The sequence below is a fragment of the Alligator mississippiensis genome, chromosome 1 (assembly GCF_030867095.1).
Source record: "Alligator mississippiensis isolate rAllMis1 chromosome 1, rAllMis1, whole genome shotgun sequence".
Classification (NCBI taxonomy): domain Eukaryota; kingdom Metazoa; phylum Chordata; order Crocodylia; family Alligatoridae; genus Alligator; species Alligator mississippiensis.
Genome location: NC_081824.1, coordinates 227263596 through 227335684, shown reverse-complemented (window position 1 = coordinate 227335684; position 72089 = coordinate 227263596). Strand labels below are relative to the sequence as shown.

The window sequence follows — 72089 nt, the reverse complement described above, 5'->3', positions numbered from 1 at the left end:
AAAAGTATTTTAAAACTATTCTGTGCAACTAAATCCTATTGTTCCCTTTTTCAACTAGTAAGCTGGCCCCAAATCACATGCACATGCAAAGACAACACATCCTCAGCAAAGCTATCCTGCCTGCAACCCATTCTTCTCACTATATCATGATACATTTAGAGAGTTCCCTGGGGCAGCATCATATTTTTCCATGACATCACTTAGTTCATAGGGAAGATCTGGAATTGACTCATCTCATTAACACATATATTTATCCTTTGATTTGTACCCTACCTCTTCCTTTGGGCAAGCAGGAGAAGAGGAAGGCAGCCTTTATGTACTTTTTTGTACATTACTTTCTATGCCATACTGTTGCTTACCATCTATCCTATTGCCAGCATTACAACAATAATGTCAACTGATGATCTTATTTATTTCCATTTAAAAATAACTCAGGTGATGCCTATCCAATGCCTCAAACAACACAATGTAAAATTTCACAGCATTAAAAGGATCAAGTCAGCAGGAACTCAGCCAGCCATCTACAAAACCTCTTCTCTCCCTTTCATCCTATAAGAAACAAAATCCCTGCATTCCCTACATCAGTGAAAACTAAGATTTTTGGCAGGTATGGCACAAATTAGCTCTACAACCTCCCAAAAGGCCTTTCTCCTACCGGATCTGCTGCTCTACTTTCTACTCCCTGCCCTGTCTACCATTGTGCTAACTGTCCCCTCCTTGATCTGCTGTGTGCCACACACAGAAGCTGCCTGTGCCACAAGTTGGCCACTCCTGCTCTAAAAGCCCTGTCAAAAGGATACGTTTAACGTACCCTTAACGTCTGGAAGATTTCTGATGCCTTAGTACCAACTGAATTGACACTGAAGAGAGACAATGACCATGTTCTTTGAGGTATACATGGCACTCCAAGCTCGTTGTGATACAAAATGTGTACTTTGGACCTCAGGTTGTAGAAGTGCTTTTCTCACTTTAAGAAATGTTAGTGTGGGTGTCTCCTCATTAAATACTCCTTAGAGGCAATTGGAGTCTTTCCATTGACTTCAAGTGGTATTCAACTTGACTCATAGTTTATAAAGAAAAATTAAAGTGGATAGAAGTGCTTTCAAATGTTTGTTTTAAGATGCTCATCCTTCATGATACTTCCGTGGAGAATATGAGATCTTTCCTATAAGGGCCATCAAAGACTGACTAAGCTACCCATGAGCAGTCATTTATTATGTTTTATCATTTTTTGTGATCAAACTCCCAGAAAACAAGACTGACCTTCACTGGTTCCATTTGACTTTCTGCCAAGTCTTTATTCATAGGGGTCTTTAAAAAATGACTAAAGAAAATGAATTTCTTGTGGAAACAGGATAACTGTATTCCTGCTATTCCTTCAAACAGGAATGTAGCAGGAAACAGCCTTACAATGATGGGATAGAATTCATTTCAAACCTATACTCTTTTCTACTCATGCCTTTTATCATGCCTTAGTGGTAATGATGGATACTGACCTCCCCATTAAAGTCAATAGGGCTGTTTACAGGGATTAGCCTGAATGAAATGGATTGCAGAAACAATGCCCTATTAATGCTTCTATTAATTCATGAAGCATACCGAGATTAATTGATGTTAAGTAACTAAAATGCTTGGCTCTCCTGCAAAACTGTAACTTCCATCCACTCAATGAAACCCGCCCTGCCCAGCTTACTCCTCCCTCAGTCCCATCACAAAGGTAAAAACAAAGTTTCAAAGCTATACTTTCAAGAGTTCAATGACTTGAATGCCTGTTGGGTGTTCTGTTCTTTTGGAAATGTAGCCCTAATTCTGGGTCTCGAACACTTGAAAATCTGCCCCTGAGTCTTTTGGAAATATTTTCCACTGGTGATACTCAGGAAATCACATAAAAATGCAACCTGCTATCATATGGAGATTAATTAATATCATACGAAAGTAGGGCTGGAAGGGACCTCATGAGATCATTTTGTTCAGCCCCTTGCTCAAGACTGGATCATCCATGACTAAACCATCTCAGCCAAGTGTCTGTTCAACCTGCACTTGAACATTTCCAGATGAAGATTACACAATTTCTCTAGGTGTGTTGCTCCAAGAAAGTTCCTCCTAATCTCCAACCTAAATTTCCTCTACTTCAGCTTGAGGCCATTGCTTCTAGTTCTATCCCCTATGGCCATAGAGAAAAGCCCATCGCAAACCTCTCTATAATCAACCTTCAGGTGAAATAAGTCTACTTCTTTCAGCCTTTTATCATAAATTATGCTTCCCAGGCCCCTAATCATTTTTGTCACTTTGTGCTGGACTTTCTCCTCTCTGTCCACATCTTTCCTGAAGTGTTGGGCCCAAAACTGGACACACTGCTCCAGGTGAGGCCTTCCCAGTGCTGGATAGAGTGGCAGAATGACTCCCATTTGATTTGCAAGTGTCATTCCTGTTAACACAACCCAGGAAGCTGTTGGCAAGAGCACACTGGATGCATCTACACATTAAATTAATTTGAAGCAATGAACACCGGAGAAGTTTGCACTGGAGTAAACTACTCGCAGGTGCAGCTTTTATACCTGTGCCCAGGATAGCAGCAGTCTGATCTGGGGCAGAGCAGTTTATGCCAGTGGAGTCTGACCCCCTGCTGGCTGGGCTGACTGGGCACAGTCTATGACTGTGGTCAGTGCCTACATGTATGTTTAATTGCAGTTAATAATTACCCCACCATAAGATAGTACTGTCCCCAACAGTACTATCTTATGGTAGTGTTAATTAGTTTACTGTGCCCTAATAGTGACACATGTGCAGATAATGACACTTTACTCTGCAGCTACTTAATCTACTCCGCAGATCAGCACACATATAGATGCAGCAGTGTTGATGTATATTCAGTTTATGCTATACTTAATCCCCAGGTCCCTGTCTGCAGTACTTCAGCCAAGCCAATCATTATTCAGTCTGTATTTGTGCATGCAATTATTCCATCCCAAATACAGGACTTGGCATTTGTCCTTGTTGAATCTCTTCTGATTGATTGTGGACCATTTCTCAGTCTATCCAGGTCACCTGGGATCTCCCCCACTTCCATGAATTCTCAAAGAAGATTACCTCAAATTCTCAAAGACAATTGCCTGAAATTACTTCAGCCAGGAGCATATCCAGAAGGGGTACACTGGTGCAATTGCACCCCACTTTGATCCTTGGAACACCCAACATTTAAAACCAACTGCCTGGCTGTGACAACAGTATTTCTATTCAGGCAACAATGATGGAGACAATTGACTTGATGGCACATTCTGCTCCACTGGATTCCTTGTCAAATCTTCATTCCACAGGTGTTAACGACCATCTCTCCTTTTTTCTTGGTCTTAATGCTCCACTAATTAAGCTATTCTTTCTTCTGCAATTTTGCTGTCTGTTAGCTGCTCCTGGTAATGTAGCTTCTATGTCACAGCCCTGCACACTATTTTTAACTTTGGCAACAATCATTAACTAGAGTATGGAAATAAAATTCAATAAAGTATTGAATGGACTGTCCAGATGCTCAAGAAGACTAGATTTTGTTTTATGAATCTGAAAAAGACATGTCCATTTAATTGTAATGACGGCAAGACTAATGGAACCACATATTTTGATTATATTTTACTTTGTTGTGTTTTTATACATAATATATGATATAGAAAATTTATATTTGCTTTTGTTCCAATCTTAAACTGAACAATATAGTCTGAAGCCACTAGATTGTTAGTAAAGCTTCTAGTTTCTTTTTAATTTGATAAAAGTATGCATTGTGTTATATGGAATGGTTAAGGACTGGTTTAAATGGTGGACCCAGCTTGCTAATATCATGGACCAATCATGGAGTGGATCACCATTTTCATAGAAAAAGGGAACAGAGTGGTGGGAACTAGAGCCCACCCCCCCCCCCACACCCCAGGCAGGGAGAGTGGGGAGCAGGGAAGTTGTGTCATCCCTTTGTGAAGGAGCAAGACCCCTCCCAAAAGGGGAAGGAGATGAGGGGACCCCCTGCCCTCCACTTCCCCCATCCAGGCAGGGCACATGTTACTCGCAGGATACTGGCTCAGGGGGAACATGGCCACTGCTGTCACTGCCACATTGCTCGCCTGCGGCTCAATATTCACCTTGATCCCCCCCAGATCACAAACTTGAAGCAACACAGGCACCAGCAGAGGCAGCAGCCTGCAGCCCTCCCCCTGTGCTAGGGGTATCCTCAGCACACTGCCAATGCTGCCAATGCTTTTATTGTTGTTGCTAGTGCCAGGCTTGGTGGCTGGGTGGGAGGGGGTTCTGCATCCTGCCTGGTCAAGTCCCCAGGCTGCTGCTACTGCTGTGACCTCCCTTGCAATGCCCAAGCATAGGGGGGGAGTGAGGGGCAGTGACTCTTCCAGGCCCACAATCCAAGCTTCAGGAAAGGCATGGGCAAAGTCTTTGTGGAGCAGCCTGTGGGGGAAGGAGGGATGGAAGGGAAGGAGGTGGAAGTGGGGTGGGCAGGGATCTCTCTGCACAGCTAGACTGGAGCATGGCAGACCCCCCAGGTGCCAGGGGCTCCTCCCAGAGCAGGGCCCATAGGTAGCCGGAGACTGGTGACACTACTCAGCCATGAAGCAGCAGCAGCAGCAGCAGTGCATTGAGTGCCATCTCAGCAGAGCCCCACAGGCAGGATCCTTTCTGCAAAGCCTGTAGCAGCTATCTTGTTGCAACAAAATGCCCTGATATGGCTGCTTGCTGGGGAACTCTTCAACAAATGGTCATATGGTGGCATTTCATTGCAAATTGCATTTTTCATGAAAATCACATAACTTTGTGATTTTCACAAAAAATGTAAAATCACAATTTAAACCGGGCCCTAGTGATGGTGAACCACATCCTCTGCACCTCCTTTCCAAACTCCTGGACCTGCTCACGACATCAGCTAACTCTTTTGGTATGCTAGGGTGCTTCCAGTACCACCCAGCCAACTTTAAAGCATCTAGCTTCTCTAAGTAACCCATAACTTGCTTCTCTACTATTCCAGGTTGTTTATCTCTTTCCCTTTCTTTGTTGCCAACTGCACTCATCATTTAGTCACTGCTCCTATTTGTGAAGAATGAAATAAAAAAGACAGACTTCAGACTTCTCTGCATCATCCACTGCATGTCATTATCCTTTCATCAACCTTCAGGTGAAATAACCCTACTTCTTTCAGCCTTTTCTCATAAGTTGTGCTTCCCAGGCCCCTAATAATTTTTGTCACTTTGTGCTGCAAGGGAGACATCTCCAGACAGACTTCAGACTTCTCTGCATCATCCAGACATGCAATTAATGGAACTGAATATACCCTGGCTCAGTTTGAACCAGAGTAAACTAATCCCAATATCACTGTCTACACATGCATTTAAGTGCTGTAATTTACTGCAGCTTAGGATAGTACCTGTGTCTGACAGGACTATCTTATGCCGAAGTAAATTAATTTACTGTGCATTAATTGGAGTGCATGTGTAGATAGTGATGCTTTACTGCACATTAAATTAGCTTAATGTACAGTAAAGATGTGCCCCCATTGTTGCAACTTCTCTGCTGCTTCTTATGAGAAAAGAAATCAGGAATGTTACACTCAGTCCTTGGAATAAAGGAACCACTTATTGCTCTTGGACTTCTCCATTTCCCCATCTAATGGACTCTAGAGAGAGCTAAGTCTAATCAAGGTTATTTGTTCCAGGGCACTTAGAGGATCCTGGAAGAGAAGTAAAGACTAGAGAAAAAAGGAGCCAGGAGATCTGCATTCTTCCCTGTTCAACAAAAGGGATAATTATCACAGACATTATAACTCTCTTATGTTGCTTCACTGTGGTTAAATTGATCTAAGTGATCTTGGGAAATTGGGTACATATTGGGTGCATCTACACATCACCATACAGTGACATTGCTGTGGCAAAGTATGGGCAGTTACTGCGCCGTGCATGTGGCACACAGCTAGATTTTACTATTACATTGCCATAGCAGTGCACTATTATGTTGCTGTAGGGTGACATGTAAAAGCACCCATTGTCAACTAAAATTAATACAATGTATATAACTAAACTTCCTCAGATGCTTTGAAAATCAGCCCAGATTTCCAAGGCTTTATAAACCTTTCTTATCTAAGAAATCCTACAAAATGTAGGGTACTTTACTATCTACTGATTTTCAGCCTGAAAAAGCTGGTTGAATTTTACAGCTCTGTAAAAATACACTTGAAAGACCTTTCATAACTCTAAAAGAATAGACTCTGGGTGTTTTTAATTTTAACCTAATGGCCTAACACAAAGAACATTGATGCTAAAGGATTTCCTCCACTGACTTTCAATGGAAAATTATAACCAATTAACCTGAAGAACAAGAATCTTCTTATCATCATATAGCTATACAAAATTTAGCAAGATAATTTTATATCTAATCCTATAGCCTGATCATCCTTCAGGATGTTTCTGTGTTCAGAAAATAACTTTCCTAAAGGTTTTGGATATTTTAGATGTATTTTTCCTTCTAACCAGGGATCCACGTGGAATACAGCATGTTATCCTAAGACTGTTACTTACGTGCAGGGAGTTATCAGTGTCTGGCTAAATTCTCTTCTGTTTTATGTGAGTAGAACACTATGTCCCGGTGTCCCACTAAATGGATTGCAAAACTGGTTTACAAGTATTCCACTCTAATGCAATGCTCTTGGAAGGCCAGGCCCCCAACTGACTGCATATGAAGTTAATTGTCATTGCTAAACATACTCTTCAACTAAGCAGTGACTGAAATGAAAATCACTTTTTGGGCACATCTACAGTTATTCAGAAGGGGCTATGGTGCTATGTATGCAGCACACACAGAGCTGGAGTAAGAGATTAGGACATATTTATATGGCAATGCTCCCTAGTACAATTGAATGTGGTGTAGCTAGCATCCTCATTGTTAAATGAAACCATACTATCAGGATTGACAGCAATTGCTGTTAACTTCATAACATCAAAGTGGATGATGGACAAAAGAAATGGACAAAATGCTGGCTCAAATTTAAAAACTACTAACTCTAATTTTTTGCCCAAAAAATTTGAACTGACTTACAAAGTTACTTGTTTATTTTGAGGCTTGAAAACCTCCAGTTAATTATGGAGTCTTTGTCTGTGACTGCATTTCCAGGAATGAAGGACCTGACCCAAAGTGGATAAAAGCCAATAAAAAGTTTTCTGCTGACTCCTCAGGTGCATCCCCATGAGTGGGAACATGAGTTTTTCCCTGCACACATTTCTGCCTCTGCTAGTTGTCTCTGGGTACACCCCTGTATGTGCACTCTGGTGTGTGGCAGATTGCCCTGGGTTGGGTAGGGGAGCCTGGAGTCAGCACCTGGGCTGGCCCTAAATGCCTTACCTGGGGTCCTGGGAGCCTACCAGGGCTGCAGCAGCAGTGATCTGGGTGTGCAGAGCTTGGCTTGCAGTCACAGTGGGGCTCTGTCCAACCAGGCTCCAGTTTCAGGCAGCGCATGCTGCAGCTCCATGCACCACCCCACTTTTTTCTGCTGCAGTTTTTTTTTACACTGGGATCTTCTAGTGTCAAAAAACCCCCAAACCCCCACTGCAAATTAGCAGCACAGTGAACATGTACATGTGCAGTGCATGTGGTTTATGGCACTGCAAACCTCACATCTACACTCACAGGGATGTGCCCCTCCAGGCTTTGGTTCAAGCCCTACAATGCAAGTGTTAGAGCATCCCCAAGAAGCAGTTCCAATCATAATTAAGGCTCAAGTCTGTTTTCCCCACTTGAACAGACACACAAGCAGTGATGTACCTTGGGCAGGGTGACTGGAGCAGCTGCCCTAGTGTGATGGGGGAGGGAATAGTAGCCATACAATCACACTGGCAGTGGTAGTAGGAATTGGAAGTCACCCCAGCTGCCCACATGTACTGTTACATCTCCACATGCAAGCTCCATTGTAATGTGTGACATTCACCCTTCACTTCCTCAGATCCATGCACACAGCCTGGAACCCAGAGATGCATAGCCAGTAACTACAGATTCAGTTTCCTCCTCTGCATCCTCTCTTCATAAAGTTTTAAACTCCTGGAGCCTGCTCCTCAACTTAGGTTAACCCGTATAATTCTACTGACTTTGATAGAGGAACAGTGGTATAACTGGGGTGGAGAAGGGGTGACCAGGACAAAAGCCCCAGGCACTGTCTTTGTGCAGGGGGTGGACAACAATAGCCATTACTGCAGCAGTGGCTGAATGCACCACTGCAATTGACACTGCAGCAGCCAGTGATGCCCTATACATTGTACAGCTGCCCCAGGTGCAGAGCTGCCCAGCTACGCCTTTGTAGAGGAAGACTGATTTATACCAGCAGACATCCTCCCCATTGAGTTTGATGGAGCTACATCAATTTACACTAAATGAGGATATGGTTTATTCTGATGTCTGTATGTAACTTACGGGAATTAAACAAATCAACCATTAGAAGAATGACAAGAGCAGTGCTCTGATTATTCCCTTTGAGCTTCTGCAAGTCAATGATATATGAAATATCTATGTGAAGAAGTATCCTGTTGATTAACTTTTAAAGAACAACTGCCAGTGGAATGGTGATTGGTAATTAAGTCCCTTCCCAGTATGGACAGACAGTCAAACAGAGTTGAAGTCAAGACTGGAGTCATACTTATTATAATTCCTGCACATTTGGACAATGAACTAGAAGGGCCCACCTGGGTCACCAATCCAGACACTTGCTACTATAAGCATCATGGATAAGAACAGACAGTCAAAAAGCTTGAGGCTGAATTGATTCAGTCTTTGCAAATTAGTCTAAGCTGTGCAGATTGAACCAATAAGCAAATGAACAGACATTCACTTTTGATTCAGGAAATGCAGCCACATGCCTGCAGTAGCTAAAGCCAGAACCCGGGGTGGGGGTGGGGCACTACGGCATGGCTCTCTGGCACATAGTCAGCATGGGTTGTGTGTTTGCTTCCTCTTCCTGCTGCCCTGGAGTTCTCTGGGATTTGTCGTCCAGACTCACAGCAGCAGGACTCTGAACAGTTGCTCATCACATCCTTTTCCTGCTTCCAGTTGCCCATGGGATTTGTAGTCCACAGTCACTGATAGCACTAAGTAAGTAGGACAGCTCTGTACTCGGGAGAAGGGAAGTTAAAGCCCTCTCCCTGGCCCCAGACCCCAGCAGGGGTTTGCCTGGGGGGACCAGTGAGACAGCCAGTGAGGCCAGTGAGCCTGCCCTCGCTGCTGTAGTGAGGGAGTAGAGAGATGGGGCCAGCCCTGCTCTCTGGGGTAGACAGCCCAGCCCAGCCCAGGGCTGTAAAATGCTGGGATGCTGGGGGACTGTGATTTAACTTGAATCAGGAAGGGCGCTGGGACAGAAGTTTCATAAACTGGTTTGACCTAAATCAAACCTAAGTCTGATACTACATTCAACCAGGTTTATCTTAAAACCAGTTTCTGCCATTTTGAAATTGATTTATGTGCACTGAACTTCTATTCAGTTACAGGTTTAAACCAGTTTCTCATCACTTAAACTGGTTTATATGTAACTTCTGTCCCTCAAAAACTGACCACCCTTCATCTTAAAATTAGTTAGGCTTTTTTTGCCTTAACTTCTTCTATCAGGAGGCTATTCCAAAACCTCTCTGCTCTGATGCTTAGAAAACTTCTAATTTCTAGCCTAAATTGACTTATGAGGAGTTTTTATCCATTTGTTCTTCTGTCAACACTGTCCTTTAGCCTAAATAGTTCTTTTTCCTCCCTGGTGTTTACTCCTCTGATTTATAGACAGTGATCATCTCCCCTGCCAGCCTGCATTTTACTTAGCAAAGCAAGCTGAATTTTTAATTTTCTTTCCTAAGACTGACTCTCTGAATTGGCTCTCAATTCTCCCAGTCATCCCATTAGTCCTTCTTTGTGCCTGTTCCAGTTTGAATTTAACTTTCTTGAACATGCATGGCCAAAACTGTGCACCCCCTTCCAGAGAAGGCTGTTGTAAAAACATTTTTGGTTCTGCTTTACTATAAAAACAGAGGAGAAAATCTTTAGATGCTACATAAAAGGGGAAGACTTTCTTTTCAAGCATGAAAGGGTAATGATTGAGAAAGCATGTATTTAGCAGTACCATTATCATACCAGTTAAGAATTTATTTCATAAGAGTATCCTATGTTTAGCTCAGAAAATAGCCTGTTTGCTGACAAAGCAATCGTATTTCATAATAGCATACCATCATTAGAAATCTTAAAAATGAAGTCAATGAGCAATAACAGAAAAGTTCTTTTGTCATCTACCTTTAGGCTTTTCTTTTTTTCACAAGTTACAGGGTTCAGGATTAGAGTGCTTTCAAAGTTACAGAGTCCTGAAAAAGTTGGTATTTCTTCATTTCTATGTGGCGTAACTGGTGTGGTAATCAGATGCTTATTATCATGTGATTCTTATCTTCATTCCTCCCCACAAACATTTCAGTTTTACAATCCTGACATGGTTTGATAGCAGCCTGAGTTTAATATTTTACCATTTGAATCTAAGTCATATGTTTCTAAATGGTCTACATGTATCACTGATTTCTTCCTGCAGATTTAGCCAAGCTCACTGCCACTAAAAGTTTTGAACCTGAAAAGGAAAGAAAATTAAAACCATATTCAGTGGGTAATGTTATGATCTGCAACCTTAGTACTGAAAAGGGTTAGAAGCATATTCTATGCATATTTAGAAAAATACATATTAAGCAAAACAGATTCCCCCTCCCCACATTTCAGGGCTATATGTTATTAGTTTCAGGCACTTCTACATGTGACATCGTGACCATGTGTGCCTGTGATGAAAATGGTACTTTGTGTGGCTTAATAGCATCACACTGTACACGCGCAAGAGTTTTGGGGGTTTTAAATGAGTTTGCACCGTTGCAAACTGAACTGTATCCTGATGTAATTTAGTTTGCAATGTTACAAATTGCAATGATGCAGCTGTCAGCTTGTCCCTCAGCCATGGAAGAGGCAGACAGACTCTTCAGAAAAAAAGGATCAGTCCCCTCACTGCTTCTGCCTTCAGCAGGCTCCTACAGCTGGCAGGACACCTGGGCCTGCCCAGGAATGGACTGACTTGCCCCTGGGGCAGCATGGGAAGGAGGCAGGAGGGTGGCGGCATTTCCTGGCAGCTGGAGAAGGTGGTAGAGAGAGTGCATAGAGCACTGGAAGCCCAAGCAGGCTGCTAGCTGGCCTGTTGGTGCCCCAGCTAGGAGGCACCCCATCCAACACTTCCTTGAGCCCACCTGGGCTTCCAGCACCCTGTGCACCATCCCTGCCACCTTCCCTGGCCAGCAGCACACACAGACACCCTCCTGATGCCTCCCTGCGCTGTCCTGGGGCAAGCTGAGTGTGCTGGCAGCCAGAGAAGGTGGCAGGCATGGTGCATGGGGTGCTGGAAGCCCAAGTGGGCTCAGAGAAGCATTGGCTCAGGTGCCTCTGAGCTGGGGCAGCACCTGGCAGCTAGCAGACTGCCTGGGTTTCCAGAGCCCTGTGCACTGTCCCTGCCACCTTCTCTAGCCACCAACAAATCCAGCTGCCCTCCTGCCACCTTCCAGCACCGCCCGGAGGCAGCACCCACCCAATCCAACTTTCCCCCAACCCAAAGCTGGGGCAGTACCTGGCCCACTAGCAGCCTGCCCAGGTGGCCCCAGGAGATGCCACCACTGTGGAGGGAAGGACCGGGGCCCACCACAGCTCCCCAGCCATGGGCAGACACTAACGCCAGCAAAAAAAAAAAAAAAAAAGTATTGGTCCCCTTGCCATAACATGACAGAAAAATTGAAATGGTGGGTTTCAATTAAAAGCCCACCATTTCAATTTAGGGGGCATAGAATAAAACCCTGAGGATTAAACCCCCATCACATGTACAAATGCCCTTATAGTCTTACTGGTATGCAAAATATATATTTAATAGATTTCATAGACATTAGGGCTGGAAGGAACCTCAAGAGATCATCGGGACCAGCCACCTGCCCAAGGGACAGGAAGTCAGCTATGGTCAGATCACCCCAGCAAAATAAGCATCCAAGCATTTCTTAAAGGTATCCAGAGTAGGTGCTTGCACCATTTTTAGGGGGAATCTATTCCAGACCTTGGAAACTCAGACAGTAAAGAAGTTTTTTTCTTATGTCCCGTCTAAAATGGTCTTCCAGAAATTAGTGACTATTAGACCTTGTCTTCCCTTGGGGTGCCCTGGTGAACAGATGTTCTCTCAGTTCCTGATGCACACCCCTTACATACTTATAGGCTACCAACAAGTCACCCATGAGCCTTCGCTTCTCCAGGCTGAACAGTCCCATGCCTCTCAGCCTTTCCTCATAAGGCTTGTTCTCTTGACCTCTAATCATGCTCATGGCTCTCCTCTGGACTCTCTCAACCTTCTCCACATACTTTCTAAAGTGTGAAGCCCAGAATTGGATGCAGTACTTCAGCTGCAGCCTCACCAGGGCCAAGTAAAGCAGGAGGATGACTTCTTGGGTCTCACTTGAGATGCATCGGTAGATGCAAGTGAGAATTTTATTTGCTTTGCCAGCTGTGGCATCGCACTGGTAGCTCATGTTCATCTTGTGGTCAATCATGACTCCCAAATCTCTTTTGGTCATGATGCTAGTGAGTGTAGGACTGTTGAGCCTGTAAGTATGACGTGGGTTTTTTCTTCCGAGGTGGAGCACCTTGCATTTCTCCATGTTGAATGTTCTAAGGTTTTGACCTCCCCACCTTGCGAGCCTGTCCAGTTTGGCCTGAATTGCCAGCCTATCCTCTAGAGTGACTGCACTTCCCCATAATTTGGTGTCATCCATGAACTTAACCAGTCCACTTCTGACACCTGAATCCAGATAATTTATGAATATATTAAAGAGTACTGGTCCAAATACTGAGCCCTGGGGGATGCCACTGGTTCCCATGCACCATGTTGACTTGGTTCCAACGACTATAGCTCTCTGGGTCCAACCATGGAGCCAGTTCCCCAGCCATTGGACCATAAGGTTGTCAAGGCTGCAGTTCCCCAATTTTACCAGGAGGACATCATGGGAAACCAAATCAAAGGCTTTTTTGAAATCTAAATATATGACATCAACCTCTTCTCCTTTGTCCATGTGATGCATCACCTGGTCATAGAAGGAAATGAGGTTGGTCAGGGAAGACCTACCTGTAACAAAGCCATGTTGGCTATCTCTCAGAAAGTTGCCTTCTGTTAGCCTGTTGTTGATGGTTTCTTTGATGATTTTTTCCAAGATCTTTCCAGGGATTGAGGTCAAACTGATTGGCCTTTAGTTCCCTGGATCTTCCTTCCTTCGTTTCTTGAAGGTAGGAAGGAAGATTATTAAACCTTAAACTTAAAGAATATTAAGGTTATGTCTGCCTGGTACAATGCTGGCTAATTGAGCTAGCTTGGGTACTGGAAGCAGCTTAGTGTGGTGATGTGCCTAGGTTAATTTACCCTAGTTTTCAGGTTCTATTGCTTCTAGTTCCTGAGACAGGTATAAATGAGTCTCTCAGCAAGATAATTTAATGTAGCCAGAGCTGTGTTGTGCCATATACACTCTATCCTAAATAATTACCTGCTATTTTTGCCAGTCAGCCGTGACTGGCTAGCATGTCCAGGCCAAGAGTATTGCAGTCTTTATCCTTTTGTTAAGGGCATTATTTGCTAGTAGAGTATTTGGCATCTACTCTATCTTTATCATGGGTATTTTGACCTGAAGCAAGGATTGCGTCTGAGCTGAAAGTTACTCTAACCTCCATGTATGCAAAAATAAAGGACTCAATGGGTGCATCTACAGGTGCAATTAAATAGACTGAATAAATTCCTGCACAGTTCATGCAAGTGTTAACAGCTCCTGGGCAAAGTGTCTTTGCATGTGCCTGGGACCACAGCAATTTGAGCCAGGGCAGAGCAGCCCTGGGCTGGCAGCAGACTCAAGAGGTCATTCCAGGCTCTGGGTTGCAGTGTCAGGTGGCGGAGGGGCTGGCTAGAGAATGAGAGTGCTCAAAGAGTGGAGCCATGTGGCTAGGCAGCAGGCAGGGGGTTGGCCCCCTCCTGCCTGACCTGATCATGTACAATGTACACCTGGGTCAGCATGTACACATGCTTTTAGGTGCAGCTATTTTTGCCACCATAAGACAGTACCATATGACAGTACTATCTTACAGCAGTGAAAATTAGTTTGCTACAGTCTAATAGTGTTGCATGTGTAGTACTGTGATGCTTTACACTGTAGCAAATTAGTCTACTGCGCAGTTAAGCTCACATATAAATGCAGCTAGTATGATTCCTTTTGAATTCAAAGGCAAAAGACTCCCATTGCCTCCAGTGGGAGGAGGAGAGTCCTGTAGAATAACAAAAATTTAATTAAGATTGTTAGCATTGTTGCTGCTGTTGTTGTTCTTATATATCTTAAATCAATTATCCTCAATCTATTCTATTCTCAATCTAGTTCTATTCTAAAAATAGAAATCCATAGTGCCAAAAACACTCTGACCAATAGTAATCTTTCCAAATTCTTGAAACAAGAATTACTGGGGGGTTCTGGAATCAAAAACAAGTGAAAGCTAATAGCGGGCATTTTCTATGGGGTGCCTTGAGTCTAATGTGGGGTGTCGTGAGTCTAACAAGGGGGATCTTGAATATAAAAAAGTTAACTACGGCCTTAGAATCTGCTGTTACTTTCTTCCAGCTGAGTTCTGTTTCTTTGAGGTAAGATACTTCAGATGTGATTATCTTTTACAAACCCACACTGTTTTGAGAAACTGGTGCACCCTGACACAGGCAGAAGCCAAAAACCAAGAACAAGAACCCTGTCAAACAATTCAGACTCCCTGGCAAACTATTCCTCAAAGCTTTACTCCCCTTAACACACAGCTCCTCAAAAGAAGGAGCTGACATTGAACCAGACCTGCTAGTCCTTATGTGGGTACATGGGCTACTGCATCTTCCACCCTAAACAGCGGAAAAGTCTTTGAGCTAAGTTGTTGTGTTGCAAGTCAGAGGCCCCCTCAAAGGTTGGGGCCTTGAGTTAGGTATATCAGAAATGTACAACTACAGACAGATTGGAAGGCTGCTTGAATATTAATCACAGGGCTTTTCATCGGCCGATAACCAGAATATTCTTCCTGAGTGAATAATAAAATGGTCTAGCAAATGCATAAAAGGAGACTGGAATAAAATCAAAGCCAAATGAATCCACTCTCCTCAGTTAAATCCATATAAGTGCTTTCTGGATGTCTTTGCTTCTGCAGAAGGAACAGACTGTTTGATGATCAAGCCAATTTTTCATCCATGGGACATTAAAAACAGGGAAAGATTTTGTTTTTAATATGCATAAAGGTTATCTGTCCCCTCAAAGAGCAGTGCATTGCTGAAATGTTTATTGTGCTATGAGGTTTTTTTTAGATTGGATCTTGCTATCAGTCATGGTATGTTCTGCTCTCTCTTAAAATATCTTGAGTGGACAGTATGCCTTGCAATGAGGGATTTAAGGAGCCCAGTCTGTTCAGCTTATCAAAGAGAAGGTTAAGAAGAGATGACTGGAACATGATCTGTAAATACTTACACAGGAGAAGATGGCCAGTCTGAGAGGGTCTCTCTAATTTAGCCTTCAAAGTTATAACAGGATTTAGTGGCTGAAAGTTGAAACTGGAAAAATGCAGATTGGAAACTCGTAATTCTTCATTGGCAGGGCTCAAAAGAGGATAAGTCCATTATCAGTTGCCTTACATTGAGACATAACTTCCTACAAGGTGTAGAAGCACGGCACTCATTATGGGATGTAATCGTCTTCATACCCCTCCCTTTAACGTATCCAGTAATCTGAGTATCTACTCTGGTGGCTCCCGCGTCCTGCAGTGGCTACACAGTTTGCAGCACACAAGCTATCCAAGCTACCCCAAGTATGTCTACCCAAGCTTCAGTCACAACTGGGGTGGCAGTGTGAATATATTCTTAAGTAATGTGTTGTCATTCTCTCTCCTGTAGGATTCAAGGGGTAAAATTGATATGATGCTCCAGCTCTGACTAAATGATCAGAACGGTCCCCATAGGCTTTGAAAAACAATGAACCCATGACAAGAAAAATGGAAGTTTACGTGCTCTTGTACCTTTGGATTAGAGGCTAATTAGAAATAGGGCAAGAGTTTTGGGTTTTCATACAAACCGCTGAACTGCTATCTAACCTGAGGTTTTAGGGACACGGGAATTTTCCAAGCATTTCAATAGATATCAGTGGCAAAAACTGTATAAACGAATATCTATCAGTACTGATGGGCCCTTTCCCCTCTATGCCCTTATGAAACCTCAGTACTATCCATGCCCTTTCCACATAACCATTGCTGGGATTCCACTAAGCTGCATCCCATCTCCCATCCATATGCACATTACTATTTCTTAGTGTCCTTTGAGAACAGGATGGCAGCTGAGTCCAAAAAAAGTTTCCTGTGAACACTTCAGAAAGTGTTTCTGTACGACAGTAATTTAAATATACAAGCACAAGAGCTTAAAAACAAACAGGGAATTATCATCCAACCACAATCTAAACAAAAGCAGAGAGAGGAAATAGCACTTATGAGCTGTTCAACCATGTATGATCTACAAAAGCCTTGTGGAGCATCAGTCATAAGGATGTACCAAAAGTAGAACACTCAATCAGAACCACCTGAAGTTTGGGGAATCGTTGGCTCCAAATCTAAATTCTGCTGTTTGGTCCCAGCTCTAGTGAAAACAAATGTTTTATTTATCTACAGATATAAAATTAGCTGGCTTAAGAAATCAAAACTATTACAGCATACTGGGTGCATCTACATGAGATGCTTAACTGTTCAGTAGTGCAGTTTACTATATGTGCACATGCTTACTGCACAGTAAACTTTGCTACTCATAAGTAAATATGCTACTGGCAACTTCAAGTAGCAAATTTACTCATGAGTAGTTACTGCACAGTAATGCACAGGTGGATGCCAAATGGGAGCAAATTTGCTCCTGGTCAGCCCTGCCACTAGGGGGCCGGCCTCACTACAGCCCCAGGGTCCCAGGGCTTGGAACCTCTCCTGCCCTAGGACTGGGCCATATAGCACCCCCAGCCACAGGCCCTTAAAAGCCTGCAATCATTTAGAGCCCTGGGGCACATGTGCAGGGAGCCTGGGATGACTGCTGGCCTCTGCTCCCCCTGCACAGGCTGCAGGCTGCCTTGAGCAGCCTGCCTGCACACCAGTGCCACTGCCTGACACCACAGTGTCACGTGGCTGCCAGGGTTGTGTCATCCTGGCCTGCAGACTGACTGTCGTGGTCAGTGATGGTAACCCACTGTGCCCGCAAGGCCTTGACCTTTATGCTGCACTACTATGCCAAACAGTTGTGCCTGACATCCCCTTATTGACCTGGGTGATGGAGCACCCACCCCACAAAAATGGCAACTGCACCTCCACCTCACCTCACAGCACCATGCAAATCCATGCCCTTTATGCAGCAACTGACGGACATCCTCTGGCCCTGGGATCCAAGCCACAGCCATGCTGTATACTGCAGCATGACCAGCCTGCCCAAGCCCCAGCTCATGCCTGACAGCTGTGGTGACGCCTTGCCAGGGAAGGGTCCCTCAGGCCACCAACAACTCATGCTGGTGAGCTCCCTACCTCCAGCCTCCACCAGCAGCTCAGGGAGCCTGGGCCAACACCTGCCCTGACAGCTTTGAGACCTCAGCCCCAGCCATGAGGTGTGGCTGACCATGTCACTGCCGGCCAATAACAGCACCAGCTTCTCCCTGGGGGGGTCTACCTGGGTACCTGCACGCTGCACCCCTCTGACTGATGAGTCCACTGGGAGCTGTATGCTATCACCATCAGCTGGGACCAACCAGAGCTGCTGGACATGCCCACATGGTAAGTCCTGCACTGAGGGGAGGGCCTCCCCACCCTGGCCTCTGCCCCTGGCCCCTGGCCCTGCTCCTTGTCCCCATGGAGCCCAGCTGCACTCCCTGGCCCCCGGGTTCCCTCCCACAGAATACAGGGAGGTGGGAGACAGTGTAAAACTTTATTGAGCAGCATGTGCCTCTGCAACTAGGTGGACATGGACATCTCACACACCAAGGAATGTATTTCCCCAGATCCTGCTCACCAGGATCTGGGGGAACATCTGTTCACCAGAGTGCCCAAGGGGATGACAAGGTCAAATGATCACAAACTCCTTCCGGGCCATTTCAGGCTGGACATAAGGAAGACATTATTTACAGTCTGAGCCCCCATGGTCTGGAATAGACTGCTGTCGGAGGTGGCTCAAGCACCTACTTTGAACACCTGCAAGAGAAATTTGGATGGCCATAGAAATCTATTAAATCAATGCTGGTGGCAACGTCCTCCTTGGCTGCAGGGCACAGGAAAATGTAGTACAGCCACACGTAGCCCTCCAGCTTGCAGCAGAGGTTGTGGGGAGGGGCTGGCCCTGGGGTGCCTTCCTGGAGAGTCCCCCTGTGGGGAGGGTGGGGGCATGGGCAGCTGTGCATCCCAGTTATCTGGGAGCCCCATGTCCCCCAAACCCAGGCACCATGGGCTTGGTGGCAGCACAGGAGACAGGCTGGCCTGCAGGAGGATAATGGAGAGGAGCGGGGTCTGGAGCCATGGCATGTCCCAGTCTGGGAAGAGGATTGAGGAGGCAGGCTGCCTGTGGCCAGCACCCAAAAGCCCACTGGGCCCTGGGGAGTGAGCAGGGATGGAGGGTTTGGCCAGCAGCCACTTGGACTAGGCCCTGCCTGGCCAAATTACCATGGTCTCTGAGCACCTGTGCATGCACAATCCCCAATCTGAGGCTGAGCAGTGCACAGGCCCCTGGTGCAGAGCATCTTATCTCAGAAATGTTGCAAATTCTTACAAACAGCTTCTTTCTAATGGCTCTGTAGGCCCTGCAGGAAGAGGCCACAATTGGTAGCTGGGATGCAGCCTCAGGGTCACTGCCACCTATAGTTGGGGCCCTGCAAATGCACCAGCTCCACAGGAAGAGGACCCAGGATTGGACCCTCCTCCTGGACAGGCTGGTGATGGCTATGGAGGACTGGCTTGCAGGCACACAGTTGTGGCAGGAGGAGGACATCACCCGCAAGGGCATGCAGCACCAGGCAGACCAAGAACTAAGGGCGCAGCTCCTGGTCTGCCCAGTGCAGGAAAACATGGAGTCCCTGTGTAGCAGGCTGTGCTTATGGTCAGGACAGTGGAGGCTATGGAGGATGGCCAGCAGATGCTGGACACTGTCCTGGCCCTGGAGATCACCTTCATGCCACCTGCTGCCCTGCCCCCAATTGTAGCCGCACCTGGCCCTTGGCAGATGGCCCATGCCCGGCAGCAGACCCCCCTCGTGGGCCTGGGTAGAGGTTCAGCACTATCTCCACCAGCCAGGAGCCCCTGCCCCGGGTTCTCCTCTACCCAGCCCCCCTGCCTGGGCCCAGCCCTACCACTCACCCTGGCTGTACTCAGGCATGGAGCCAGAGCTGCCTGCAGTGGGGCCAGGATTGTGCACCAGTCCTGCTAACCCTAGCCACTGGCTGCTGCCAGGAGACCAGCAGATGCCTTCACCCCTGGGTGAGTCCCCCGCTCACCTGGTTTGCCACAGCATGCACACCCATGGGGGAATGACCAGAGGCCAGGGTGCTGGTGATCTGTCCCTGGGCTCCACCCCCTAATACCCATTAGGCACCCCCATCCCATGGCCACCCACCCCAGGAGGGCACAAACACAAACCATATTGTAAATAGTTTGCACAGGGAAGAGGGTGTTTTATTGTTGGTGAGTGGGGTGGGTGTTGGAGATGCTCTGTTATTGGGGAGAGAGCTGTTTGTTGTGAGGGCAATTAAGTGATTTCCTGAGAACTGTCTGCAGTGAGCATGGTGCTGGGGATGGGCAGTGGGGTGGTGCTCCTGCTGCCAGGTGCCCACTGCCTGCTGTGCCTCCTCCACCCAGGCCTCGCAAAACAGCTCCCCCCAGGCCTTGTATGAATTGCATATTGTAGGCTGTGACAAAGACTAGGGGATGCTGGCCTAGGCAAACTCAAGGCAGGCAGTGAGGGTATGCCAGTGTCCCTTGAGGCGTCCAAAGGTGAACTCCACCAGGATGCAGGCCTGGCCCAGGCACCTATTGAAGTGGGTCTGGTGGGGGTCCATCTGGCCGACGCAGGACCACATGAGCCAGGGTCAGATAGAATACCCAATGAGGAGGGATGGGACCACCACAGCACCCAGCTGGAAGTCCAACAGTCCCAGCATGAAGTGCCCACTCTGCACCAGGGCTGGCAGGGTGGAGTTCCAGAAGATGCAGGCATCATGGGCACTGCCTGCCCAGCTGCACTGGTGAAGGCGCTGCAGTGGTTGACAATGGCCTGGAGCACAATGGAGTGAAAGCCCCTCCAGCTGTAGTAGAGGCAGTCACCGTGAGGTGGACAGGTGACAGGGATGTGGGTTCCATCCAGGGCTCCAATGCGCTAAGGGAATCCCAGAGCATGGAACCCCACCACTACCTCCAGGGGGTTATGTACCTCCAGAGGGTCATGCATGTTGTGCCCCAGCATGTCCTGGAGGCCACCACACACCTCCAAGATGACTTCCCCAGTAGTGACCTTGACCACACCAAAGAGGTGGCCCATGTAGTGGAGGCTGGTGGTCGTGGCTACCTTGAGCAGGGCGATGACCAGCTGAGTGTCTGTGGGGAGAGGCTGCCATGTAATGGTGTCCCACCACTCCAGGTGTGGACAGAGATGCTCCATGAGGTCCAGAAGGTGATCCAGGTCATGCAGAATGCCTCCAGCCATTGCTCATCATTCCAGGTGTGCTGGATAATGTGCAGCCACCAGTCCTGGCTGGCCCAGAGGGCCCTGAGGTGTCGGGGCTGGAGACCCAGGAGAGCACTGACAACTCTGGCAGTTACTTTGAGGAACACGTTATCAGCATCTCTGCTGGGGTCTAGCCAGTAGAACAGGGTCCAAGTGGCAGCTGCATAACAACAGCAACCCTGGGAAAGCACGGTGTGGCCAGGCAGATCAGTCACTGCATGCAGGGGAGCTAGCAAGGCCCAGACAGTCTTTGGCCAGCAGGCAGTCAGCATGGTGGCCAGCAGGAGCCCAGTGTGCTGGGCATCACTGCCAGGGGCAGGGGCTGGAGCAGCCATGGTGTAGGGAGGCAGAGGCTATGGTGAGACAGCTGCCACATGCTGCCCCCACCCCACTCTGCACACTGTTCCTGGCCAGGGAAGTGGCAGGCCTGGGAGCAGGGAGTGGAGCTGGCTTTTAAAGATGGTCTTGGGCTGCAGACAGCTGTGCCCAGAGCCTTGAGCTCCCCCTGGTGGCCAACTGCAGAGTCCCAGGAAGCAGGAGCAGTTTCCTGCCTTTAGCAGCAAATTTGTTCCTGAATCCCTGCATGTGTAGGCACCTGCCCAGGAGTTTTATTCATGAGTAAACTGCTCTCAGATCAAATGCACATGTAGACATACCCACTAGGCACATCTACACATGCAAATAATCCAGGACCAGTTCACTCTCAAATAAATTACTCAAGAGTAAACTCTTCCGAGCACATGTCTACATGTGCAGGGATGCGGGAGCAGATTTGCTGCTCCTAGCAGCAGACTGTTTCTGCTCCCTGCAGCCCTGTAATGGGTCCCTGCAGGAGCCAGGGGGAGCTCTAGGTTCCAGGGGCCAGGAGACAGCTGTCCAGGCTGCAACATTGTTCCCTGCCCCCAGAAGCCATGACTGGAGCTGGCTCTAGCAGACAAGGATCTCTCAGCCCCGGCCCTGTGATCATGAAGTTGGGAATGGGAGCTCCCTGCTGCTGGGGCAGGGGGACATTGTCTTTGCCTGGGCTGCAGCGGTGGAGCCCACCCTGGCAGCAGGCAGCTCCTGGGGGCAGAGATAAATCTCCTACCCGCTGCTGCCCAGCTGACCAGAAGCACATTTGCTCCCAGTCAGGCATCTACACATAGATTTCTGCACCGTTACTAATCACAAGTAGATTGGCTACTTTCATTTGCAGATAGCAAATTTACTCACGATGAGAGCCAATTACTGTGCAGTAAGTGTCTGCACATGTAGATGCGGACGCTTACTGCGCAGTAATTAACTCTACTGCATAGTAAAACATCTTGTGCAGATGCGCCCACTGTGTAAGCAACTTGGAGTTAGGCTGATCTTGTCTTTATATTGCATATAGCATAGCGTACATAGCAAGTGCATGAAAACCGCAGGGTCAGATGCTCAGCTGGCAGATATTGGCAAATCCCCATGGAAAATGCTGAAGCTATGCAGATTTACACCGGCTGAGGATCTGGTTCTATGATTTAAAAGCAAATTGTGTTAAATTAGCATATTATTTGCATAGCTGTAAGGGAATCAAACCCAGCAAATGTCTCTAGACCAGTCCTCCACAATTAAAAATCTGTGACTGATGAGCACCCTCAGACAAACAAACAAGCACTTTTTGGCTTTTCTCTTGAAGATTGGTCTAGCTAACCACAGCACATGTTAGAAATGCTGCCATCATGCAGCTAATCCATTTTACATTGTATTTCCTTACCACAAGCTACAAAAATATTAGAGCAATATCTGCACCAGTCTCTTTACAATGCTGGATACAAAAATGTTTCTAGGGATCTGTAGACTGTAGATGATAAATGGATTAAATCTTCCAGCAAATAAGAGGGGAAGTGACATCTGTTGTGGTAACAAAATGTGGAAATTGGAAAAAGAGTCTATTTAGAATGAAGGGGCTTTTATATGTAAGCACCATAGGCAACATGTAGGTGGGGGCACTGGGGGGCATGTGACCCCTGAGAGTGCCTGCTGCTGAAGCCGCTGCCGGCTTCTGAGGGCAGTTGCCACCCCACCCACCCACCCCGCCCTCACTGCCAATGCAGCTGCTGGCATCTGCTTGCCACTCACCACTGCCAACAGTGCAGATGGCAGCTGTGGGTAGTCCCCACTTGCCCCCTGCCACTCACCACACCCCCCCCCCACCCTTGGTGCCGACATCGTCACGGCCGCCTGCAGATGGTCCCTGTTCGGCCTGCCCTCGCCACTGACATCACCTTGGCTGCCTGCGGGCGGTCCCCACTCAGTCCCTGCTCACCGCCACCACGCCCCCACTGCTGCCACTGCTACCTGAGGGTGGTGGCCATGCCCCCGCCCACCCCCCCAGCCTCAGGAGGCATGCATCGTTCATGATAAGCACTATAAGTGATGTGAAGAGCATGCAAGAGAAAAGCTGATCTTTCTTATCCTACATAAATCTAAGTACTAGACTATCTTAGTCCTTTTCTGAATATGCAGGTGAGAAGAGGGGAAAGGGACCTTCTTACTGCCCTACTCAGAACCTGACCTTCATGTAGACAGTGAAGAGGAGGGCAGGGGGCCATTTGCTAGATATGCTCCCTCATGTGTGGAAAGGAGGAGGCAGATAGGAGCAGGAAGTGGAAAGAACCTTTGCTCTGTCCCCTTTCTTTCCCCCGTACTTGGTCACCAAAAGAGCTGGTTGGACTCACAAGAGACAAGCAAACTACTGTTCCAAAAAGAACAGAAGTAAGGGTAGAAACAAACATTCCCTTTTCTCACCTTTGTGCTGCCATAAAAATGTGTATGGCAGCACAAAGGCCAAGCAAACAGGTCCATGCCCCTTATCATGCCACAAATGTGGTTGTGATGAAGGTGGTATCAATTTGTGCCACTATGTAGTGGTTGATATTGGTTTACAGCACGAGAGGCAGGCAGTCCAGAGCTGCCTGCACTCTCCAGCCACATTGGGCAGGTGCTCCAGGGCTTGAGATCATGGGAGTATGTCTTAGGAAGCAAGGAAAGCCAGGTAGGCACTCCCAGGACTTGAAGGGCCCAATCTTGCTTGGGAATTCCTGAGGTGCACAGGACTGGGCCCCTCAAACTCCAGAAGAACACGTTACCCATTGTCTCATAGCATCAAGGGGCAGGGCAACAGGTAACATGTGTTTTACCAATTGAAGTAGATCAGCTGTGCCAGAGCACATCTCAACACAGCTGATCCACTTAATTCGGTGGCATCTATTTCTAGCCTAACTACTCCCCATCCTTAGTACAAGATGGACTCAGAGGAAGCACCCATGCCTGGGATGCCTCTGGGATGGTGCCATCCCCTCTTCAAGGCAGTTTGTGAAGATACATAATAAATAAAATCAGTTATATGATTTATTTTACCAGTAGATGGTCCCATCTCATGCCTCACAGGTACAATAAACTCAAGCTATCTTGTGTATTGGCATATACTTTTAGCCTCTTGGTTTTATCACAAGGTGGATTTTTGTTTCAGCTGTGAAAAAAATAAACAATTGACTGGGTGTTGTTGGAAAAGATAGGATAGATATGTTTACCAACAATTATCTAGGGATGGTCACAAGCCACTATTGGAAGGGCACTTATAAGTGCATCTACACATCGCCCTACAGCGACATAGTGACGCACTATGAAACCATATGAAATGCTATGGCGACACAGAGATCACATGGGTCTACACGTGATCACCAGCTACATCACAGTAGTGGTGTGCTCCCCAGATATAGAGTGCCTCTACAGTGACATAGTAGGGAAATCTAAGCATGCACCACCCACACATGCAGTAATTGCCCATACTGTACCATGCTTTAGTCTATTAATAATTTTACTCTAATGTCAAGATTATCCCTATTTGTGTTACCTTGATATGCCACATTCAGAGATGTCTAGAAAAATTAGGGTTATGATTATAAAGCTTCTTTTCCTTCTCTTACAAGAACAGCCACCTCTATATGAAAGGATGTACCAGCCTCTAAAGTTAGGAACAGATGTTGCATTTGTCTCTGGACAAGTTGTGCCTCTGTTTGTCCCAGAACAGAAAAGTGCCAGGATTGGTGCATGCACACATCTCCGTTCTATTCAGGGCTTAGGTCCCATAAACCTTTTTAGGGTTTGTCTGGGACAATGGACATCTGAATAATTGTATTTTGTCTTGAGATAAAATGGTTTCTAAAGGAAAAATGCAATGTCTGCTTGTAGCTTAAGACAGAGACTCTTGACTTGCTCTAATATTCACTGAAGTCAATGGGAATCTTGCTGCTGGTCTCAATCAAGGTAGGATCACACTCTTTTTTTGTGTTGCCAACTTCTCCAATATGGAGGGGAGGATCACTTCCTGCCCACAGAGGCCATCCCATTGTTTACAGAACTACCTGGTAGCCCCGGGAGGCTTCAGCAGGAAGAGCGGTATCAAAGAGTAAGAAGGTTCATAGTTGTAGAGATGCCACTGGGCTTCTCTTTCTACTAAACACCACCAGAAAAAGTGAAAGGAGAATCATGCAGTAACATAAGGCTATATGATATGGTGAGATCTTCCATACCCTAGAAGGTACTCAGATTCCATGGGGATGGGAGCCATAAGAGAGAAAGTGAGGGAAGGGGGGGGGGTAACATATTTTTATTATATGTAACATGAAATATTGGTCTGGGAAGGGACTAATTCACCCACATTGTATACCAGCTTCAGTAGAGTTATCCTAATGTGAAATCAAAGCAACTTAGTCATGAATCAGAACCATGGAATATAATTAGACACAGAGCTATCTATTTGTGATGTCCCAGCTATTATGCCTGACTGGTATCATGCCCTTCAACTCTGATTCCCATAACAAAAGTAGCATGAGATCATTGCCCTGAAGAAACAACAAATATTTAAAATAATATAAATATTTAAAATAAGTATCAGATTCATTATTTTTTGAGGGTGACCCAGCACTTTGCTTATACACATTCTGCCTATATCATGAACAGTTGGACTGGTTTATAATACCATGATTTTGCCTGAAACTCAGCAAATAAAGGTTGTCTGACAGAATGCTTTTCCACTAGCCAAAAGGCATGTGTCTAGTCTGAAGTTCTGAAAAAGCCCATGAAAGTAGGTCCAAGTCATGTTATGATGAGTAAAAAAAAAAAAAAATCCTACATGTCTAGAGAAAAAGTATTTTCTTTTTCTCTTCTCTTTGACTGTTTGGCTGGCTAACATGTCTGAAAGTCATTGTCTGTGTTACAGGCCTTCTCCCTTACATGGCTCCAGGGGTGGATCCAAGCAGTGTGGTTGAGCCCCTCCTTCCCCCATTTGGCTATGGGCCATATGCACAGCAAACTTTCTGAGCTTACTAGCTTGTCAATGCAGGCTGCTGCTGAAAGCTGTCCATGTGCCATGAGCTCTGAGCTCACCAGCTGGTCAGTGCAAGGTCTGGCTGGAGCCTCTGCTTTCATGCAGCTCCGGAGCCCAAGGACTGAGCGTAGTTACCATTTGTCCCCTCTTTTCTCCTGCTGCTTAATTCCAGCAGTGGGAGAAGAGTGTAAGGACAAAGAAGAGCAGTGCTGATCCCCTGGGCTCTGGAGCTGTATGAAAGCAGGGGCTCTGGCCAGACGCTATGCTGTACAGCTGGTGATCTCAGAGCTCACAGCACATGCAGAATCCAGCAGGAGCCTGTACCAACATATCAGTGAGTCCACAGAGCTCAATGGTATCCAGGATTGTGTTGAGAGGGCACACCTCCTTGAACTGTGTGATACATGTGCCATGAACAATCTTCTCTGCACTGTGAACTCTCTTCCCTCATTCCCTCATGGTGATCCTGGATCTACCCATGTATGGCTCCTTGTTGAACCCCATTATACCTTCCCACTACAACTCATTGAGATATTTAAATGAAATCCATGAACAGATGTCGAATTCATGTTCTCCAAATTTTCCAGAGGAAATTTTTAATTCAATTTTAAATAAAAAATGTCTGTCTATTCTGGCCACTTTTTTTTTTTATTGACACATTTTGTTTATCTTATACATCAGGTTTCACCCAAGAGTGACTTAAGTGAAGTATTCTTCCACTCTGCTTGAACCACTGAAAAATAACAAATGCAAAAGGTTTGTGTGGTTCCTTTTCCTCCTCGCTCCTTTTTGTGACTCCTTTTTAAGGGTTGGATGACATTGTGTTACAAATACAATTCATGGATTTTCAGGACTTGAATAGGGTGGAACAGAATCACACTTAGGGGCATTTATACACGTGCTCCAGGAATGGAAGGGGGTGCTTTAATTAGAGCAGCTCTGAGACCTGCTCTAATTAAACTGCCTGAAGCATCATGTGTATCAGTGTCCCTGTGCTGGAAAATGGTGGCGGGGGCACTTTTACTAAAGCTCGTTGAACATAATTACTCATAATTACTGTACTCCAGTAGACTCCAGAGTCACATGTATCAATGTCCCTGCGCTGAAAAATGGCATGCATCCCCAAGGAGCATGTGTCCACGTGCTGAAAAATGGTTTGTTGAATGAGCTTTAGTTAAAGTATCCCTGCTGCTGTTTTCCAGCAAGGGGACACTGATACATGTGATGCTCCAGGTGCTTTAATTAGAGCAGATCTTGGAGCCGCTCTAATTAAAGCGCCCCCTCCCATTTCCCAAGCACGTGTATAAACACTCCTAAGTGTAATTCTGTTCTACCCTGTTCAAGTCCTGAAAATCCATGAATTGTATTTGTAATACAATGTCATCCAACGCTTAATGAGGCCGGATTATTAAATGATTAATCAAGTCTGCTCCAATGCACTGTAATTACAGTGCATTGGAGCAGCCTTGTTGCACATGTATAGGTACTCTAAGTGCCTAAGTCTATCTAGATACACAACAGGCAGAATAAAATCTGGTCTGGCATGTCTATATCCAGTGCTGGTATCAAGATTAATATGTGTAGCTCATCACTGAAGCTGAGTTTAGAAAGAGGAAGAGGGACAGGGAAAGCTTCCACAAAATGAACAACGGGAGCAATGTCTCATCAAAAAGTGCTTGGATATGTTATTCTATAGCTTCTTGACCTGAGGCATAACAGATGAAGAGTCTGCTTTTTTAAAAAGATACGGAATCATGCAGTTACCTCTCTGTTGTCATATGCTTTAAATTAACTGATAAGGGGAGGCTTCAGATTTCACCAGGTAAAGCCAATTTTCATTGCAGCAGGCCTATTTGCTTGAGATGTTTTGAAACTATGAAATACCATTTGATCCTTCCTCTGGGGAAATGCCTTGCATTTTATATTAAAATTAACCATCTGGAATTTTTTTGCGAAGCGGGAGAGATTTATTTTCCTTGTTGAGAGATTTTGATAGAATAACTCAGAAGAGTCCTGCCATCTCAAAGTTTCCAATTTAGTGAGGTCCAAGCAAAAGAGTCAGTAAGCATTCTAAATACTCTGTTCCTACTGAAGCCTATTAATGGGAATGCTCAGGCCAACATCAATTGCTTTTGAAGATCTCACCCTATGACATTTCAAATCAGTGTGACTTGCTGAGAATTCTGAACAATACCCTAAAAAGTACTGCAGTTCCAAAGAAGCTAATGATTCATAGTTCTCGCCATCATAAAAGCATTGGCCTGAATCTTCCAAAGTGAGGCTGATAAAAAAAAAAGTGTTCCATTGAAACTTTTTTTATTGTAAGTTGAGTTTTCAACAAAATGAAAAACGTTCATGCAGTATTCATTCCTTGGAAGAAGTCTGTTTTTCACTGAAAATGTTTTGTCCAAAAACAGAAAACTTTGCAGTTCTCAAGTTTTCCATAAAAAGTGGAAAAAATCCATGAAAAGCGTTTGGTTTTCATTTTTGTCAGCATTTTTTGGAGGGAAAAATGTTTCCTATCTAGTTTTACTTCAAAAGGACTGAGTTGATGGTCTGGGCTCCGCTGTGTTAGGCTCATCTATTTAATAGTTTTCATTCTGATTTTTCCTCTCTGCTTCAAATACGTCTTCTTTTAGTTCTTAGGAAAAATCATGGAGACTCTTCCAAGAGAGATAAACAAGCCAGATTAACCAACGGGGATCCAATTTCCACTTTCAACAGGGAAACCCCAGCCAGAAGTCTATTTCCAATAAGGCATGGTTGCCACCAGAGCAGTGTCAAACACATAATATGAGAAAAGCCTAAGGCCCATGAATGAGAGCCAGGTTAGAGGGGCAGAAAGTGATACAGCCATCAAGAATTTCCAGCTGCAACTAGCACTGATTGGCAAAACAATGCCACCAGGGGACTTGGGGCCAAGTTCTACACCAGTTATTGGAGGTGTAAGTGGACTTCAGTATCTCAGTGTGATTCTATTCCACCCTGTTCAAGCCCTGAAAATCCATTAATGCATCTACTTTTGAAGCAGCTTACCATCTGACCCTTAAGGCTGAGTCACGAAATTCAGCAAAGAGGAGGAGGATCCACCTCCCTTCTTCATTGCCTGTTTTTCAGGGACTCTTGCAGGGTAGAATAGAATTGCACTTAAGTGCCCAAGTCTATTTACATGTCTAATAGGTGGAACAGACTCTGGCCCTTGGAGTAACAAGTTGAGAAGTAGCATATAGGTCAGTTAGGTCAGAAGGAAGCTGAGAAGCCTGGTGGTGTGTTCCAGGTGGTAAACTAATGCTTGAGAGGTGCAAGTTCAATATGTGATTCTACCACAGGCTTCCTCCGTGACCCCAAGAGAATCCCTGCAGGGCACATTAGAGCATGGTGTAGACATATCCATTGCATCCAAGTTGTCTGCATGTAAAAGGAGGTCTTCATCTTTCCTCCAACTGTCTTTACTGTCTAGATTCTGAGCTTTCTGGAAAGAAGGTCCTTCTCTTCGGGATCTCCAACCACTGCCGTCTTACAAATAATAAACAGTAATTTTATCTACAGCATATAACATTTTTAAATAAGCTATACCAAAAGCAATCCATATAAACTAATCCGGAGTGAGCAGCCTATGGCCCATGCACCACAGAGCCACTTGATCCAGCCTGTAGATATGCAGCTTCAGTGGTATTCAGCAGTAGGAGGCCTTGGTAGCAGACCCTTTTCCTGTGCCACTGCAGGGAAAAGTGGTAGCAGCAGCAGTGGCTGGTTCTTAGCGCTCTCCTTCCTGCCCACCCACCTCTGGCCTAAGCTGGGTTTTTCTGGCCCACATGGACTAGAAAGGTTGTTGACCACTAGACTAAATGAATATTTCACAGTCCTGGGGCCCAGCAGAATGATTGTACAGTCATGGCTGAAATCCTAGTCTCATCAAAGTCATTCATATATCTGGCATTGAGACCCTCTACCTGTAGTACACTACAGATACATTGAGGGTGAGTCTACATATGCATTTAAGCATGATAAAATGTAATGTGCATTAAACTAATGCGCATTAAGACATTTTTGGCAGGTGTCTACACATGCAGGGACTTGGCACTAAAGTTAATGCACTTGGCACTAAAGTTAGTGCCAAGTCACTGCAGCCCTGCTATGTGCCCCTCGTGGCTAGGTAGACCTGACACTAAAGTTAGTGCCGGGTTGCATCTACACATGCATTTATGCACTTTAACTAATCATATCTAAATCTGATATCTGCAATTACCATGAAAATTTAGGCACAAATGCAGGTATCAAATTTAGGTGCAAGTAACTTAATTTAGCCATTTTAATGCGCATTAAATTAGGCTAATGTGCACTAAAGCATCTTGTGTAGACATGCCCTGACTATATTTACCTCAAGACACATCAAGTCTAAGCAATGAGTTTTTTGCACTAGTAGCATGTCTAATAGGAACTTACATTAAGCAGTTCATGAAGTCAAGAATAGGTGAGTTCATGGCTCCATAGCTGATGAATCCACAAAAGTAAGATACACTGAGTGAAAAAGCTTTCTACCTGAAGATAAAACTTCACAATGATCATGTTGTAGGGGAGGAACATATTTTTATTAGCCAGCTGTCAAAATAGTCAAAATATGCAAAGCTGTAGCCATTGATTTCTTAGTAGATAAATAAATACTGGGCAGAGAACAGCCTCCATAAATCCAGATGGAACACAGCCTTTCACCCAGAGATCAGACAAATGTAGAGCAAGAGGCACTAGAAGATAAGCACATTTTCTTCACTTCCTTCTATAAAGGACAAAAATCCCAATCCCACATCTGTGAGTTGCTCATGGAACTAGCATGCTTCAGCATCACCAGGCTGGTAGATCTGGGGGATTTTAAAGGGGATATTTATGCTTTTTGTAATGTGGAGTCCCAGTGCAGCGGGGCTTCCCTATATAGGAGAACAAAGGGGAATTGAGGTTGAGGCAGTGTTAAGTAGGGAACTAGTTGGGTGACCAACACCACACATATCCTTTGTGGGATATGCGCATGGATGCACTCTTCTGGAGTACCCTCTGAAGAAGGGCAGGGCTGCTGCTCCATGACCCTAAGGGAGGATTCCTCCCTTTACTTCCATCTGTGGCACTCCTCGTCATTCATCTGGGTGTCAGGAGGTGGGCTAGTGCCTCCAGAAAATAAAGCAGAAGGGATAAACTTATGAAACCTATTTCCCTGAACACATGTGCCTCACTGGTACAGCATGGGCTTGGCACCAGCAGCCTTGTATCTAGGAAAATATTCCTATTAGGCTCCCACACCAACAGACTTAGCAGAAAGGTGATTGTCCTCCAGTTTACTAACTCGCACCCCTATAGGGAAGGGACAGGTTCCCTTCTCAGGTTGAGTGGCACAGAGGACCTTCATGGAAGAAGAACCTGCCAGATTCTATTCCACCTAATAGGCATGTAAGTGGACATCTATGTGTGGTTCTATTCTACCTTGCTTGAGCCCCTGAAAAAATGCCAATGCCAAAGGTGGTTGGATCTTCCTCCTTGCTTCTTTTTTGTGGCCCAGTCTTAAGGATTAGATGCTGGTATGTTATAAGAGTAGATGCATCAGTGGATTGTCAGGGCTTGGACCTGTTAAAATAGAATTACAGGTAAATGCCTGAGTCCACTTAGATGCCAATAGGTGGAATAGAATCTGGCTCCTGGGGTGCTTAGATTGCCATATGGCATGCTGAACACGATTATCTCATTATTTCCCTGTCCTCCTTTTGTCTATTCTCTCTTGTACTATGAGCTCTGTGGGAGCCAAGAACATTCTTTTATTCTTTGCTTGTACAGCACCTCACACAAAAGGGTCCTGTTAAATGGTTCAGCCTGCTAGGCTCTAGGCAAATCTAATAATATAAGGACTTTTCCCAGGTGACTGATCCAACCTAAATACAAGTAGTTTCATTCATAGACAGTCAGAGTAGGAGTGGGAGAAAGAGAGAAAAATGAATATGCAATGCCATGTGATGGTTTTATGAGAATGGATTGGAATGGCCACGTTACTCACATGAGCAGACCTGGTGGAAATTAGGAGTTGCCACTGATAATATTTATTTGGAAAAAAATGGTTTTTAATTATATTTTTCCTAATCGTTTTCAGTTATTGAGCAGGTTGTTGTTTATGCTGTGTTACAACAATCAAAGAGAGCCCTGATAAAGGGCAGGCATCACTATGCTAGGCAGTCATTGATCTTGAGAGCCTTAATAATACATTCAGAGGCAGACACAGTGTCTGGACCTGGAATCTCAGTTTTCTGAGATCCAGTCCAGGCCTTCCACTACAAGACCTGCTAAAGACCCCAGCATTGTCTGAGCTGAGACATACTAGCTTTTTTAATTACATCACTTCCAGCTGATAACACTCAGAACAATGCAAGTTTGGCTATGATATGCCTTCATGGAGTTCCTATGAATTCAGAAATATGACAGCATGTGACATACTATTAACACTGTATCTGGTACTCTAAATTTTGCCTATGAGCTGTCATCATTTCCAATGACTCTCTATATACTAATGATAACTAATCATTTCCTTACAGATTAAGACACTATTGCTTGTTTTCTTAAAATAACCTTCCACAGCAGGAACAGTATGTTAGGTACAGCCCTGGCAAACATCTTAGTAAGTGCTAAGAAGTTTCCTCTTTTACAGTAAAGAAGTATTTAAAAGTTTCCTGTTAGCTCCTAGTACTTCGAGGAAGTCAATGTAATCTGCATTCCAATACATTGTTTTATTATACACTTTCCGGTTTATCGCTGTAACAGGAATAATTTTGAATACTGTGCTCCCACCGTCGAGAACGAAACATATCAGTTGGCAGCAATTTATTTTAAGAACTTTCAGATTATCTCAGAAGATGGAAGCTTCATTTGCACCACATTAATATTCCCAGCATACTTCAGGGAGATACTAAAATCAACTGGAAATTACAATGATGAAATGTGTTGTTTATGTCCATAACATCTGTACCTCCTTTTAGCCTTCCCTCATGTAAACCTAGTACTACTTGAAGCTGCACCAATTTCTACCAGGTGAAGATTTGTCCCAGGGTAAAATATTTTCATCAGCATGAATGATAGATATCTAAGTAACAACATCCTGTAACCAAATCAGTTGACATGACTGTCTCACTGTCTGTAGATTCTGAGCACTGTGGGGAAGAATACCCTGTTTTTCTACACAGGTTCTGCTTGTGCTCAGTGATATGGTATATCCACTTATTCATCTTTCTATCCATGTTTCAAAAGCTGGCCAAGCTACTACAGAATACATAGATTCTGGAGGGACTGCTCTGTTTCAGGATTTTTAATCTGTCCACACCCATGAGCATGCTGCAGTCAGTTATTGATCACAGTTATTGCAGCCACAGATCCTTGAGCCAATCACCTGGGGTGACAACATCCACAGATATGGAAATGCACCTGCAAGGCCTTGTCTACCTGCTTAGAGCATTCCAACCAAAGCTCACTGCCTACCCTATCCATACCGGGATGGCTGTAGTAGCCCTGACACAGAGCAGGCCCTAATGGGCTTTCTTCACCCGTAAATCAGGTAGTTGTGCATGACAACTGGTCTGGTCATTTCCCCAAAGCAAGGCTGGCCACTGGATGAGGACTTGAAGCTTCTGGCTCCATCTAGAAACTGGCTCAAGCTCTGGCCAAAATCAGGATAGGTGGCAGCACTGCTAAAAGATGGGAAAACTGAACACTGTGGCAAAAGAAAATCACTTGGAAACTCAAACAGCAGCCAGACAGCCTGACTCTAGGGTGGCCATTGGTCCTGTTTTATACCAGACCATCCTGTTTTTAAACCGTTTTCCCCGTCCATTTTTGAATGAGGAAAGGGTTGCAAAAAACCCTGTTTTTCAATTCTTTGGTGGAAATACATGTCAATCATTTGTCCTCACACTTCTATTGGCTGTGCCTAGAGGTAGGGTGGTTCAAAGCCAGGAAGAGCAGGGTTCTGAGCCAGACAGGGAGGGAGGGAGTGGATCCCAGGGGCTACTTTCATGTCATATGGTTGACACGGGGCCTTGCTGCTGATTGGCTAAGGGGCTCAGGGGCCTCACCCCTTGCTACTGATTGGCTGAGGAGGCAGGTGCACCCCTCATCACTGATTCTCCCAGGGGGCTACCCCTCACCAAAGGGATGGATGCCTCAGTGGCCACCCTACCTGACTCAGAACATGGTGGTAGGGATGGTGGTCATAGCACTTACGTTCCACTGAGGGGAATGTGTGGCTGAGGGGAGGTGCTGGTGGAGCTGCTGTTTGGTCAGTGTATCATCTCCTTCCACAGGAACAAGATATAGGCCTGTGGTAAAAAACAAAAATGTGTCTTGCACCACCTGCAAGGGGTAGCTGGAACAAGCGCACCTTGTAGAACAGCTCTTATGAGGTGTTTTTTAACAGTTTAACAATGAAATTGGATAGCAAGTCTGTTACAGAATCTTTGCTGGCCTCTTAGAATCCATCCTGTCTTTAAAAAAAAGAACTTCCATTTTCTTAGTGACATCGCTCCAAATCAGTACGTAGTATGAATTTTTGCTTTATTTTTTATGTTTAAATGATAATAGTACTGAACTGATCAACCTCTATGATTGTATGAACAACTAGAACTCCATTTTGTGCTTGTTCCCTGCTTGACATGAGTAGATGAACTTCGTATGCCTCGTGTACATGAGTGTCTGTGTGAGAGGGTGAATGGTAAAAGAATGGTAACTATTTGTATGAAAACAGAAGAAGATTAACTAATTGTATAAGCAACAAAGCACCGATGTATAAGTTACCAGACAGTAAACGAATTAAGCTAATTAATGGATGGCTAAAGAACTTGTCTGCAATCAAGTGCAAAGAAGATAGTGAGAAGAAGGAATTCTGCATATCTTGCCTGCCATTTGAACTACACAATGCTTCAAGAACCTAATGCTTCAAGGCAAAGATACCAACTACACAATGACTGGAATGACCTCATAGAAGATAAACTAGAATCACCTAAAGATTGAGCATGGAAAAACCCCAATGCTGAACAAAGGCTTGAAATCTCTATAAAAGGGAGATGCAGATAAGCCAAGTTGGAGAATCCACTCTCTGCAACCTCATGGAGCACAGGCATGCATGCCTGTATACCCCCACTCATCTCCTCAATAAGCTCGGACCTGGCCATCCAGTGCTAATATTGAGTAACATCTGCTGGTAACTATAACATCTTACTGGAGTGGTTTTGTCTGTATGTCTGTGTACGTCTGTTTGTATGTATGCTTATGTATGTTTTTGTCTGACTGGTGTGTCCAAGCTTATGTATCTGCTTCGTGTAACCAATAAACATGGCATTTTGCTTTATCCCCTTTTTAAGGTCTTGCTCTTAATTTGAGCTATTGGCAATTTTAAGTAACATTTTGGTGGAGAATGTGAAGTGGGGTGTATGTGGTTTAATGCTTCACTTATTGATTTGTTTGTCTGTTTAAAGGTGTGCACACCGCCCAGTGGTAGAAGTGCCAGGTACTGCAGTTCTGGATTAGACCAACCACACAAAAAGGTTTTGTAGGTTTGAATTGCCCTTGGCCTGTGTGCGGGGTTTTGTAGGTTTGAATTGTACTGTGGTTACAGGTTAGACTGTTTTTGACATAAGGATTGCTAACGATTTATGGTTTTGATTTTGTGCTGTTGGTATTGGTAATTGAGATTAAACACTAGGTAGCAGAAAATATGTTTAAGAAAAAGATAGTACAGGAGGGTCATACTGAGAGCCAGAGAACCTTACCCTAAGAACCCTGCAAAATTTGGGCATAGCCCTTGAACCGAACAGGCAGTAGCAGATGCCTGCACTACTACTGATTTGAAAGAAAAATTTGGAAAATATGTTGAATTGTATGATAAGCCTCCATATTCCATGAGAAAAGAAGCTGCAATGATTTGGCTATTATAGGAGGCTTCTAAAAATCTTTTCCTTCGCCTGGCAAATAGTCAGAAAGAGGTGGCTCTGTTAAATAAACAACTTGCTCAGGTTTGGAAAATTTAAGGATAACTGCAGCAGGGGCACAAATGCATAGGGCATCTTGCAAAGAGCTAAGAAAAGTAAAGTTAGAGAACAAGAACTTAGAGGAACAAGCAGGAGAAAAAGTTAAGTAAAAACAAGAGAATTATATATTACAGGGGATGGTTAAAAAAAAAAGTAACAAGTAGAGATAGGTAAGTAAAAAGGGAGGGAGGTAGGTAAATCTAATCTCTGACCACCTCTTTTGGAAGATGTGTGTCTTCTCAGATACCTTTCAGGAAATATGTATGTGTACTTGCCAGATAAAATATGCCAGGGTATTTCCACAAGGGAGGTGTTTCTAATGGTGCCAATTAGATTTGGGCAGAAAATCCAGAGCAAATATTTCCCTAATGTAAACTGCCGAGTCTCTTTTTACTTCCTTGAGAGAAGTAGGCCTTCCTTCCCCACTGTCATCCAGCCTGGGTTGAAAATTTGAAGCCATCATTATGATCAGAATATCTATATATGATCCCCTGCCTCCCCCACCAATAGGCACCCTCTGCAGTTACAGAGTAGGGCTCACCAGAAAATAAAAATTCTGTCCTGTCAAAAAATACTTCCGGTCTGACATTTGCTTCTGTTCCATATTAAAGCAAAACTGGGTGACTCTATAGGAGACACTACTGCACAGCTGCTACTGTGCATTTATTTAGTACTTGTACAGGTTTCCCTCACTTTACGTTGTACGTGTTTCTGGAAAACTGCAAGTAACTCTAATTCACATAAAGGGAACCCACTTTACAATGTAACAAATAGGGATACGTTCCAAGACCTCAACTGTACTGACCCCCAGACCCATTTCTACCACTTTTACAAGACAGTTTTTGTGCTCACCAACAGCAAACAGTACACACAAGCACCAGGTGGGGACTGTTTAGCTGGTGTGAAGCAAGGGTGGAAAAGGGTCTCCAGTGTTAGTGAAGTTCTCTTGTGCTTCATTGATGGACCAGGGAGAGGGGTAGGAGATAAGCTAGCGGGATGCTTAGAAGCTATAATAGGGACGGCAACTACAGAAACACATCACAGACAATGAGCGAGGAGCACAGATCCACATAGGAGACTATATTTTGGTGTGCATCACTTCCCACAATGCACCACACAGAGCAGCTGACTTCAGGCTTCCACCACACCAGTTGCATAAGAGTGAATTTACCTCACATATAATGATTTTTTAGTAAAAAAAGGGTCAGCACATAAGAGTGAATTTGCACATACAGAACCCACATAAAGCAAGGGAAACCTGTATTAGCAAGTATTAAATAAATGTGCATAACTGGAGAACATCTTTTAAGTGGTGCTACTGTGCAGTAGCCCAATAATACTGTGCATTATTTTTCAGCTACTGCACAGTCAGCATCTTATGTAGATGTGCCCACTCAGAACTTCCAATGCTTTTCATGAAAAAATAAGAGAGAGCAAAATCCATCCTAGAAAAATCATTATTACCAGTGGTTCAGAAACCCACCTGGGGTGTACAAGACACAGGTTTAAACCCCTGCTCCAAATAAAGTAAAATGTTCTTCTTATCAGTTTTGAAAAAACTTTTACTATGAATTTCTGTTTAAAATCAGAGAAACATAGAGTCTCACCCCAAAACAGGTCATATCCTGGTAGCAAGAAGATGCACCTGGTATATAGGAGATCCAGGTTCAAGACCCTGGTCTGAATCACAGTAATGTAACAATGGGTGGGTAAACAGGGTACAAGTCCTAGATGTGCTTGAATGGAGCTAGGGGGGGCACCTTGCTACTGTCCCCTGTTCCTCCACTGCACTCTGCAGCATCACCAGTAGTGGTGGCTCATGGTGGCCTGGGTGGTAGCAGTGCATGATACAGGAGCTGCAGCCAGAGGTTCACTGCTGAGGGGAAGGATGTCACCTCCTTTGTTGCTATTGAAAATCAGTTTTTAAGTGAATACTTGACACACACCAAACCCAAAAAAGAAGTGACATATCCATCCTCCTGCATATCAGTGACCCTCCAGCCGCTGCTTCTGCACCAGACACCACCATTATCCAAGGCACCGTACTAGCCAGTTGCACCTCTGCTGAGTCAGACAGACTATAGATTGGCCTTATCAATGGGATTGGCCTAATTAGTGGAACATTTGCATACTCTTAGTGGCCATTTCTTTCTCTAACCAGAGATTTCCATGGAAATGGAGAAATTTGCCTGACAAAATTTAATCATATCTAATGATTTGCCACAAAATTTTTCATGATTCAGCATTTTTTGGTGCGGAAAAGTATTCCATCCAAACAGCTGTTGTACAAGATGGATCCTAATGGCAGTGATCAGCAGCAGGAGATGCCAATGATAATATGCGTATCAGGACAGAATAAAACAGTAACAGTAGAAGATCAGGCCAGTGCCTCCAGTAATCAAATCCATTTTGAATAGAAGCATTCTGTCTCACGTCACAAATGGACATTCCAATGTCGATGGCAGCACCTTCACTTTGCTTCAGCATCACAAGCTACGATGGCAGATCCTTGTATGCCATTTTCAGTTACAGCAGTATATGAGTCTGTGGTTTGAGCCTGGTCTGCAGCAGCCTTGATTTTCCTCAGAGGCTACTTGGGATCATTGGTTGGACTGCACATGCCTGAGACATAATCACTGTCCAGCTTCTCTGACTGGACTGCTTTCACAAAGCCAGATGCCTACCTCCTTTAGATATCCAAGTAGCCCCAAGTCTCCAAAGGTATCTTTCAGCTACCAAACACACTTTGGTTTTCGCTCTTCCTGCCTTTCTGTTGCTGGGCCTGAGTTTAGAGGAACTCTCCTTTGCCATCTTAGGTACAAATTCTGAAACCCATACACACACACTGGCTACATCTACATATTCATTAACCTGCTTTAGTTAATGCACATTAAATCTAATACCTCCTGGCATTTTGACATATGCCCCGGGGGTAGGGGGACAGTGCCAAGAGTTGCTCTAATTAAAGCACCACCACATCTCACGTATCAGTGTCTCTGCACTTAAAAATGGTGGCACGGGTGCTTAAACTAAAGTTCATCAAACAAACTTTAGTTCAAGCACCCCTGCCACCATTTTTAAGCAAAGGGGTGCTGATATACGAGACACAGGAGGATGCTGGAGCACTGTAATTGCCACGCTCCAGCAGACTCAATTAATCAAGTCTGCTCCAACACACTGTAATTCCAGCGCATCGGAGCAGCCTCCACACTCGTGTATAGGTGCCCTCCATTGTGAGGTACTAGGGAAATGCATATTAGTTTAGTTAATGTGCATTAACTAAAGAGCAGTTTTTTCAGTGATGCTTTAATACACATTACAATAGTCTAATGGCATTAAAGCACACAAGTAGATGTGCCCACTATGTAGTACCTCACCTATGAATAATGCAAGCTGACAGTAGTACTTGCCCAGGGCAGCTGTGGAATCCCCTTCACTGGAGGTTTTCAGGAAGAGGCTGAATAGCATGTGCCTGGGATGGGTTAGGAACAGAGCATCCTATATCTGTTCAAAGGGTTTTACCAGATAATCTGCCAGGTCCCTTTGCAGCCTAGGATTCTCTGAAACTGGGGAAGTAAGGTACTGCCCCAACAGGAGTTAGAATGGCCTTTTGCTCTGAGCTGTCTTGGTCTATTGGGCTTTACTTCTTCCTTCCCCTCTGCCCTGCTGGTGTGTTCACATCAGTTCTGGAGAGAGGCGAAAGAGGAAAATATAGTAAGAAAAAAGAGTTAGGGGAGAGCAGAGGGACTCCTCATGACCCTCCATCCTTTGCTCCTTTCTGCAGTGGGAAGTGATTTCAAACAAAGCACTTGAGTTCTGGCCAATCAGAGTCGGCCTTCTCCAGTTGCCAAGGAAACCTTCCTTCCTCTGGTGCCTAGCCCATGTGGTGACACCTTGCATTGTGCTGTGTGCTGTCGCCCGCATGACCGTCTCTCAGAGGTACCTGCTTGATTCCTGTACGTATGTAATTTGTGCGGGTCCTTTGGGATGAAAGGTGCTCTATAAATGCAAACATTGCTCTGGTTCTGGGACAATGCCATGAGCCCTTTTTCCTTTGCCAAGATGCCTGTATTGCAGGCTGCGAGCCCCTGCAGTGAATCCAGCAGCTATTATGCATAGTTATCGGGAATGGATTGTTTGATCTGTGTCTGATGAAACCCCTTGATCTAAAAGGCTTCTTCTTAGGGGCTGAGGATGTCTGTACTAAAAAGGGAAAATGCTCTTTTCTGTAGCCATTTCTGGAGTGCTGTCCAGGTGAATATCAACTCTCTAAATCAGAAGCGGGGTGGATGGGTTGAGGTTGTTTGATAGTTTATTGTAAATTCAGAACACAGGGTTTTGCCCGCCGAGAAAGTTGTACCTTTCCATAGAAACAGGTTTTTCCACATGTTGGAAATGATTTGAGCTAATCAGAATAACCTGAATGAAAGAAGAATGATCTGTCTTTTACTTTTAAAGGGCCAAATCCCAACGCGCTTCCTTAAGTTGAGTAGGATTTTGCTTTGCCAGTAGCCCATTGATCTCACTGGTGCTGTTTGCAGAGTAGGGTAATACCCATCAAAATGTGGCCCTAAGGAGCTGGAAGATTAACTCTGCCCAGGTCCGCTTTTCATTATATTTACCATCCTCGCAGGGGGGGTAATTAAATCATTCAGGTTTGCAAAGCACCTCCAGAGAGATGAAAAAGCACCATTCTTATTAATGATGATATTATTCTATTTCATTGCAAGCTGCCGGGACTGCTGAGATTTCGCGCAAAATGACATTGCTATACAGCCCCCCCCCAGCTCTATGCCTGCTGTTTGAATTGGGAAATGCCGACCGTTTTGGTTTCTCATGCAACGCTGCCAGTATGTGAAACAAATCAAAGACCCCTTTGCCTGTGAGGGGGGCTGCTTGTGATTGGATCTAGTGAAAGTGTAACACAGGGATTTGACTGCTCGGGCAGCACCACTGAAGAGCACATTTTGCAGCTGCCGCTGCTCCATGAACTGCAAACTCTCATTTCCTTCTGTTTCTCTCTCTCTCTCTTTCTCTCTGCATTTGTACCATCTGCATGCTGAGAAGTGTACCAGGCAGCCAGCATCTTCTAATCCCTGCAGCATTCTTCAACCCTCAGCAGCAAACCACTCTTTGACAAGCAACAGCCATTCATCCCTCAGCAGAAACCATCTCTCCTGACACCAGCCTCCATCCTTCTGCAGACTCCATTCCCTGACAGTCAAAGACATCCATGCCCCCATCCTCTGCCTCCACCCCTGTTACCACCACATCACCCATGCAGTAACATCCTTCATCACCCAACAGCCTCTCTCCTTCCCACCACCCATCATTCCTCCATGGGAAAGCCGTCAACATGAGCACAGATGCTAACCACCTGCCTACAGGATCCCAGGAAGTGAGCGGGGCTCTGTGGACTCCATCCAGCTGGACGGCTTCAGATGTCCCTCCCAACACCAGTGCCTCCTTGCCAGAGCAGCCAGGGGAAGAGGAGTGGGGAGGCAATGTTGGAGAGATTGCAGGCATGGTTGTGATCCAGTTCATTTATGCCCTGGTGTGTCTGCTGGGGCTGGTAGGCAACTCGCTGGTGATCTTTGTTATCCTGCGCTATGCCAAGATGAAGACAGCTACCAACATCTACTTGCTCAACCTGGCCATTGCTGATGAGCTTTTCATGCTCAGTATCCCCTTTGTGGCCACCTCTGCTGCCCTACACCACTGGCCCTTTGGTCGGGCCCTGTGCCGTACCGTGCTGGGTGTGGATGGTCTCAACATGTTTACCAGTGTCTTCTGCCTGACTGTGCTCAGCCTGGACCGCTACATCGCCGTGGTGCATCCACTACGGGCAGCCACCTACCGCCGGCCGCGGGTGGCTAAGATGGTCAATGGAGGGGTCTGGCTGCTCTCGCTGCTGGTGGCTTCACCCATCCCCATCTTTGCTGGCACAGCCACCACGCGAGACGGCCATGCGGTGGCTTGCAACCTCCTGTGGCCTAGTCCAGCTTGGTCGGCCGCTTTTGTGGTCTACACAACCTTACTGGGCTTTCTGCTGCCAGTACTGGCCATGGGGCTGTGCTACCTGCTGATCGTGGGCAAGATGAGGGCGGTGGCTCAGCGGGTGGGCTGGCAGCAGCGGCGGCGCACAGAAGGGAAGCTGACCCGGCTGGTGCTGATCATTGTGGCTATGTTTGTGGTGTGTTGGATGCCCTTCTATGTGGTCCAGCTGGTGAACTTGTTGCTGCCCGGCCGCCTGGATGCCACAGTCAACAACGCATCCCTCATCCTCAGCTACTCCAATAGCTGTGCCAACCCCATCCTGTATGGCTTCCTCTCTGAGAACTTCAGGCACTCCTTCCAGGGGGTCTTGCGGAGATGCTTCGATGCCAGCTTCTGCTGCTGCCCAGTGGACCTGGATGAGGCAGAGGAGGAGGAGGAGGAGCCATTGGATTATTGTGCCAACCCCCGAGGCGATGAGAAAAACAAGGGCTGCATGTGTCCGACCCTGCCTTGCCAGCAGGAGCCTGTGCACCCCGAGCCCTGCTGCAAGCCAGGCACCCTTCTTACAAAGACCACTACCTTCTAAAGGATACCTCTGCCTCGTCATCCTTCCTCCTAGGATCTTGGCCTTCCGAAAGGGTGCCTCCATCTGCCACAGGACCAGCACCTTCCAGTGAACATCATCACTTGAGAGCACCTTTCTCCACACCTACTGCTCCAGCTTGCTCCGTAGACACAGACTAAGGGGGTGACTCAACCTGTGTAAGTCCTCGGTGTGAGGGCTCCTTGCTTCTAGGTAGGACCTTTCCTTCATGTTAAGGTGGGATGGGGTTTGTACAAATGTTTGGACATTTTAGAGCCAGAGTCTGCCCCTCTTTGCGATATCAAGTAGCACCTTACTCCAAGTCAGGTCTCCATGCTCTCAGGGGTAAGGGACCACTCTGAATCCAGCATATTCTTTCCGTCACTCCCATTCATGACATTTCCATCCAGCAGTTCTCTGTTTGGCCTATATGGAATAGCCTGCTTCCTACGACCATGTTCAGGAGAGGGCACTTGGGCATAACTGTAAGCCATGGGTCCAAATCTCATAGCTGACAACATTGACAGGAATTTGCAGGCAATCTCACTGAGAATAGGACTTTTCCCTCTAAAGCCAGATTGGTAAACTGAGAGAGAAAGCATGAGAGAGCAAGATAGAAAGAGAGAGAGCAAGAGAAAGGATTGCTCCTTTAATCCCTTGTGACCCATATCTGAAAGGCAATATGCCATCCTTTGTAATTAATGGCCTGGTATTCAAAAGGGCTCAGTTCACATTAAAAACTATGGAGGGTAGAAAGGCTGGGTTGCTGGGCCTTTTTGAAAATCTGTCCATTAACCTACTATAATTTCTCTAAAGGGAAAAACAGTGTCATAGTCTGCAGAAAGTGCAATGAATAACTGTGCCCTAGAGCAGAGCTGTCCAACTGGTGGCCCACAGTTTGCAGGGAACCCATGAGGGGTTAAATTGCAGCCTCAGGCTCTGACACAGCTGCCTCTCTCCCCATTGCTCTGGCTACAACAGCAGCTGGAGGCTCCAGGCTCCCCTCCCTGCAGCTTTCCCTTCCTGCCTCTTCACCTGCCCCAGGAGACAGGGCAGTGGAGTCCTCAGTGCCAGGGAAGCCCACATCTCAGGATGTCTGAGTGGCATGGTGGAAGAAGGGAGCTTGTAGTGGGGAAGGTAAGGGTGAATCGGAGTACATGCTACAGTGGGGAGGCACAGCAAGACCCAGCACAGGTGGCACGCAATGAAGCATCAGGGGGTAGCACACAGTGCAGCTGGGGAGCACCCAGGAGCAGAATGCAACAGGGAGACCCCAGGCTCAGGGTGAAGCAATGAGGGAGCATGGAGGGCAAAGAGGGGGCACATGCATACATAGTGCAGCAAGGGAGGGTAGCTGTTTCCCCCAGGACTTATGGCTCCCACTAGTGCAGCCTTGGCTAATGTGACCTGAGGGACACACAGCCCCCAGCCATTTAAAAGTTGGACAGCCCTACCCTAGAGTACTGATTGAGGAGCTGTCCCTGTTCCTTAGTAAGACAATGAGAGTTTTGCCATTGATGTCAATGTGAACAGAATTTAGGGAGATAGGGGACAAGGAAAGGGGATGTTGATTGAGGCTGTGTGTGGTTAGCTCTTCAGAAAGAACAACATTTGCAGGTGGCAGATATGCAGTTGTGCCATGCCATGTCGTTTGAAAGAATCAAAGGCCAAAACATTGCCTTGGAATGTAATTAAGAATATTAGTTTTCACAGTAACAGCTACTTCTACTTTTCCCCTCCACTGCCTTGGATCTCAGGAGGAACACAGTTCTTAATGCAGGTCTGACTTGGACCAGGGTATCAGTGAGTTTAGAGTGTTAGCACCTACTGCAGTATTCTAAAGGTTACTGAAAAATAAAAGTTATTTCATCAGTGTTAACTTATTGAAAGGTTGCTATTATTATTAATCCCACGTATAAACCAGAGCCCTCTGGTGAGACACCATATAAACACAGAACCAAAAGATGCTCCCTGACCCAAAAACCTTAAAATCTAAGTAGCCCCATTTCCAAAGACAACCACTACTACCAGGGCAGCTGGAGACAATTGTAATGTACAGTACTTCATTCTCAGTACACCAATGAATACAATAAAGAGCCTATTATTGATTTATATAACATGCTGTGATCCTGCAGAGGGCCATTAATGCTGTTAATATTATCCTTTGTGGATAGTCCCATTGTTAGCCAATGGTTCAGTTCACCATGTGTAACACTAGACATGCACTTGAAAAGAGCAGGGCTGTGGGAGCCCTGGTGAGAGGGGCCAGCTTAAGGAGAAGGTTCTGTGTACTGAGTCAGCACCGTAAAATGGCATCAGAGAACTCCACATGTCACTGCACTAGTCTGATTGGACGCATTCACCGCTCACTTTGCCCTTGTGTATATGACTATCCAAGATTCAGGGCAATGGAGAATCAGGCTGCACAAATCTTTGCACAGCAATTGAAACTGGCTCATGCATTTTTTCAAGCCATTGATCAGTCTTTAACTGCTTCATAGCCAGTTGATGTGGAAGCAGTTCCCAAAGGGCTGCATTCCCAGTTTCAGTAATCATTACAATGTTCCTAACTCTCAGTTAATTCATGTGGGAAGCAAAAGGATCCTGGCCTGGGAGGTGTCATTTAATAACATTTAATAATAATAAACATGTTCTTCAGCCATAAAGAGTATGAGTCAGATTTTGTTCTAGCCATTAGGTGCGTAAGTGAATGTATGCATCTAAGTGTGATCCTATTTTATGTAGCATGAGTCCTGAAAAACAGTTAATGCAAGCTTAATGGGTTCTCCTCCTCATGGCTTCTTGTGATTCAGTTTTCAGGCTAAAATGATGGCAGTAGCAAAAGTAAGCATGTTAATCTTTTCTCAGGACTCGAGCAGGGTGGAATAAGATCACACTTAAATAGGCACTTAAATACACTTCAATGCCTAGTAGATAGAGTAGGACCTGGCCAATAAGAAGTTGACTTCTGGGTGTGTTGCATGCCAGAATATTACCACTTTTGGGGTGCGTGCCCTAGTACTCACCCCTACAGCTAGAAATGTAGCCAACCCACACCAACCTGACACATACTTCTATGTCTTGCTGCTGGATGAGTCTCGATGTGGCACATGATTCATGGCATTGTCAAACCTTGCCAATGTTTTGGCATAGGATCATTAATTCAAAGATTTTAAGACCAGGAGGGACAAAAGCATTTCTTCCAGATTGACCCCATGCCATCCAGCTGAACCAGAGCATATCTTTTAGAAATACATCCATTAGTAATCTGACAACTCAATGTTACAGAGCTTGCCACATCCCATTGACACAATGCCAATGATTAATTAATCTCACTAATAAAAACACACATCTGATTTCTAGCCTGTGTTAGGATGGTAACAATAAGGAAGATTTTTAAATTTCCTCTTTTACAATTGGTTACAAAGTAGGTTTTTTATTTATGTCATATATTTTTTCACGTAAAGTACTTTTGGTTATTTGATTTGTTTTCATTATTTTTCACTGTAAAAAGACTTCACGGTAACATGTTTAAAGGAAACAGTTTAAAAAAAAACAGAAAAAAAATTGGAGGGATTTTACTATTATTAATTAGAGAGAGAGCCCTTTTCAGTATTTTTCAGCCATTTCAGCTTTATGAGATGAGATTTTCAAAAGTGCTCAGAGCTTGGTATACACTGCAACACTGTGGGTGTGTCTGCAATTAATTTGCAGCAATAAACTTTGATACGTATCACGCCAGAGTTTATTGCTCCCAGATGCACCATTTGAATGTGCATGGAACCGCAGCACATTGAGCCGGGTTGAAGCAGTCCTGGCTGGCAGGGGGCCCCGGGGGCCAGCCTGCCAGCCTAGGGCTGCTGACCCAGCTCAGTGTGCTGCAGAAGGGCTGGCTGGGGCAGGAGGCTGCCATGCTCCAGTGTAGGGCTAGCCAGCAGGCAGGCCCTGCATTGAAGCACCCTCGTGCCCCAGTCAACTGGAACAGTGTCTACATGTCTGTTGCTGCGCACAAAAAAAACTTTGCAGCAGGATAGTACTTGTATTTGTGAGTACTTACCTGCTTCAGAGTTTATTAGGTTCCTGCAGCCTTATAGGGCCTCACATATGGACGCCAAGATGTTTACTGCAGAGCTAATTAGACAACTCCGCAGTAAATGTCTCATGCAGATGTGCCCTGTGTCACTTAAACCACACTGGTTTAGATCACATTGGTATAGTTCAAGTGAAATTGAGGCTGCACTCCTTAAAGTAGACTTCGGTGTAACGTAAAGGTGTTCTATACCAGTGATGCTGTTCCCATACAAGTATAAAAATAAGCTATCCTAGGGTAAGACCCTTTTATAGCAGGATAAATGCATCCACAACTCAAATTTGTACTGGGATGGTTCTACTGGTAAAAAAAATCACAGTCCTAATTGGGAGAATTGTAACGGTTCAGCTTTCAGTGTGGACCAGGCCTATGTCTGCTCCCACTCTAGTTAATAGTAAAGCTCTTTCTAATTAAATTGGGAACCAAGCTAGGCCAATTTCAGTGAAAATGTCAGTAGCATAACTAAGGGGGTGGGGGCAACTTGGGCACCAGCTCAGACACCAATTGAATGGGAAAGCACAAAACAGTAGCTTCTGCTACCCCAAGGTGCAAAACTGCCTGGTTATGCCTCTGGAAAATGCCACCATAGGGCCAAGTGCTCTGCATCAGCATGAAACAGGAAAGAGAACGTTATGGTGATTGTTTGGAACAAGGTTTTCTGGCTGTCCCTTTTTGCTCAGGATGTTGACCCAGAGCTTAACTATATGGGGGCACTCAGGAAGGTGGATCTGAATTCGTCAAAAGGTATGATTTGAAAGTGGGTTCGTTAAATGGGTTAGGTAACTGGCATAACACCCTTGTGTGGACACTGACTCATAATCCATTTTAATTCAGGTAAGCTTGTCACACTTCAGGAACTGGCCAACCTTTTCAGTGCCCTAAACACAGGCTTGGGCCAATGCATTCCTTGTTGTCAGGGGAGCAGAGGTCTCCGCTGTCCCAACCAAGGTAAAAAATGTAAAATACGTTCAGTTGAATTAGATCCACTTTACTTCTGAATAAGTGTGTCCACACAGGAGTTTAATGCTGTTTCACTAAACCACATTATAAAGTCAGATTAAGTTTCTTAATAATCTCCATGTAGACAAGTTCCAACTGACAATAAGTGGATCCATACGACAGGTGGAGCTTGTTACACATGTGTGTTCTTGTGTGTGTGATACATATGCTTGTTTTTCAAGTGTGTTCTTTCACAAAACAAATTGCTTGAAAATCTGGCCCAGGCTGGTAGCTTCCCTTTTGTAAAGATCTGGTTCATGTTCCTCACACATTGCCAGGTTTCAGTAAAGCTGTATTTCTGTAGCTTGATTATTTATATCATTTGTAACTGACATGAAGAACCATGGCCTTGGGTATTAAATGCCTCCTGTTGTTTTTTTCTGTCCCGTTTCCTTGTTCTGTTTTTAGTTGGTTTTACCTGTTTTCCAATAGCTCAGGTCATTTATATCAGAGCAAACCGGTGACAGAGCAGTAGCATTACGTGATGGCTCAGCACCTCCACTGCGTACACTTTGCACTGATGTAAATGATTGCAGAAGACCCAACGTAATAAGAAGATGGCCTAAAAGGGCCTGATTGTCCCTGGTTATTGCACAAACATGCAAACTGGGGGGGGGGGGGGGAAGTTGTGCAGAGCACTGTGTTCTTAGGACAGAGCCAGGTAATTAAAGAAAAAGTCAGGGACTGCTCTTTCTTAGTGTGGCCTATTGTAAAAGGGCAAACAAGGCCTGTGGAAGCAACCTTCTCCCCCCAGCCCCAAAAGAAAACACACACACACACACACACACACACACACACACACCAGGGGTGAATTAATGAACAGGCCCACCGGCTCAGGCTCAGAGCTTCCCGAAACAGAAGGCCCCACTGGTTTGGAAGCTACAACCACTGCTGTTTTTACCTCCACACAGTCAGAGCAGGCACGGCTGGCAGCACCCTATTGGCTGCTGGAGACCCTTTGCTATCATTGGCATCAAGTAGTGGCACCCATCTATAACTTATGTGAACTGAACAGCAACCCCATTTCAAACACTCACTTATTTATTATAGAACGGCTGGGAAATGAGGGCCAGGGCAGCAGCCAGGCAAAGATGAGCTTGCGCCTGCATTTACCTGCTCATACCTGCTTATCTTCTCACACCTTAAGGCAACCTTCAAAAGATCTCATGGCACTAGGGTTGCCAACCCTCCAGGATTGCCCTGGAGTCTCCAGAAATTAGATATAAATATGCAGGAGACTGCTGAGAGTCACCTGGGAGATAAATGATAGGGCATTCATTAAAAGAAATATTAAATGTTGAATCCGATGTATACAATAGTCCAATGGGTTTTAAAAATGCAATTGCAGCGTGCATTTGCTTTCCTGATGTAATGACTCATTCCTGTCATTACATCATGTGATGAAACCTCTCGGAATAGATTTGAACAGAGTTGGCAACCCTACATGGCACCCTAGTTGGGAATCATTGCCATAGGGAAAGGGATGCAATGCCAGACCCATCCTACAGGGGAACTCATAGGGTGTGCTTAATATGAACAACTTTCTACCACAGGTGGTAGTCAGGGCTTTGGGACCCAGGGCTGTTTGGGCCCAAGGCTCCACAAATTTTTAATTTGCCATTTACACATATGCACATACACACATGCATATGTATGCATGCACAACACATGCTTCAGGCAACAGAGCTCTCCCCTATGGCAGAGAAAACACTTCCCTGAACCTCTATCATACACACACGCATAGAGTCTCTCTCTGCCTGTCTGTCTCTCTCTTTTACACCCACATTCTCGCACACACTGACACCAGCTAGCAGAGACCATCTATGGAGAGAAAATCTCTGACATACACATTCTCTGCTATTAAAAAGAAAAATAAACAGCGGAAACTTAAAAACGCCAGAAAAATGACAAGATTTCTCTACAGGGACTATCAACTGAAGTCATGTCCAGTTCACGCTGTAAGGCCTTGATCTTGCACCTGCTGAACTGAAGTCAGTAAGAGTACTGCTATTGACATCAGTGACTTCAAGTCAGGCACAGTTCCATAGCTTGTATGACCTGTAACCCAAACTCTCTCTGCAAACTCTTCCTGGCTCACATCTTGGTCACATACAGAAGGAGGCACGGTGGGCACATAGTTGTTATCTGTTATGATTTTATCTTAAGTTTTATGGTAGTCAGTGTTTTATTTAAAGACCCAGCTCTTGGAATCATGTGATTACACAAAACTCTCAGCTTTTATTTGTCTGTTAGCTTTCAGCTCTCATGCCTAAGGAATGAAAGTTGGAAAGTATGAAACTTATAGGTTCAAAGCCCAAATAAAAAGAATATAACATAGATTTCTTTTGAAAAATCATCCTTTTCAAACAGATCAGCCCCTGACTCATGATTTTTAATACAGGAGGGGCGGTTGGGGGGGGGGGGGGAGGAGGAATACTGCTACATGTGTCATATGCTCAAGGAAGCAGGCTCCACAAATGGCTTTTATTTACCAATTATGTTGGCAGTAAAGTGGGTAAAAGCAGATGTACTGTCTGATTCAGGAAACTCTTAAATGTTGTCTGTCTCCTTTTCTCCAGCCTAGACTTCCTTGCTAATGTATCTTCTGTTCAACACATGTGGTCCCCACAAGATGGCAGTATGGGGGAGATTTTCACAGGCACAATGGAAAGCTGTGCCAGTTCTGCAGATAATGATTTTGTGTGGCTACACCAAGTGGGCACCTAGATTGTAAATACTAGATTATGGCAATTTGGGGGCGGGGGGATCTTTCGTGTTCATGTAATTGCTTTTGGCTTCTTTTGACTTTTTGAAGATTATTGCCACAATCTGCTTATTAGGTGCCTGGCTGAATGTGCTTAAGTCTTGGGGAAGTATATTAATGTGCCTATTAACCTGTCCTCACTGCCCCATGCTTCCAATTTTCACATGGCCTTTTGCATCTTGCAAAGGAGAGTTACAGAGGTTTTTTCATTTGTTAAATAGGGCTATGTACAGACACAGCCCTCTGCTGGAGGCTGCCTAACATCGCCCATCACGTCTCTCCTTCTGCCAGAGCACTCAGGGCGAGTCAATCAATGGAAATTTTTTTCCAAGGCTCCACAGTGCTGCTATATTGTTCCAGTCTGGTATGTGGAGGAGAAAGGGAAGAATATGGAAGGAACTCCACTGTGCAAGGCTTATCCGTGGGACCTTTTAGGAAGATACACAGACCCTGAGGATGCACCTATCAGAGCATCAGGCCTTTAATTGCATTTTACTCCCTCCTCTACGTGTAAAACAAACAACATGCAGGAGCTCTCCTGGAATGTAATCCATTCTCTGTATAAGCAAGTGTGCTGACAAACAAAGCCAAAACAAAGCTCAGAATACAAGGGAGAAAGGAAGGAAAAAGAGGGGTAGCTTCTGAAAAAGGAGGGATCCAGTAATCCAGTTGCTCCTACAAGGCAGGGGAGGTTTGGAGTCATTCAAAGGATGGCTCAGCTGACCTAACTTTGCTTTTCCAGTCACACATTTCTATGTCAGCTCCATCATGCCGTATTCCTTCAAATATCAAATTACGTTTTAAAACCACACATTTTTCTTCTAAAAAAATGGCCTGCATCCCAAATTTAGTTTTAAAAAAATGTTAAAAGCTCTCCCATACATCACAAAGGCTGTATCCTTGCACACATGTCCTTATTGGATCTTTAATTTTTTCCTGAAATTGAAAGAGAGAAAAATTGCATGGCAGAGGTTTTTATTCTAAGAAACAGTGCATCCATTGAGGAGAAGTTGATAATCTGGAATGTATATTTGGAAGGTAACAGCAGGGGTTGGTGTGGTGTATAAAAGGCTGGGATATATCATATCCAGCTAAATCTGTTCCTCTTCCTCACACAGAAGACTATGATTCTAGTCCCCCAGTAAGACAATTGGTGTGAGAAACAAACTGGGGCATAGTGCCATCCAATGAAAATATTTTGATCCTCTTCTGGGCATTAGCCTCTGGGGTTGTTTTTGGTTTTTGGGGTTTTTTTTAGTAAACTCATTAACTTTCTGTGAGTTGTAGGATTAGATTTAAGTGGCAGTAGGGGAAAATATCTGCAACCTACCAACTTGTATCATCCTTAAGTAAAAATTACCATGAAAGTAGATATTGTGAGGTTCTTACAATGAAGGAGGCTGTTTTCCAGTTACTCCTTTCCTGCATTAGGAGTAGAAATGAAAGGAGCTGGTTGATTTCAAGAATATTCTGGGGCTATGCAGGAGGGTCTGTCTTCAGTAATGTAAATAGGTGGGAGGGGAAGCAATTAGGGCACTAGCTTTGGACCCAGATTTTGGGAGGGGAGGCAAGAATAGCAGCTATGGCTGAAGTTGCAGAAACTGCTTGTTGCACCCATCTGGCTGGGTCATTAATAGCAGTCACATCAGTCTCAAGGTTGCTCTAGCTTATACTGTTTCTCATAGCGCCCAGTTAATCCTGGGAAATAAAGGAAAGCATTTTGTGGTTCAGTCCAACCAGTTCCTTGATGCCTCTTCAGTGCTGGGGAATAGGAGTAATCAACTCTTAAAAAGCCAAGAGATCAAATCCTGTTCTCTGTTACCTCTAAGAATTGGTCCTGGCTACCAAGGGCTTAACTTGGCATCCTGGGAAAGAAACATTAAATGAAATTAAATGTCTTCAGTTTCACTTTGAACATCTCCCAACACAAACACACACACAAAATGAGACTAGGTATCAGAAACAAGGACAATTCCTACTAAAGGAAGGGTTGATCTGTCAGCCCTAAATTACGTCAAGGCAAGATATCTTTTATCTTCTAAAATTTCCTGTTTCTTGGAGACTTGAGGTACATGTTGTTGTTGTCATCATTTTAATGATAGAATATTAAAGCAATAAAAATTCCACATACCGTTTGCAAGCTCTGAAAAGGATAGCTATTTACATTGGCACTATAACCCAGCTGTCCTTGAAGATTGATCAATTCATGACTGTTGCGGAATGAGGTCACTGGAATCCTGACATCTGTGATGCACAAAAACCACACTTTGACTGGGGTTTTACAAAACCAACTCTCCTGGCAAAAGCCTCATGACTAGCCATGGATAACTACCCCTTGACTGGTTATTGTCACGCTTTCCCCCTATATCAACGTTTCTGGCAATGGTAAAATTCCTGTTAAAGTCAGTTTCATAGATTTCATACACATTAGGGCTGGAAGGGACCTCGGAAGCTCATCAAGTCCAACCCCTAGTTAGGACCCAGCTTCCACCCTTGGTTTTCTATTCTCCCAAGAAAATGTTTCTGGCAGCTTTTCCAAGGTACCCTGATACTTTCCATTCCTGCTAGATATATACACCTACAGAAGTCTCTAGCCTGCTTTCTTCTCTATAGAAATCATTTGAGGTAGGATACTGTGTGGAAAGTTCACTCTACCCTTACTGTTGTTCACAAAACACTTTTCATTTTTTTCACAGCTCTGGGTGGATATTAACTAGTTATTCCTCATGAACTCCCTGGGAGGTGAGCGACATCGTCTCCATTTTAAAGATGGGGAAATTCAGGCATGAAGTTTAAAGGGTTTTTGTATAATTACACAGGGAGTAGCTATCAAAGCCAGGATAACAAACAGGGTCTCCACATATTCAGCACCATGCCTCATTCTTCAGGACACACCATTTCTGATCAGAGCATCTGAAAGAGACTGTATTCTTCCTGTAAGCCACGTTGAGAAGCAGCTGAGCACATTTTGCTGAAACTTTACATAAACAAACTCACCCCAAGGCTGAGAACAGGCCCAAGAAATTTTAGATCCCAAGGAAGTAATTTGCCAAATTTATGAACAGCTGGAAAAGGAAGATTATAAAGGAAGCTGTGTTTCCCCTGAACTGTGGCAGGTGCTGTGAGCACCCACTGTGACTAATTTTAACGCAGTTAAGTTATAAACTGTAGACCCAGTACTGCAGACAACTCCCATTTGAGTCAAAGGATTTGGATGAAGGCACAAGACCTAAATTATCTCTTCCACAGGAAAAACACCCAGAGGTGAATCCTGTTCATTTCTCACACAAACAAAGATCCACTGGCTTCAAAGGAGTTTGGTACAGTATAGGCAACTAGATCTCAGCAGAGTTCAGCCAAAGAAAGATTGGTCCTTTTTAGCTATTATTTTATTTCTTATGTCTTAATGTTGATCTCTTGATGTTAATTTTGTTCTCTGTTATTAACCCATTGTTCTGTACAATAATTGCATTTGTGGGATAACTATAAAAAGTACATTTTGGCTGGCTTTCAGCAGCTCCCATTGTATCCAATAGGATTTGGAAAACCTGACAAGAAGACAAATCATTCTTGTTAGGAAAGACCAACACCTTCTGTTATCAAGGGAGGTTGCGTGGCGAGAAAAGAAAGAACATTTAATCTGCAAATTTTCTATAAACCAGGTTGTAAAAGCTTTATTTAATGACATATAAAATCACAAAGTGATTGTGCATTGCATAAGGTATATTTCCAATAAATAAATAAGTATTTACAAATGTGCCAAGTTTACAAAAAAACAGTGGATTGAACCATTTACAGTCAGAAATCTCAATGTTATATAACACATCCCTCCTTTTAGCTCTTTATTGAAAATCAATATGTAGTTTGATTATTCTGGTATATCAGGAAAAAATGAGGACACTATGTGATAGTCTCACTCTGCATGTACCTATGTTATTTCCACTAAGAAGCAGGGAAGGCTTGAAAACAGACTTAACAGCAAACTTTCTTAACTACAACCAGCTGGTGGCCTGCATGCTTCTGTCAATTATTTGCAAGCAGTCATCTGATTGTCTGATTTTACAGTCCCAGAATTGTAAAGTACTGCTAGAAAATGCCATATGCAGATATTTCACAGATATACGTATCTGCTTGCAGTCAGCTGTGCTCCTGTTAAAGTTACAGTCCAAGCAAGCCTCCACTGACAGAATATAAACAGGATTTGTGGTGTCTGAATACTTTTTTTTCTCCCATATAATGTGATGGAACTGAATCACACTACAGTCTCCTTTGTATTCAGGCCTTATCCTAGATTATAGTCTCCTAATCCATTGTCTGCTTAGGCAAATATGAAAAAAATGTTCCAGGTCTCCCCCAGTATAATGTTAAAATGCAAAGACGCAGGGCTTGATCTTCCTCCCTTTAAAGTCAATGGAAGTTTTGTCACTGACCTGAATGTGAATTAAACCAGGTCCACAGAGGTGACCTAACCAAAACTAAGGGATTTAGTAGAGCAAGGTAAAAATGCACTGTTGTCAACAGGGAAGCTGCTAAAAGGGTTTGTTAATGATGATTTAATCTGACAGGGAGAGGAGGGTAACAAAATCACTGGAGAAATTGTGGCACGGAACAGAAGGCACAACATAAAAACGAAAAGGCATTTCTCCTGGAAATAGAGTGACATACATACCATTCACACCAACACCCCCCAAAACAAAACACCATCACAAACAAACATCAACAAAATCATTTTTGTTCCCAAAGAGGGAAAAGTGACAAACATTCACCAGGGATTTCACTACTGCTCTTAACTTTCTGCAGAAGGTGCTCAGACATGATAATGATGGGTAACACTGTAACATCCAAAAGAAGGAAGAAAAGTGGATGGACAGGTAGGTGGCTAGATACAGACAGACAGAGATGAGAGTTTTAGTTTCCTACAGACTATAAAGACAAGGAGATGAAACTAGGAGAAGCACTGACCAAAAGAACTTTGCTAGTTCTTTAGTAATTCTCAGTTTAAAAAAAAACACACAAAACAAAAAACCAACCTAAATAAATGCAGCAGCATTCCAGCTCTTCTTCTTGGCTGATGCAGAAAAGAACTCCTGATACTGCCTCTGGATAAGAGCCACTTCGGTTGAGCTGCCCCAAGGTCTATTACTCTTAGATCAGAGTTGTATATACTCGCTTGCCTTACAGTCAAGATACATTAAAATAGTCAGTTCCAAACCAGGACATTCTTCTCAGAAATAAAGTTCTTTCTTTCAATTCCATTGAGGTCACCGTGTCGCGAATGGTGGGGGACCGAAAGGCATCTATCTGCCAATTTCCTTACAGAGGGCACAGTGGCAGTAGCTCTCTACTGCATGCAGTAGCATTTAGATCTCCCGTGCCTTGCAAGAGATAGTTTCTAGAACCGGCAAAAAACGTGGTGAACCTCTTTTTTCACTCCCCCCCCCCCCCAAGAAAAATCATTCATAACTTTTCCTGAATTCTGTTTTTCATTGGAATTATGAAAAAAATCTCAGCCTGTTCTCTATTTTTTCCTTTCATTTCAGTCTGAATCTCTACAATTTCTGGCCAGCAGAGGAACATCCCGGGGTAACGTGATACAGTCCCACTTCCTTTTCTATACTGCTGCTACATTTATAGTCCATGCCTCTTTGGGCGATGAAATGCTTCTTCATTAGGTGGTAGATGAGGGCTATCAGGATGATGATCATGGACAGAGTGCCCACGATGATGCCAACCAGAGCCCCAGGGTGGAGGCTCTTAGCTGGTGGGAGCTGGGTGGGGACTGGTGTTTGCAGGTAAATTTCACCGCTCCCTGAAATCTCTATTTCGAAATCACTCCTATTTACACATGTGTACGGGTCATGGAGGACCTGCCCCTCAGGGCAATCGCACCTGAAGCTTCCTAGCGTATTTGTGCAGATCCCATCACAATGCTGCATTTCACACTCATTGATGTCTATACACATTTTGGGACCCGTCTCAGTTTCATCCAAGATGAACCCGTCAGGGCACACGCAATTACTCTGGACGTGGGGGTCGCATTCAGCTGGGCATTGACTCTCGTTGCAAAACAAGACGCATTTGAAAGGGTCCTTAGGGTGAGGGGCATAGCCTTCGAAGCAGATGCATCTGTAACCCCCAGGGACGTCCTCACAGTGGTGCTGGCAGAAGACTGTGTAGCAGTCTATCACATCCTTGCATTTCCCCTCCACCAGCTCATAGCCTTGGTGGCAATGGCACTCGAAGCCCCCTTCGGTGTTGATGCATATCTGTTCGCAGACCTGCGGGTTCACTCGACAGTCGTCAATGTCTCGGCAGTGGACGCCGTCCTCGGTCAGCTCGTAGCCCTCGTGGCACATGCAGATGAAGTCGGCCCCGTGGGGGACGCAGAGCTGCTCGCAAGGGGCACTGGCGCAGGGGGCCGAGCAGCTGCGGTCGTCCGCCTCCAGCTTCCTCCCCTCGGGGCAGGCGCAGGACGGATGCCCATCCTTCTCCTGGCACGTGCCCTCGCACCCCCCGTTCTCCACCTGGCAGGCCCAGGCCCCGGGCAGGTGGGTGCTCCACCTGAAACGCCCGCCATCCTGCTTCTTGCACACCAGTTCCAAGCCCAGCGCGGGGAGCCAAGCCTCGGTGTCCGGAGGCAGGGCCACCAAGTCACTGTCCTGTGCCCCGAAGGGGGTGCGGTAGGTCACGTCCCCGCCGGGCAGCCCCCGGCACGTGCCGGGGTAGTTGTACTCGCACAGGAAGCCGTCCAGGGAGTCCTGGCAGCGCCGCTCCTCCCAGCGCAGGTCCCGGGACACGTCGACACAGGCCCGGCCACACACGGGGCCGTCCCGCCGCCAGTTGTCGTAGTCGGTGTTGGCGTCGCCCGTGACCCAGTGAAAGCCACGCAGCCGCCGGCTGAGCTCGGTGCAGTCCCGGGGCAGGTGCAGGCCGAGCCAGAGCCTGGCGGCGGCAGTGCTGTTCTGCAGCAGCAGCTCCAGCACGTCGGCGGCCACGGTGGAGCGCACCGTCATGAGGTGCCCGCCCCGCTTCTCGCAGCCCTGGCGGGCGCCCGCGAAGCCGCCCCGCGCCCAGTGCAGGCTGAAGCAGTCGTGCTCCACGCACTGCGCCCCCGCCACCGGCGCCCCAAGCCCCCGCGCCAGCGCCGCGCCCAGCGCCGCGCCCAACACCACCAGCACCGCCAGCATCCTACCCGCCGGCCGGCCGCGGGCAACCGCGCCCCGCGCCCCAGCCTTTATAAGGGCTCCCGGAGAGGGAGGGAGGGAGGGCGGAAGGAAGGGCCGCGGCTGCCCGCCCTCGCAGCCACACACCCCTCCGGGCCGGCTCCCCCCGGGCGGGGAGGAGGAAAGGCGGGCGGGGGCCGCAGAGGAAAGGGAGATGCGCGAGGGGAAGGGGCCGCCGGCGCTGACTCCGCGGGACACGCCCGAGGGTCCCCAGGGCTGTCACACCCTCCCCCCGCCCCACTGGCAAGCCCCGACCCGCCGAGCCCCACTGGAAGCCCTCGAGCCCCGTAGAAAAGCCCCACTGGGAGCCCCCACGCCCTAGTGCAAATCTCTCAGCCTCAATGGACGCCTCCGAGCCCCGTTGAACATCTCCGAGCCCCACTGGAAGCCCCCACCCCCTAGGGAAAATCCTGGAGCCCCGCTGGAAGCCCTCAAGCCCTACTGAAAATCCCCCAGCCCCGCTGGAAGCCCTGGAGCCCCCTCAGAAGCAGTGACAGGGCTCAGAGCTGTTCTGGAGGGGGTGGATCTGTACTCCCAACAGGACAGAGGTGACAACTGGCTTGAGGGCACCCTATTTGGGAAGCCTCACAGTTCTCTTGGAGGGGAGCCCATCTGCCCCCCCCCCCCCTTCTGTGGGTCTCAGCTGGGCACATAACAATTTTTTTCTCCCCCTCCTTCCCCCCCAGTGTTCCTATGGGACTCCTCACATTCAGTGGCTGTATATTTAGAAACTGCCCTTTGCAAAAGGGAACTGTCCAGAAATGTTTGTGTGTCATGCCCCCCCACCCCCTGTCCCCATGCCCCCCTCCCCATGCTATTTATAGGCAGAGAATAGCAAAGGAAAACCACCAAGCGGTTTCTAAGGAGTCACAGTCATTTTCCCCCTGGGGCCAAAGCAAGCCCATGAGCACCCTTGCCAGCTCTCCACAGCAGGTGTTGTGTATTCGCTGTGAAATAACTTGGCAAGGTTTGTTTAGGCTGAGATGTTGGAAGAACCTTTGCCTCCAGTCTGGTAAGCAAAGGTAAGCAAAGCAAATGAATAAGGGAAAATGGGGATGAGCCTGGTAGGCTCTGGAAATGTCACTTGTGCCCCTATGCTTTTTCCAGAGGGGGGCGCTGAGCTGCTGCAGAGCCAGAGGCTGATTTAGCTAGAAGAAGACCCACAAGTGCAGGAAGGAATCACCTTCTCCTTGCCACCGACAGCAAGTGGGACCCTGTGAGTCTGTGTTCCACATCAACCTGTAGACTGGTCTTGTCAAAACTTGTAGTCAGGAAAAAACTGACTCAAGGGGACTGGGATAGAAACAACCTGTTTGTGAATTAAAAGGGTTTTCTTTCTCCCTTGCTTGCCCCCTCTCTTCCCAGCCTATCCCTGGAAAAGCCAGCCAGCAAAGAAACAAGCCAAACCGGCTCCTCCCATCCCCCAAACTGAATGCTGATTGATCATGATCAACACCAGCAAGTGTCACTGGGATGCTGAACATTAAATACTTAGCCTTTGATTTGACAGTTACTTCTGTGTTGCTTCTATGTAGTTACCCAAGTTAATCTGAAACCAAGCAGAAGGCAAGGTAGAGACCCACCTTATAAGCTAAACTGATCTCCAAACATTCATTATTATTATCATCATCATCACCCAAGCCCCCCTCAGATCTGGACATTTCTTCCTCTTGGGAATTTCCAGTAAGATTTCCCACAGGCACAAAGCCTCTGCATAAACTTCCCTCCAAGCTCCCTGCTGTGTTCTTCTGAATTCTTACCCCGATGTTGAGCTACAAGGCCAAACACTTGGAGGAGGCAGATAAGCTGTGAATCTGAGTGCCTGCACAGGCAGAAGGGCTGGGGTTCTGTTTCACATCCCTCCCCCCTCCCTGCTTTTCCTGTTCCAGGCCGGGATCTGGGCTTCCAGGGGACCTCTACGCTTTCCACGGGATGAAATAAGATGCTGCTTTGGGAGCTCTGATTAAGCACTGGGACTCCACAACGCCTTGTCCCTGTCAAGAGGAAAAGGTCACATCCTAACTGCCTGGCTGGAGCCGCATGCGTCAGCTCTGCAGAGGGTGGTGTTCCGGGGCCGGGGGCATCTCAGCCTGGCAGCTGCGTCTGGAAGATCAGAAGCACCCCTCCTTGTGGGCCAGGGTGTCCACAGTGAGTCACGGTAGAGTGGGGAAAGGGTGAGAGGTGAGAGGCTGGACACTGAACTATTAAACTTGCTTTTCAAGCCACAAGGTCACAAGGGAGCTGGAAACATGCCAGGCCAGTAAGCTTCCTGGGAATAAACTACATGAAGCTCCATTACACACTATGGGCTGGGTCATCCAAAGGCATTTTAAGCAAAACTTCCCACTGAATGCGACAATGGAGGCTGCTTGAAAAGGGACCAGACCCTATGGCCAAATTACAGCAAAACAGGAATTAATCTTAAATAATTCAGTGTGTCGCCATCACTGCTTCTATCCCAGGACCCCAAAGCACTAGAGCTCCCTGTTCCTCCTGAAGTATGGTTCTGCCTTTCTGTGTATTGTAAACATTGACTGTGTCAGTCTGAAGGTATATGGAGGTATACAGGTGCATATTTAGCATGCCTTCTGTATGTTATGGCACATCCACTCCTGCTAATCATTGTAGTTACTGTTTTATCAGCAGAATGTGTAGCAGCCTCAGTGTAGCTCCAGGTGTTGAGTTTGGGATTCAGGAGACCTGGGTTTTATTCCTAGCTCTGCTACTGAGCTTTTAGGAGGATCACTTCATCACTCTGTGCCTCAGTTTCTCTATGGGCTCTGACAGAAGTGCAGCTCTCACATAAAGTGCCATGAGTTACAGGGATCCCCACACCTCTGTCCATCCCCTCCCTCCCCACCACCCAAAATATGTTTACTGTTGGGTTGGAGGGGTGGGTAGGGAATCAAGCTCCACTTTGAAGCCAGTCCAAGAGGAACTGCCTGTCTGCAGCCTCTCTCCCCTATCCCTTCCCAACTCCAGTGCTGTCTGCAATATGGGAAGGGGAAGAAGGAAAGGGAGGGAGCTCTGGGCTGGGTTTTGCCCAGCCTGTGCTGGAGGAGGGTGGGTGGATTGGATCCCTCTGCCTTGGGGTGGGGGGGCTCCAATCCACCCATCCCACCCCTCAGTGCAGGCTGAATAAATCTCCCCTCCCATCCTGCAGACAGCACTGGGCAACCCCGCCCCAATCAGACAGAAGTCAATGAAGGCACTCTTCATTACATGAGGATTAATTTATCATGCAGTCGGGTACTTCTAAAGCACTCTGCAGCCATGCACTTCTGTCGGGGCCTGGCTGTAGAGTGCTTTCAAGGGGTCAATCATGTGACAAATGTCACTTCTGTCAGCGCCCTATGTGTAAAAAAGGGATGATGATGGTGCCCTCCTTTTGAAGAGATTGAATATGCCTGGATGAAAAGCACTGCATAAAAGCTAGAGAGAAGATCCACAAACATATTTAGCTGTCTAACTCCTATTTGGGTGCCTAACACCCATTCAAGCAGTGTAGGAGATAAGGGGCCTAAATACTTTTGTGGAGCTTGCCTTCATTGTCACTGTGCTGTATATAAATTCTAAGAGGCTAAATAGTATGAAAAAGACTGTCAGGTCAGCACCTTGCATGCACAGTGTGGGCCCACAGCAAGCTCAATTTCTGCTCTAATGCACAGGGTACATCTTCCCAATGGTCTTGACCTTTCCCATACTTTATAAGCTAGCCAGCACTGCAGGCAGTAGCATCACAGTGACAACACTGAAACTGCGGGGCCTCACACTCATAGATATCAAAAGATTTACAAAGCCATTCCTGCTCTCCCCACTGGTAAAAACAGGGTGAGCAGGGCACAGAGAAGTGAAGTGACTCGCCAAAGGTCATTTAGCAAGTCTGTGGCAGAACTTGGCAGAAACCCCAGGCATGCTGACCCTTAGCCCTGTGCTTGGTCCAGATGACCCCTGCTACTGAAGTACTATCTTCTGTAAGCCAGGAATTCCTCTGGGAGGGGAACATATACCTCCACTTGGTGCTTTCTGGGTAAAGATGATTTTTCTGAATGGGTAAGAGTGGAAATTCCCTCACACATTCCTTTTAGTATCAGAGCGCTGTTTTGTGCAGCTCTGGCCAGTGAGGGTCTATGAATCTCTTCCGCACCCTGCTTCTCACCTCTTCTTTTCCTATTGACACCCCAGCTTCCAGTCCAGTAGGTGACATGATTTTCAAATTGAGGAGCTGGGCCGGTGGCAGGGTGCTGTGGAGGAGGGTCTAGGTGAAGGAGAAGGAGGGCTGTTGATGGGGAGGTAGGAAGGAAAGGGGGCCTAGTCTTCCCCTTCTTCAGAGAGATAAACAGGAGCACTTTCCAACCTCCTGATTCCTTGTTATAGGTGGGAAGGGGGAGTGAGGTGGGAGAAAACTTGGGATTCCTTCTAGGTCTGTTCACAGATCTGGCTTGTTTCTCACTCTCCATCCAATCAAGGTCTTACTCACTTGTGCCTGTGTGGCCCACCCCTTCCCCACCCTTATTCATACACTCCACATCACCCATCCTCATACCGTCTTCCACCATGTCACCCCATTTCTCCCCCTTGGCCCTCACCACTCTTGTTCAGTGCATCTGCCTCAAACGCTCTTGAGCTCCCCCAATTTACCTGTGCTCAGAAAGCCCCTTCACCCAACATGCAGCTGAAACCTTGCCCCCATCCCACCCAACCCCACAAATACCTCTTGTGATGAGGTAACTTTCCCTCTTCCTCCCACCCACAGCCTCTTCAAGCTAAGGACTCAGTCTATCCAAAACAAAACTTCCTGCTGTCCAGGTCCTTTACTGGCTTCAGAACGTTACCAACTCTTCTGCAAATACTGCTCTAGATAACCAGTGATGCTCATAGTGATTCATAAAAAGGGAGGGTAAATACAGGTCCAGCTTGGGGACATTAGCTGGCCATCCCAGGAGTCATGAAGGAATTTGTTGTCTCTTTATTCAGCGGCTCATTGGTTGGGTGGGAGTTTCACCAGACAGAGGAGGCTCCTAAGTCTTCTTGGTCAGTTCCCCAGTAAAGTCCTCTTCGGAGACTACATTGCCGCCAGCATGCAGGGCCAGCTATGCCCTGGCCATCCAGAGACCTGATGCCTCCACACCTGTGTAACAACTGAGGCACTTCTCTACCTTTGCATCAGTAGGGCCTGGGTCTGCTGGATACTCCTTGCCTCACATAAAGCACCACCAAGAGGAAGAGGAGATGGTCGCCTCAGGTGTGGGGCTTCAAAATCAGTCAGGTAAAATAAGGATGTAAACCCAGTTTTGCCACGTGCCAGGGAAGTGCTTAGTCCCTCGTCTCTCGGATTTCAAAGGAGTGAGAGTCGTCTTCCTTCTCCCTTTCGGATGAACATTCTCAGGGAAGGGCTCATGAATGTCAGTGCCAGGCAAAGAGATAGGTTTGTCTCTAAGAATTATAGAAAGTTAGGGTTGGAAGGGACCTCAGGAGGTCATCTAGTCCAACCCTCTGCTCAAAGCAGGACCATCCCCAACTAGATCAACCCAGCCAAAGCTTTGCCTAGCTGGTCTTAAAAACCTCCAAGGATAGAGCTTCCACAGCCTCTCTGGGTAACCTGTTCCAGTGTTTTACCCCTCTTGCCTGGAGGTAGGGGCCCAACATTCTCCAATGTGCCTGGTTTACGCCACCCCCATTTCCTTGGCATGAGCTAAATCAAATGGTTCCCTGTTCAGCCTGTAAATGACTGTGACTTCCCTTTGTAGGTGCCTGTCTCCAAACATTTTAGGAACACAGAAGTGGAAAGGGCTGAGTTCAATGCCCTGTGTTTCCAAGCAAACACTTACCCAAGGGTTCTCCAAAATAGCTATTCCAAACCCTCAGAAACAATTACAAGGAACAATACCTGAAACACCAGGGATGCTATCTAATGTACCACAGATAAAAGCAGGGGGAAGAAGAGAACACTGTCAATGTCCTGCCCCTGCAGTGGCAGGGAAGTAGTTGGTTCACAGATGCCCAGATGTTAGGAAAAGGATCACATGCCACACCACTGGGAAAGGCAAATACCTCCCCCGCACCATACATAATCTGCACTAGTCTGACACATGGGCAAAAAACCAAGACCTTCTTACCTCCAATCTGTGAGCTTTCTAAGTAGGAAACCTGGAGTTCTGAATTTCACAAGACAGAGAGGCTCATAAGCATGAGGCTTTGCAATGCTGAGCTTAAGATCCCCCAAAATCAATCCCAAAAATCAGGGTTCACTGGTGGTGGTGGGTTGCAGTCTGACAGATCCTATATTAACCTGAAGGTTCCCCTCCCATCTCCCGCTATGCCCCTCTGCTCCATTCTTGTGAACAGGGAGAGTCTTCAGTCCCAATATCCTGCATTTTTGAGAAAATAGAGACAACAGTGAGAGGCTGGCATGGACTCTCAGGTGTGCTAGCTTGCAGAATATGTCCTTCTTCCTAAGGCTGCCCTTCAGTGGTCCCTCCCAATACCCCATTACAGAAGCCAGGAGTGAAATTCTAGCAACTTTAGAGCCAGTGGGGATTTGACTTTAGATTCTCTTTGTGCTGGGTTTCAGAGAAGAATTGTAGCAGATTTTGTAGCTATTGTTGGTAAGTTTCTTGCTGGACCTGCATGATGTTTTTGAAGACCTACTGTATGGAAGAAGAGGATGACTTTGTGCTGATACCAAGTATATCTACACTCAAGGCATAGCTAAAACTGCAGCTCACCACCTCTGCACTTACCCAACTCCTCAGGTAGATTTGGCAGCCCAGGCTCAGCTCTGTCCTTCTGTGGTAGCTAGCATTACCTGGGCATTTCAAGCTAGCTGGAATCCATCAAACACACACTGTGCTCACAGAAGACACTGCACTGTTGAAGTGCTCAGGGTCCCGCAAATGACACGTTGTAATTCCAGTCTCTGCCAGTAGGTGGCACTGGATTGGGAATTCTAGGAAGCTGCAGTTCCAAGGAAGCCAGTGACCCTGAGAATGTTACAGTAAAGAAGCGATTTTATTTTGTTGCGCTGACCACAGAGAAAACACATGCTTTCAGTTTCTCACAAGGAAGCTGTTCTGTTTTTTTCTGGGCTGGAGGCACATAGCCAATCTTGATTTCATGGATGTATTAACCATGTCACGAAGCAACAGGCATATGCCAATGTTGGCCTCCTTAATGCAAAAAGAGGCTCCAGGGAAAATGCTGGGCTCTTTCAAAAAGAGGCAAGGAGATTAGAAGTTTCCTTGGGAATTCACTGAAATTTGCCGTGGCATTTAGGAATTTAGAAAATGCTTCCTTCGGCTGGAAGGATGTGATATTAATCATGATGGATGAGCATCACAGACCTCTTGCATTTCTCCAGTTCACTGCAAAGTAAAGCAACTGTAGGGTGCTGACGTAAGATGGGGCATGCCGAGAAACAGATTATGATGGTTTCTTCTGTCCTTTGCATGTTATCTCCTGGTTACTCAAAAATAAATAAATAAACTATCCTGACTCAGCCTTGAAATTAGTCAGAGAGAATTGCACAAGCTGTTGGCTGGCATGCTGTGCTGTGCTGGATGCATATACAGATCATCTCCTGGGATGGTAAAAACAGCCATCAGGTGGAATTGCTGATGAGCTGGCTTTGCGGGGGCTCCGAAGAGGCCATTTTTTGAGATTGTCCCATGCCCCATGCAACTATATTGCAGCACATAAGGCACCATAGTTCTTTCCAAGGGTCCAATCCAAAATCACTGAAGGCTGTGGCAGGGTTTTCATGAACTTCAGTGGACCTTGGATCAGGTCCTATTTTCCCCTTTTTTTATGCTGTAATTGTGGGCATCCAGTGGCTTATAGGAAACAAGTCCAGGCAGAAATAAAAGCAGTCAGGGGAAGTTTAAAAAATATTTGGAGCACCTCAACAGGGAGAGGTGAGATGCTCAGCAGAGATGGTGCCTTCTCCTGCTCTGGACAGTGCTTAAATTACTCAGGAGAAATTGCTCAGTTCTTTCATTTGCAAGGGGACTGACTGCAACATGGCCAGTCCCAAACAGCTCAACAGCTCCAAGTCACAAGCCAAAAAAAACTGTAAGCCTGACCTAAGCACTGTTGTTAGATATATAATATTTATCCTATCTGTACAGCAGATTTGACCCTTGTCCAATGTACAATAGATAACTAGGAAAGCAGATCATTCAGGAAGGGTGCATGCATTTGAAGGAAAATGTTCACCTTTGATCAATTTACCAACCTTTATTTGTCTTTGTGACATCCTTTCTGCATGTGGACCTACTCTGAGGTGCACACATACATGACCATGCTTCTGAAGCTAAGCATGTAACAGCAGCAGACAGTGATCCTGAAGTGGACTTTGAGCTAATAAAGTTCTGAGGAACCGAAGAGTGAAATGCTCAAAAAACACTGCTGGTAAAATGATAAAATAATCTGTGAAAGCTGAATGATGTTCACATTTGCATATTCCTAAATTGTTGCAATATCTGATCTGTTTTTGCTAAATGCACTGATTTGGGGCCAGGGTTGATACAATAGTTCTGTTTTTCAAATGGAGCACCTCCTGGTCCAAAATTCATAAGAATTTTTTTAATAAACTTGTGGATTTAAGGGTCTTTTGAATGTTGACCTTCCTTTTCATTCCCCAGCCATATGTGTGACAATCAGCGTCACCAGTTTTCCCACATGTTAAGCCAGGTGATATTGGCCCCTGAAAAAGAAGCTCTCACCAACCCCTACATCTACCCACCCACAAATCAGTCTTGATCCAAAATCAGTTCTGTGCCCACATCAGTTTGTGACCAAGCCCTGGCACCAGTTTTGCCCTCAACTCGGCCCCTTAGTTCCAGGGATTCTTCAACCCCACTTGCTCTTCCCCAGCCAGACATTGAATGGAGGGAGGGACAGGGAGCTGAGGAACCAACTTGTTTGCAGGAGGGAGCTGGGGAGGAAGAAGCAGGGCTGCCCTGAGGTGTTTGGATCTTTCTGCTTGCACCCTTTCTCTCCCCACCCATCCCAAATGGGAATGAGGTCCAATTGCTGCAGCAGCCTTGATCTTCCCCAGGAGACAAAGGGGCCAGCAGCCAATCAGAGATGGGGAATATCTCATGGCAAGACTGAAGCTAGTTATCTGGGTTGACCTCCAGGTAGGATTCAGAGGGCTATCCGAGGCATCACTGCTGCCCTGCTTATTCATAGATTCATAGATTCATAGATGTTAGGGTCAGAAGGGACCTCAATAGATCATCGAGTCCGACCCCCTGCGTAGGCAGGAAAGAGTGCTGGGTCTAGATGACCCCAGCTAGATGCTTATCTAACCTCCTCTTGAAGACCCCCAGGGTAGGGGAGAGCACCACCTCCCTTGGGAGCCCATTCCAGACCTTGGCCACTCGAACTGTGAAGAAGTTCTTCCTAATGTCCAATCTAAATCTGCTCTCTGCTAGCTTGTGGCCATTATTTCTTGTAACCCCTGGGGGCGCCCTGGTGAATAAAAACTCACCAATTCCCTTCTGTGTCCCCGTGATGAACTTATAGGCAGCCACAAGGTCGCCTCTCAACCTTCTCTTTTGGAGGCTGAAAAGGTCCAGTTTCTCTAGTCTCTCCTCGTAGGGCTTGGTCTGCAGGCCCTTAACCATATGAGTGGCCCTTCTCTGGACCCTCGCCAGGTTATCCGCATCCCTTCTGAAGTGCGGTGCCCAGAATTGCACGCAGTACTCCAACTGCGGTCTGATCAGTGCCCGATAGAGTGGAAGTATCACCTCCTTGGATCTATTCGTCATGCATCTGCTGATGCACGATAAAGTGCCGTTGGCTTTTCTGATGGCTTCGTCACACTGCCGACTCATGTTCATCTTGGAGTCCACTAGGACTCCAAGATCCCTTTCCACTTCCGTGCCACCCAGCAGGTCATTCCCTAGGCTGTGTGTGTTATTTATCTCATGATCAGAGAAGCTGAACATTTGGAATCAAAATTTCCAAACCTTGGGTCACAAGTATGTACTCCATTAATTATGGTACCAAGCTCTGTTCTCTAAAGAGCTGAAGCTAGGTTTTAACAAGTCCAGTTGCCATCATTTTCCTTGTTCTTCTACAGAGCAGTAACACATTTATACAATTTAGAAAGCCTGTGATACATGTCACAGTATCTTGAACAATGCATGACCTCTTAATTCATGTGTTTGATGGAAAGGAGATGTCCTCATGTTCCCCCACAGTGCAATTTCTCTGCTATCCTTTCAAACAATCTTACTGCTTTATATCTTTTTTTGGCTGGCTTTGCCCCCCAAGTATCTGAGCAGAGCCATGAGCAAAAGGAAAATTAAAAATAAACATCTGTATCTCAAGTAATTCAGACAAAAGTGAATTTGATCCCTTTACATCTCAATTTATATAGCAGTGCTTTACTCTAAAACTGTACCACAGCAATTAGCTTTTGCAATCCCCTGCAGAGAAACAAATTGATATCCTTCTCTGCTTCATTCATTGCTCTGTGGATATTTTATTTAACTCATATGAAATGTCTGGTCCCTTTCCAGCCCCATCCAATCTACATTGCCTGAAGGAGGCTCTCCCCTGCTGTGAAAAAAAAAAACAGGAAAAAAGTAATAATAAACCCCCAAGTTGCCTTTTGATGAGATGCAGAGTTGGCCAGGTGGGAATTCATAAGGAAGAATTCACATCAGCAGGCTCCTTGCCTCTCATGCTCCACTTATTCCTGTCCTTGATCTCTTCCACCAACCACCCTCACCCTCTGGCCACACAGAAAAGTTTTGGTAGGGAATGCTATAACCTCCTCGATTCCAAAAGGAGAAAGGAACAACTCTCACGTTGGCCTCTATTCCACTGAAACATATGATCTAGATTATTATAGAGACTTATCTTTGCTGGAAAGGCTTGCAGGTCTTCATTTTCCCCAACACACGTGCCATCTGGAGATAAAGGGTATCAGGACATCATACTAATAATGCATTCCAGCCACCCCCCCCCCCACCTCCCTACCCCAAGATTTATACTTTATTTCTCATGTATACAGTATATCTAAACAGCTTGGCCAGTGTGTAAATAATACAGATACAGCTACAAGGTTTGGCAAATTTCTTGAAGAACATCACAGTGAATATGCTGCCACTGCCTTATTTTATTATTTTTGCCTCTCTAACATGAAGTAGTGGAACTTTGGGGCCTTACAAATCAACTTCCCAGTGGACTAAAAATCAGTAAAATCAAATCCAACTAATTGATTTACATGACAGTCCCTGAACCCAACCCGAACACCAATACTTCATTCCTCCAAAGCTACTCTGCTTCCCAAAATTGACTCGAGTGAGAGAGTTTAAAGCAGAGAGCAAACCTTGTTTATATATTGTATTACGCATATACAGTATATGCGTAATACAACTAATATCAATAAACCGTTTATTCAAAGAATACATCCTACTCACACATAAAAACAAAACAATATGCAGGTCTATGTGTAAGAGCATCATTTGAAGACATCTCATGGAACAACAAATAGGGTCAGATCTAGTATTACATTTGCATGGCTTTCTGGGCTCAGGAAGATGATATACTAGCCTCCCAAAAAGCAGGTTACTAGGCTCAAGAGAGCTCCAGGTTGGCTATGGAAAGGTATATCTTCACTATAAGAGGGCGATATGCTCACATGGCCATACCCAAACTAGTGTCAACATAGCTAACTTGGATAAGAGCAGTGAAGATGAAGATGCATTGAGAGAGACTGGCCACCCAAGTTAATGACCTGCATCCTGGAAAGTCATGAATGTTCTCCATGAAGCAAAAGCCATGACATCTCCACTGTTGTTGGAACCTATACTCAGATAAAAGCTAGTTTGGGCCTGCCTATACACGTGGCCATTGTATCTTCCAACTGCAAAGCCGAAGAGGAACAAAAACTCACCCCCACCACAATCATCTCTTCATTCTCCATGTTCTGCCACTCCACAGCTGCAGGCATGGTGCCTTATGTGAAACTTGATAGAAGAAAAACATACCAAAATCATTCTAAGAAAAGATACAAGAATCTTACAACTTCTAAAGAAAAGGGAGGGTGCATTCTGTCTTTTTCCTCTCAACAGGGAAAAAGCCTCAGCAGACCCCAATCTAGAAATTTACTTGAGCACATGCTTATATTCAGCATGCAGGTAGATCGACTGATTTCACTGAGGCTAGTCATAGCCAGGGATCCTGGTTTTCTCTGTTGAAAGATCGCAAATTCTCTGATAAAAACCACACGCACAAATTCTCTGATTAAAATTCACCAAATCCATGTGTTTCCATGATTAACATGAAATGTCATTATATATGTGGGTATCAGTTGAACACAATATTTTATTGATATATTAAAATTGTAAAGCAATTTGGAAGCCTACCAGTGCCTTTTTCACTATAATAAAATACATTCTAAATAACTGTACATTTTGGTGTTTGATTTGGGGTTTTTTTATCATGGAAAATCAGAGCTTCCCTTGCCCCCTTCGCTCACCAGGACACGGGTCCAGCTGCAGCTGTTCCCTCCACATTGCTTTGGGGCACTGAGCAGCCCTGATATTCTGGTGCCGTGCCCATGCAATTGCCCCTCGCTCCTCACTCACAGCCCTCCAGCCCTACTGATGCCCCTCACTCCCCACCCACAGCCCCCCACCCTACCAACCCTGTTGGAAGGGGCGCCCAGCTGCCAGGGCTATGGGGCCAGGGACTTGGGTCTGCAGCCCCCTGCAGCAGCACCCGAACCCCAGCTGCTGCCCATGGCAGGCGACAGCTGCTGCAGTTGGAGTGGAGCATGGAGCGCAGCTCCCCCTCTCCCATGGGCAGCATGGCTGAAGCAGAGCCTGTGGGAGGCAGATGTGGGCTGCCCGCTGCAGGCTTGGGCTCCCCGCCCTGCTGCCCTCCCCCCCAGCCTCCATGACCCAGCAGGCAAGATCTGGGGCAGTAGGGCAGAGCAGGGGTGGGCAGGGAGGCTTGTGCCAATGCTGGGAGCCATATACCATCATGGTGAGGTGTTCCCTGCTCACCCAGCAGGAGTGAGGGGCACAACTCTGCACCACCACCCCCACTTCTGCTGGGTGAGCAGGGGATGCCTCATCATGGTGGCACAGGGCTAATGGCAGCGGCATTGAGCTTCCCTGCCCCACTCAGCCCTGCTACACCAGGTCCTGCCCACTCAGCTGCAGAGGCCGTGGGGGGAGGACATCAGGGCAGGGAACCCCGAGCCTACAGCTGGCAGCCTGCATCTGCCCTCACCCTGCATGCAGATCTGGGGGGCTTGTGCCCCCATGCCCCCTCCAGGGTGCACACAGTGGCAGGGAACCAGCCCCACCCCTGGATGAGCTGGCCACTCCCCACCCGGGCCCTGTGACTGTGCATTGTGGTCCCAGGCCCCAAGCCCCATGCACTGTCCAGGCTGGGAAGCAGCCCCAGACCTGCCCAATTCCTGCCCTCCCTCACTATGGGGGCCTCAGTTCCTCTCTACCACACCAGACTTACCTGCTGGAGCTGCTGTCCTGTTTGTCTGGTGGCCATGTGCATGTGTACGTGAGCGTATGCACATAGCACCCCTGCCTGACTGCCCATTCCCCTGCTCCCCCCAAACTCTTTCAGGTTGGAACTCTTAAAATGAGAAAAATTCAGGTTTTATCAGGTTTTTCTGTGGTGAACAGAAAGCCCAGGTTCCTGGTCATATCTCATCAACACACATCAGTTGAAATACTTTGCTAGGGCAGAGCCTCCGATTCATAGTCCTCCCCACCCTGCAAAAAATTGAGTTTTAGTTTAATACAGAGCAATGGTAAGATCTGAAAATATCTTCTTAGTTTCCTGTTTTGCAGAAAGCACTCTTTGCCCTTTCTTTTGGCAACAGGGTCTTTCTAAAGGGGAAAAGAGTGTATCAGTTGGATGAGTCAGCCTCCTGTGATCACGTGACCTGTTGAGTTACTGGATGCTACATGTCAAGTCATTCATACGACCACTGTCTCCCCTGCCTTTCACAAACAACCAGTGAAGAAAGACTCTGAAGGCATTGCATGTTTCCCTAAGGCAGAGGGCGCAGGCAACAGCATATTTTACTGAAAGTGATGCAATGTACAAAACCATACATTTTGATCCAACCTAGCATTACTGCACTGTGACACTGGTGTGACCCCATAGATTTCAGTCTAATTACTGGAGATAAAACTGGAGTAACA

At 46.0% G+C, this 72089-nt stretch overlaps 2 protein-coding genes across 2 annotated transcripts; one reads left to right on the top strand and one right to left on the bottom strand.

Annotated features, from left to right (window-relative positions):
* The first annotated feature begins 40978 nt into the window (after nucleotides 1-40978).
* On the top strand, nucleotides 40979-46730 carry SSTR4 (somatostatin receptor 4). Its single transcript, XM_019491000.2, has one exon. The coding sequence runs from the start codon at nucleotides 41595-41597 to the stop codon at nucleotides 42819-42821; it is 1227 nt and encodes a 408-aa protein (XP_019346545.1). The 5' UTR covers nucleotides 40979-41594; the 3' UTR covers nucleotides 42822-46730.
* Nucleotides 46731-56220: 9490 nt separating this feature from the next.
* Nucleotides 56221-57858, bottom strand: THBD (thrombomodulin). Its single transcript, XM_006267522.4, has one exon. The coding sequence runs from the start codon at nucleotides 57856-57858 to the stop codon at nucleotides 56221-56223; it is 1638 nt and encodes a 545-aa protein (XP_006267584.1).
* Between the last annotated feature and the right edge of the window lie 14231 nt (nucleotides 57859-72089).

What these genes read in the sequence shown, in the direction of transcription:
- SSTR4 (XM_019491000.2), top strand. Translation starts at nt 41,595, where the DNA reads ATGAGCACAGATGCTAACCACCTGCCTACAGGATCCCAGGAAGTGAGC.
- THBD (XM_006267522.4), bottom strand. Translation starts at nt 57,858, where the DNA reads ATGCTGGCGGTGCTGGTGGTGTTGGGCGCGGCGCTGGGCGCGGCGCTG.